The sequence below is a fragment of the Acomys russatus genome, chromosome 1 (genome assembly GCF_903995435.1).
Source record: "Acomys russatus chromosome 1, mAcoRus1.1, whole genome shotgun sequence".
NCBI classification, from domain to species: Eukaryota; Metazoa; Chordata; class Mammalia; order Rodentia; family Muridae; genus Acomys; species Acomys russatus.
This window is the reverse complement of record NC_067137.1, coordinates 19281123-19351068: the sequence shown is the minus strand read 5'-3', so window position 1 is coordinate 19351068 and position 69946 is coordinate 19281123. Positions and strand designations below refer to the sequence as shown.

Genomic DNA, 69946 nt, shown 5'->3' with positions numbered 1-69946 from the left:
ATCCCCAGATACAAGGCTACCTGGAGAGCAAAAGCAAGTCTGATGGGAAAAGGACACTAAGAGGAAGAGCAAATCATGACTAGACCTAGACCAGATGGCAAACCTCTTCCCCGGAAGACAGTCAAGCCAATCCCTAAATTTCTTTCTTATTTCCTTTAAGATTATATTATTTGATGGGTAGGATATTTTGCATGTATGAATGTATGTGCACCATGTGCCCAAAAGGGCCAGAGGAAGGCATCAGATCTCCTGGAACTAGAATTACAGTTGAAAGAAGCCATGTAGGTGGTAGCAATCCAATCCCAGTCTTCTGCCAAAGGAACAAATGCTCCAACACTTGGCCAACTCTCAAGCCCCAATGCCTAAATTTCCATTCTGAACCATCCATCCGTCTGTGTGTCTCTCTCTTTCTCTGTCTGTCTCTCTCTCTCTGTCTTTATTTTTTTCTTTTTGAAAAAGAGGGACTCTCATGTAATCCTGGCTGTCCTGGAATGAACTTAAAGACCAGGCTAGCCCCAAACTCAGCCATCTGCCTGCCTTTACCTCCCACGTCCTGGAACTAAAGGTGTAAACCAACATGCCCAGCCCTCACCTTGAACTTTACTATTTCTACCTTCTAGGCACTGATACTAAGATTACTGGCATGTACAACTACACTTGGCACATGTTTTACTTATTGAAGAAAAGTCCATGATTTTCACAAGTATATACACACACAGTCACACAACTAAAAATAGTTTTAAATTTTTTTTTCTTTAAAAATTTCATCCTTGGGCTACAGAAATGAATCAACAATTAAGGGTGCTTACTGTCCTTGCAGAAGACCTGGATTTGGTTCCTAACATTCACATGAAGGCTTACAAATGCCTGTGATTGCAGTTCCAAGGGATTTGATGCCCTCTCTGGACTCCTTGGCACAGACTTACACTCAAGCACACACATATACACATAAAATAAATTTGTTAATTAATTTAAAAAAACAAATTATTTTTAAACATTGTAAAGAACACACTCCTAACTTTATCAGAGTGTTTTTGGGCATTGTTTTGGGGGTTTTGTTGTTGCTGTTGTTGTTTTTAAATTCAAGACAGCGTTTCTCTGTGCATATCAAGACTAGGCTGGCCTCTAACACACAGAGACCCACCTGCCTCTGCCTCAAAAGTACTGGTATTAAAGGTGTGGACCACCACACCCCACTTTACCCGAGTATTTGTATACTAATTTTTTTTTAAAGACTACTCATTTACATGCTATTACAATAAGAAACAGCAATTCCAGGGACAAGGCTATAATGCAGTGAAGACTTATCTAGGATGCATGAAGTCTAGGTTCAATCAAAGCAGTTACTGAGTATGGTGGTATCTATCTGCGATCCCAGCACTTGGAAGGGAGAGGCAGGAGGATCAGGAATTCAATATCATTCTCAGCTACACACTGAGTTCAAACCCAGCCTCAGCGACAAGTAACTGTAACTTTAAAAGGCAGCACTGAGCTGGGCTGCCTTTAATGCCAGCACTCAGGAGGCAGAGGCAGGTGCCTGTCTGTGATCTACAAAACAAGTTCCAGGACAGCCAGGGTTGTTACATAGAAAAACAGTCTTTAAAAAAAAAAAAAGAAGAAGAAGGGTACTCAATCCCAGAGCCCACACCAGGCAGCTCCTGAAGGACCTGACACCTTCACAAGTAGGCACCTATACTCACACACATACCCAAATATAATTTTTTTAAGTAAATCATTACAAAGAAATAATTCCTGGGGTCTGGAGAGATGGCTCAGAGCTTAAGAGCACTGGCTGTTCTTCCAAAGGTCCCGAGTTCAATTCCCAGCAACCACATGGTGGCTCACAAGCATCTATAATTGATATCTGGTGCCCTTTTCTGGCCTACAGGTATACATGCAGGCAAAACAAATAAATAAATGAATGAAATAAATAGTTCCTATAACATCCCCTTAACTAATTTCCGTCAAGCATTTACTGAGCAACTATTACATGCAAATTGCAACGCTTAGTTTCTGCTAAGTCAATGTGACAGTTCATATTGATTATCGACTTGACACAATCTAGAATCATGTAGGAAATCTGACTCCAAGCACACCTGTAAGGGGTTCTGTAGACTGAGTTACTCTCTTGGTATGCCTGTGTGGGATTATCTGGCTTAACTTAACTGGGGTGGGAAAACCGCACCATAAAGGAAGCCAGGGCAGTACCCTTTGAGCGGCTTTAGTCCTGGGTGGCCCGAAAAGATGAGAATTAGCTGAGTAGGAGCATTTACTGTACTCTCCTCCCTGACTGTTGACCAATCCACCGCTGCTTCAAGCTCCCCAGCTGACTCCCCTCTATGATGGACCACACCCCAAAACTACTAGCCACGATAAGCCCTTCTGTCCTTAAGTTGCTTTTGACGGTCTGTTTTATAACAGGAAAAATAAAAGTCAGTATCACGAACTAATCTAAATACACAAAATATACACATACCCCAAACACAAAAAGATTACAGTGTACTACAGCTACAACAGAGACAGAGCCCTATCAAAGTTCCCTGCCTGCTCACTGAATGCTCCCTGTAGAACTCATAGGGTGCAGCGTCAGAGGGTCCTTGAACAGAGTCTAGCAGTAGCCTTAACTTGAGAAGACAAGTGTTGGAATATTGTGGAAAGCCAAAACAGCTACAATTTACAAGGCAGAGTACTACAAGGAGAAAGTTGTGTGGGCAGGAGGGACCGGGAGACTGCTGAGGCCAGAGACCAGGAAGAAACTACCTGGAAGACACAGAAACACTTCTGGACCTCACACACACTGGGGACACTTTGTTTTCCCATGATCCAGAGCAGCAGAGCCTCAGTCATTGATGAAATTAGGCCTAAATTAAAGGCTTGCCTGGCCCCATCTGACAAAGGTTAAAGCAAGCCTTATCAACTCAAACTGTTGCCAGGTGTGGTGGCACACGCCTTTAATCCCAGTACTGGGGAGGCAGAGGCAGGCGGTCACTGTGAGTGAAGGCCAGCCTGGTCTACAAAGTTAGTCCAGAATAGCCAAGGCTACACAGAGAAACCCTGTCTCAAAGTAAGTAAGTAAATAAATAGTCAAAATGTTTTCAAATAACTATATTCTAGCACAAAATTCAAGAATGAAGAAATACCAAAATGTCTAATACTTTATATAGGAAAACTCTCAGTACCCCGCAGAGTACTAGGCAGTAAGGGTGACACCCGCCTTTCTTTCCAGCACTTAGGAAGCAAAGGCAGAAGGATCTCTGTGAGTTCAAGGCCAGCCTGGTCGCCACAGCAAGCTGAAGGACAGTCAGAGCTACACACATAGTAAGATTCTGTCTCAAAAAAGAAAAACTGCTACTGCTAGGCAAGACTAGTGAGATGGTTCAGTAGGCAAAGGCACTTACTAAGCAAACCTCAGAAAACATATAAAAGAAAAGAATCAACTCAAAACAAACAATAATAATAATGGGGGCTAGAGAGCTTTGGCTCCGTGGTTAAGAGCACTGGCTGATCTTGAAGAGGACCCAGGTTCCACTCCCAGCACCCACACTGTGGCACAAAACCAGTTCCCGAGGATCGGATCCTTCTTCTGATCTCTGCATGTTGCAGTTTTTGGTCTTTTGTTCATTTTTGGTTTTGTTTGGTTTTTCAAGACAGGGTTTCTCTGTATGGCCTTGGTTGGCCTGGACTCTCTTTGTAGACTAGGCTGGCCTCAAACTCACAGAGATCCACCTGCCTCTGCTTCCTGAGTGCTGGGTTTAAAGGCATGCCACCATGCCAGCATGAGTGACGTTATTTTTATAAAACAGTATTTGGTTCTCTTAGCTTCTTTGTTGTTGTTGTTGTTGTTTGAGACAGGGCTTTTCTGCGTAGTCTTGGCTGTCCTGGACTTGCTTTGTAGACCAGGCTGACCTCGAACTCACAGAGATCCACCTGCCTCTGCCTCCCTGCGTGCTGGGATCACAGGCGCACAACACCGCACTGGGCTGTGCTGACTAGTGTTTATGTCAACTTGACACAGGCTAGAAGAGAGACTATCATTTGGAAAGAGACAACATCATTTGAGAAAATCCCCCACCCCCAATCCTGCAGACTGGCCCCTGGGCAAGCCTGTGAGGCAGTTTCCTATTTAGTGGTTGATGTGAAAGGACCCAGCCCATTGTGGATGGTGGCACCACTGGGCTGCTGGGCTGGGAACTATAGAAAAGGAAGATGAACAAGGCAATAAGCAGCACCCTTCCCTAGCCTCTGCATCAGCTCCTAACCTCACTTACTTGTATGATGGACTGTAAGCTGAAATAAACCCTTTCCTCCCCAAATTACTTTTGGTCATGGTATTTTTTTAATAAAGATTTATTTATTATGTATACAGTATTCTGCCCGCATGTGTGTCTGCATGCCAGAAGAGGACACCAGATCTCATTGTAGATGGTTGTGAGCCACCATGCGGTTGCTGGGAATTGAACTCAGAACCTCTAGAAGAGCAAACAGTGCTCTTAACCTCTGAGCCATATCTCCAGCCTCTTGGTCATGGTATTTTATCACAGCAATAAAAACCCTAAGGCATACATAAAATAATCTGTGTGTGTTTGTGTGTGTCTGTGTTGCGCACGTGCCACAGAGAGACAAAGGGACAGACAAAGCCAAGTCTAGGACAGGCAAGGGTACATAGAAAAGCCCTGTCTCGAAAAACCAAAATGATGATGATGATGATGATGATGATATAAGGCTGGGCATAATGATGCATGCTTTTAATCCCAGCACTCCAGAAGCAGAGGCAGGTGGATCTCTGTAAGTTCAAGGCCAGCCTGGTCTACAGAGTCCCAGGACAGCCAGGGGTACACAGAGAAACCCTATCTTGAACAATAAAACAAAACAAAACTAGTGGTGGTGGTAATAATAATAATAATAATAATAATAATAATAATAATAATAATATAAAAGCTAGGCTGAATGTGGAGGTAGGATATGGCTGGGTCGCAGAGCTTACGTATAGCATATACAAAAGCCTGAGTTCAATCGTCGGCACAAATAAGCCTCAAACTGCACACCAACACACATACCCAACAGCACACATAGACAGTGTAAAAAGCCTAACTGTGAAACAGCTGGAAAGATGGCTTGGTGATTAGACAACTTGCTTTGTAAGCATAAGTACCTGGGTTCAAATCCCCAGCTCAAACGTAAAAAGTTGGGCATTTAAAAATTTAGACAAGATTGGAGAGTTGATCCAACAATTAAGAGCACTGGCTGCCCCTGCATAGGATCTGAGCTTGGCTCCTAGCACCCACATGGCAGTTCATAACTCTCCATAACTCTAGTTCCAGGGAATCTGGCACACTCTTCTGGGCTCTGTGGACACCAGAGAGAAACAAGAGAAAAACTCTGTCTTGGGGGTAAGGGGCAGCACGCAAGAGCAAGCCAGGACCAGTGGCTCTTGCAAAAGATACTGGTTCAATTCCCAGCACAGACATGGTAGCTCACAGCTGTCTGTAACTCAAGTCCCAGGAGATCCGTCACCATCTTCTGGTGTGCACACACTCATAAACCATAAACGTAAAGCCTGACGCGCTGGCAGGAGCCTTTAATCCCAACACTCTGGAGGCAGAAGCAGGTGCCATAGATTTGAATTCAAGGCCAGCCTTGAATTCTCAGGACAGCCAAAGCTACACAGGGGTCAGGGAGGGAGAAAAAGTAAATAGACATATATAATGGAGGGAGGGGGAAAGGGGTGCCAGGGAGGGAGGGAAGTAGGGGAGAGAGATCACACAAATACAAAAAGCAATTCCTTTCCAAAAAGTCAACCTGCCAACACTGAAATACAAGTCAGACAGGATAGTACAGTGGGTAAAAGGTGCTTGCAGCACCCAAGTCTGAGGACCTTGAGTTCCATCTCTAGAACCCACCTAAGGGTGGAAGCAGAAAACCGACTCTGTCTCCACACACGTGCAGACACAAAAACACACACAAAGCAGGGCGGAATGGCCCATGCCTTTAATCCCTGCATTTGGGAGGCAGAGGCGGGTGGATCTCTGTGAGTTCGAGGCCAGCCTGGTGTACAAAGTGAGTCCAGGACAGTCAAGGCTACACAGAGAAACTCTGTCTCGAAAACCAAGAAACACACACACAAATAATAATGTTAAATAAAAAAAGAAAAGAGATCTAAGCGTACTTGGTAGTGACCTTGAAGAAGTTCCTCGACTTTCAGCTTTCTGGGGCTGAAGATATATTCAAATAGGTCTGGCGTGTACCCCACAAACAGCAAAGTGTTTAATATTAGCACCTGCTTCCACAACTGCTTGGAAACTGGTCCTGCCCTTTTTTATCCAAACTTAATCCCTTGAGTCTCCTATTCACACACAAATTTTCTCCAGGAAGCCACTATTTTCCTAACCAAACCTACCCAGCTCTGGTTCCGGGATTTAGCCTTTCATTTACAAAGTACCTTTATTTTTAGTTAAGTATTAGCATGCTAGTAAAAGAAGCCACTTATAATTTGATACTCCTGACACTAAGGCAGCAAAGTGTTCCCTCCTGCAGCTGCAGCGTAGCCTAGTAAAAGAATCCTAACTTTTCTCCAGCTCTCTAGAGACCCACAGATTCGGCAGAGGAACTGGGGAGTTACCTCAACGTTGTCTGTGAGGCCGTACTCAGAGTGAGGGTTTTCTGCAACCTAGAAAACAAAATACAGTCACAGAGACATCCGCCCGTCCCGCGCTCCCTCCCTGCACACCGCCACTTTGAATCCAGGGGCCTCCTGGTACCTGCGTCTGTCCCTCCAGCATCTGCTCTGACTCCATGGCGGACCCTGCAAACCGCAATCAACCGGATACCAGTCTTGCAAAACAAGAAGAGCCTCGAGTTAGCTACCCGGGAGATTTCAAGTGGAAGACGCCAGGATGCGGTGCAGCCCAGCCCGGGACCCCGCCCCTCACCCCCGCGGGCAGCAGACGCGCGGGCTGGGACGGTCCACGGACTCGCCGTCCGCGTCGCATCGCGAAGTTCGGAGGTCGTCCCGAGGATCTAGCAGTGGGAGGAGGAGGACAGGACAGGGAGCTGATTACCCGCGCCAATGCTGTCGGTTCCTAAGTGCCCTGCACGGCGCCACCGACTCGCAGCGCGAACCGCTTCGGCCGTAAGTGAGGGCTGTCGCGCTGCTGCCGCGCCTGCGCAGAGCGGCACCGCAGGCTGGAGTGCCCGAGCCCGCCTGAGTGGGCCTGCGCCTCTGCGGTGCGTGGTGTGCCTGGCCACCTGCCGGCTCCACCCTCCTGCCGCGGCTCTCCTTTATGCAGTCCTTGGTGCCGCCTGAAAGTGTTCATACCCGAGGAACCGACACCACTCACTTGCTAAGCAAATCTTATTAGAAAACCATAAACTCAGGCTTTTCTTTAAAGCCAAAGAGGGGCTGGTTAAGCAGCACCCAGCTGCTCCTGCGGAGGACTTAGGTTTGGTTCCCAGCTCACAACTTAAGTTCCTGGGATCTAATGCTCTCTTTTGACCTACGTGGGTACGAGGTACGCATGTCCTTCACATACGTACAGGCAAAACACTACACAAGTATTAGAGGTACTGCCTCTAATCGAATTCTTCGATTCTTCGGCGGCTTTTTTTAAGCCCTGCAGTCTGTGAAAATACCACGTTCAACCTAATCTACATTTAAGCCAAGATTAGTAAAAACAAATTTACTTTGCTGGATAAGGGGTGCGTGGAATGACCAAGGACCTTGGTTCAAATTCTCAAAAGAAAGTGCTTTCCAGGCTGCAGTACTGTGGATGCTATCCTGGGTTTTGGTTTGTTTGTTTGTTTGTTTGTTTTTTCGAGACAGGGTCTCTCTGTTTTAGCCTTGGCTGTCCTGGACTCGCTTTGTAGACCAGGCTGGCCTAGAAGTCACAGCAGTCCGCCTGCCTCTGCCTCCCGAGTGCTGGTGTCCTGGGTTTGTTTTGTTTGCTCCCTTTGATTTTATTTTAAAGCCAGGTGTGGTTGTTCACGACTGAAATCCCAGCATTTGGATAGCTGACATAAAAAGGATCAAATACACACACACAGGATCAAACACCAGCCTAAGCTTACTGAATGTAAATTCTAGGTAAACCTGCATTCCTGAAAAGAATCTGTGATTACAAGGGCTGATTGATTAGAATTTCTATGGTAAGCCTGGTACAGTGGCACATGCCTGTAAACCTAGCACGGATCCCTGAGTTCTAGGCTAGCCTGGTCCAGGACAGCCAAGGCTACACAAAGAAACCCTGTCTCAAAGAAAACCAATAAAAATGATGATAATGATAATAATATTAAACCTTAAAATGGATAATGTGCTTCCTATACCCAATTAATAGAAGTTAAGTAGTAGCCTTAGGTCATGAGAAACTAAGTCATGCTATACAGGTGATAATGCCTTGCCATATAGAATTGCTTGGTTGAGCTGGGCCTGTGGTGGTGGCTCACACCTTTAATCCAAGCACTTGGGAGGCAGAGGCTGGCGGATCTTGATGAGTTCGATGTTACCCTGGTCTACAAAGTGAGTCCAGGACAGTCTGGGCTACACAGGGAAACCCTATCTCGAAAAACCAAAAGAAAAATAAAACTGCTTGGCCCCAGCTTGACCATTCGGTTCCACCTGCAGGAACAACATGCCAGGGTATCAAAAGCAAGCCGTCCCACTTATTTGTGTGTGCGCATACACAGGTGCCCCAGCAGGTCTAAATTCATTAAGCCTCCAGCCCAGAGGGAAAGTTGGGGCTCCTCGATGTTCCAATGGAGCAGTGTCCTTTTTCTTAAAACAAATAGCAAACAACATGAGAGGACGGCATACTTTGAATGCAGAGCGTTTACTTAAGAGCTGCAAAGGATACAGCTCTGATTTTAACTCAATCCCCTTGTAGCTACAGGTTTGGTTTTTTTGTTTTGTTTTGTTTTTATTTATTATTATGTATACAGTGCTCTGCCTGAACGCACACCTGCAGGGCAGAAGGGGGCATCAAACCACATTATAGATGGCTGTGAGCCACCATGTGGTTGTTGGGAATTGAATTCAGTGCTCTTAACCTCGGAGCCATCTCTCCAGCCCTAACTGCAGGTTTTTTTCTCTTTTGTTTTTTGTTTGTTTGTTTGTTTGTTTTTGTTTTTCGAGACAGAGTTTCTCTGTAACAGCTCTGCCTGTCCTAGACTCACTCTGTAGGCCCAGCTGTCCTCGATCTCACAGAGATCCTCCTGCCTCTGCTGTGATTAAAAGCATGAGCCACCGTGCCCAGCTTAACTGCACTTTTTCAAAAACTAAAGTTTGGGAGGGTTAATATTGTTTCTTTGTTCTTGTTTGGTTGGTTGGGTTGTTTTGTTTTGTTTTGTTTCTTGAGACAGAGTCTCTCTGTGTTAGCCTTGGCTGTCCTGGGCTAGCTTCGTAGACCAGGCTGGCCTCGAACTCACAGCAATCTGCCTGCCTCTGCCTCTGCCTCCCGAGTGCTGGGATTAAAGGCGTGCGCCACCACGCCCGGCTAATTTTGTGTCTTTTTTCATTACTTTTTCAGTGTGTGTGTGTGTGTGTGTGTGTGTGTGTGTGTGTGTGTGTGTTGCACATGCTCGTGAACGTGGAGGTCAAAGAACAACATCCAGGATGTGTCTTCCACCTTTTTCCCAGGGATTGAACTAAGGTCCTTAGGTTTGAGCAACAAGCACTTTTACCTGCTGGACCATCTTGCCAGAGTCTGTAGTTAAAGTTTTAATTTTTTTCAGTTGTACATTTTAATCAGAAACTTCCTACTCAGTATTTGAAGGCTAAATTATGGCACACCACTATAGACAATAAATCACTGAAATCAGGTCACAGGGCTGGGGAGATGGCTCAGACGTTAAGAGCACTGGCTGTCCTTCCAAAGGTCCTGAATTCAATTCCCAGAAACCACATGGTGGCTCATAAGCACCTATAATGAGATCTGGTGCCCTCTTCTGGTGTGCAGGTGTACATGCAGGCAGAATATTGTATAAATAATAAATAAATAAATAGAGATCAGATGGGGTGGTGCCCTGTAGGTAGCATGTCTGCCTCATATACAAATCCCTGTTTTAATCCCCACCATTACATAAACTGGGGGAGGTGGTCAGTCTGGGCATAGAATCAGCAGGATCAGCAATTCAAGGTCATGCGTAGCCACCTAGCCATTCTAAGACCCTGCCATGCAATAAATAAATAAATAAAATTTGAAATCACACCACAACATCACCTTGTGACTTTTTTTGTTTGTTTTGTTTTGTTTTGTTTTTCAAGACAGGGTCTCTCTGTGTAGCCTTGGCTGTCCTGGACCCGCTTTGTAGACCAGGCTGGCCTCGAACTCACAGCAACTCTGTGACTCTTAAAAGCTACATGGATACACGATCTCAATTCAGTAAACTTTGTTTAAGAGCTAGAATGATGGGCATTTTTATACTGTGTCCCTGATAATATGATTCGTGAGAGCTATGCTATAGCACTTGTAGGATTTTGCATGTCAAATTGATGCAGAAATGAAATGTTGTGCATGAGGGGAAAATAAAAATGATATCAACTATCAAGGACACTCTAGTATCTGCATTTTCTTTCTTTTTTTTTTTTTAATGTTTACTTATTATTTGTACAGTATTCGGCCCACACTTGTCTACACACCAGAAGAGAGCACCAGATCACATTATAGATGGTTGTGAGCCACCCTGTGGTTGCTGAGAATTGAACTCAGGACCTCTGGAAGAACAGACAGTGCCCTTACCTCTGAGCCATCTCTCCAGCCCCTGAATTTTCATAGTGTCCTGCATCCTTACAAACTTCTAGCAACTGAGAGTTCCTGCTTAACATTTTCTGTTTTGAGGTGTTTGTTTTTTGAGATAGGGTCTTTTTATACAACCCGGCTGTCTTGGAACTCATTGTATTTCCCAGGGTGGCCTTGAACTAACAGCAAATGGCTTGCCTCAGCCTCCTGAATACTAGGATTAAAGTAGGCACACCTAGTTTTTGGACATGGTGGCTCACGCCTTTAATCCAAGCACTCTAGGACGACAGAGGTAGATAGAGCTCTGACTTTGAGGCCAGCCTGGTCTACAGAGTTCCAGGACAGCCAGGGCTACATAGTGAGACTCTTGTCTCAAAACAAAACAAAACAAAAAAGCAACAAAAGCTATCACGTCTGAAGGGGTCTCTAACAGACCCAAGCCTTGCAACATGGCACCCCTCCTCACCCTTGCTGGACTGTTAGATTATGTTCCTAAAGCCAGTCCCTAGGCTCTTTTTTTGCTACTTCCTTATTCCTGACTAAAACTCCAAGGTCCAACTATCAAAACTCCAAGGTCCAGCAATCAAAATCCATTATTTGTTACGCTGGCTGACATACCCAATCAGAACTTCCCAACTCACCCAAGCACTTCCTTTTTTCCTCCTTAAAAAAAACACTCCTGCAGAAATGCCTCCTGGGTGAGGCCCAGCATGGTGCTTCACACCTTTAAATCCCAGCAGTGGAGAGGCAGAGGCAGGTGGATCCCCTAGTCTACAAAGAGAATCCAGGTCAGCCAAGGCTACACAGAGAAACCCTGTCTCAAAACAAAACAAAACAAAACAAAACAAAACAACAACAACAAAAAAAACCTGCTACTGTCTTTGTGGACAGCCCAGGTGCAGCCCCCCAACTCTCATCCCTGATTGTTCCTCTGGGCTAATAAATATCCTTTATACTGAGGATTTGGTGTCTCAGTGAGTTCTGCGCCAAGTCCAAGGCCCCTTCAATGCCTGGTTTCAATATTCATTGTTTGTTTGTTAAATATGTGTGTGTGTGTGTGTGCACACGCGTGCATGTGTGTGTGTGTGTGTGTGTGTGTGTGTGTGTGTAATATGTGTTTGCATACTTACACATATATAGGACAGAGCAGAATATTGAGTATCCTCTTCTGTCACTTTTCAGACTTGTTCCTTTGCAGCGGAGGGCGGGGCAGGGCAGGGGAGGGTCTCTCTATGGTCCTGGAGCTCAAGATTTTCAACTAGTTTGGAAGTGATCACCTTGCCTCTGCTTCCTCTGGTTCTGGGGTAGAGCTATGCATGAGACTCACCCTGACTTGTTGTGCGGGTGCTGATATCTGAATTCCTGTCTTCATAATTGTGCAAATGCTTTTAAAAACCTCCAACACAGGGCTGGAGAGATGGCTCAGCGGTTAAAAGCACTGACAGCTCTTCCAGAGGTCATGAGTTCAATTCCCAGCAACCAAATGGTGGCTCACAACCATCTATAATGTGATCTGATGCCCTCCTCTGGCCTGCGGATGTACACGCAGGCAGAACATCATATACGTTAAGTCTTTAAAAAAAAAAAAACCAGGTGTGGTGGCCCATGCCTTTAATCCCAGCACTTGGGATGCAGAGGCAGGTGGCCTCTGTCTAGGACAGAGTCTAGAACAGCCAAGGCTACACAAAGAAACCCTGTCTTGAAAATACCAAGAAAGTAAAGAAAAAGAGAAAAAAACAAAAAAGCCGAATATGACAATGCATATAATCTCGTAATCTCAGTATTTGGGAGACTGAGGCAGAAAAACTACCATGAGTTCAAGGTCAATCTAGGCTACAGTGAAATACAAATTAATAAAAGAACAGTATAAGATGTGTGTGTGCCCACATGGCCATGTGCTGGATTCATAAATAGAGGCCAGATGTCAATGTTAGTTATTTTTCTATTTTTCATGTAGTTCTCATTTTTTTGTTTGTTTGTTTTTGTTTTTGTTTTAAAAGACAAGATTTCTCTGTTCTGGACTCACTCTGTAGACCACGCTGGCCTTGAACTCATAGAGATTCCCCCTGCTTCTGCCTCTCAAATGCTGGGACTAAAAGGTATGTGCCACCACTGTCTGGCTCAATCTTATTTTTTTTAAGCTTTTTAAATGTTTTAATTTTTTTGTTGGTTATTATTTCATGTGTATTGGTGTTTGGCTTATATGTATGTCTGTGAAATCACTTGTATACCTGGTGCCTGTGAAGGCCAGAAGAGAAGGCAAGAAGAGTCCCTGAACTTGGACAGTCTGTTGTGAACTGCCTAGTGGGGGTGAGAATTGAACCTGGGTCCTCAAAGAATGTTCAGTGCTCTTAATCACTGAGCCATCACTCCAGACCTTCAACTTTATTTTTGAAATATTATTTATCTGACTGAGCATGTGTCAGTGGGGGGAGGGTGCCCCTTTTTCATTAGAGGTCGGAAGGGGGCATGAGCTTCTTCGGAGCTGGAATTACAAGCATTTGTGGATATCCACCTTGTTAGATGGATGCTAATCCTAACCCTGGGTCTCAGGGTTGCACAACAAGTGCTCTTAACCACGAACAACTCTCTAGCCCCTCTAGCCCCTCTACCACATTATCTTTGGTTTGGTTTGTTGTGGTTTGGTTTTGGATTTTTCGAGACAGGGTTTCTCTGTGTATCTTTGGCTGTTCTCAACTCACTTTGTAGATGAGGCTGGCCTCAAACTCAGAGAGATCTGACTGACTCTGTCTCACAGGTGCTGGGATCATAGGCATGTGTCCAGCCTACCACATTATTTAAAAAAGAAAACAAACAAACAACAACAACAAAAAAAAACCAAGGTCTTTTACTGAATCTGGAGCGTTCCAATTGGGTAGACCAGCTGGCCAGCAAGGGCCCTAGGACTCTCCTATGTCTGCCTTGCATCATGCCATCATATTAGGCTTTTTAGACAGCAACTGGACATCTGAGGTCAGGGCCGCATGATTGTGTGACATGCACTTGAGCCACTGAGCCATTTCCCCAGCCCAGATCACTAACTCTTATTTGGATTTGAGGCTCCGTGTTTGTACAGAAGTGTCCCCCCGCCATTTGCCTGAAACAAACCTTACAGCGGTACTTACCCCATTCTGTCCTCTAGTTTGTTGATGGCTAAACACAATTAAATTCTGAGTTCTTCAAAGGCACAGCCCATATCATTATCTTTGTGTTTGCTTGATTCTTCTATTCAGTATATATGACTAGACAAGGGTTGGGCTTATAGAGAAAGCAAACACCTCCACAAAGAATGTTCTCTACAGTTAGAGATTCTAGAACTAGAATCATAGAATTCAAATAATAAAGAAAAACTACTATGCTTAACATATATATATATATATATATATATATATATACACACACACACACACACACTTGAAGGAAATTAGTGACAGTGGCTAGCAAGATGGCTGATTGGTAAAAGTTCACACTGCAGCTTGGTGTGGTGGACACGCCTTTTCCCAGTACTCGGGAGGGCAGAGGCAGGTGGATCTTTGTGAGTTCGAAGCCAGCCTGGTCTACAAAGTGAGTCTAGGACAGCCAAGGCTACACAGAGAAACCCTGTCTCAAAAAACAAAACAAAACAAAAAACCTTACAGTGCTTCAGTTGCCGGCACCCACATTGCATGGCTCACAACTACCTGTAATGTAGAGACCAAACCAATGCCATATTTTGTTCAGGGCCTGAGAACTTGACACCCCCCCGACCCTCTCACCCCTACCCCACCCCCCGCTTCCTGGAGTTTCCAGGGAGAGCCACAAACACACAACTAGTAACCGGTCCAAACGAAAAATTACCCCCTGTAGTCTGGCCCTGGTCCCCTGGCATAGCCCTGGTCCCTCAGCCAATCAGCTTAAAGAGCAGCTTTCCTGTACCCCTCTGACCTACCATGTAACTGCAAGGCTTGGAAATGGCTTAGAAATCCCTGCCCCTCCCCCCACCGGCCTGCAGTTTTTCTTTTTTCATTTAAAAACCCTATTCCCCTTACACTAGGGGCCACCATCTTGCCTCTTCACAAGAGGGCTGACAGTCCAGGCTCTGAGCTCGACTAATAAATCAGACCCTGTGTGATTTGCATCCAACTGATTCCCGGTGGTCTTTGGGGGTTTCACGACTTGGACATTACAGTAACTCCAGCTCCGCGGGATCTGACATCCTCTCCTGGCACCTACAATCATGCACATAAACCCTCACAGAGACATAGAGCATACACATAATTAAAAATAAGATAAATCTTTTTTTTAAAAAAAGACCAGAATAATAATAACATTGTGCAGGCAGTACATATCTAGGCATGATAAAATATCTGTAGGTATGGTGGACTTAGGTAAATATTAAACACTGATCTGGGGCCGGAGAGATGGCTCAGCAGTTAAGAGCACTCTCTGTTCTTTCAAAGGTCCTGAGTTCAATTCCCAGAAACCATGTGGTGGCTCACAACCATCTACCATGTGATCTGGTGCCTTCTTCTGGCATGCAGGTGTACATTTGGGAAAAATACTATATAAATAATAAATAAATAATTTTTCAAAACAAACAAACAAACAAAAAACCTGATCTGGAATTAGGCAGGGATTAAGCCTGTTTCCTTCATTTGCTGATATATAAAATGTTTAATTTGGGGAGTTTTATTCATTTATTTATGTATTTTTCTTGGGTTTCTTAGGGTTTCTCTGTGTGGCCCTGGCTGTCCTAGAACATACAATCTGTAGGCCAAGCTGGCCTCAAACTAAGAGATCCACCTGCCTCTGCCTCCCAAGTACTGGGATTAAAGGCATGTGTTGCTGCCATAAGCAGCACCATGTGAGGGTGCAATTTGTTTTGTATTATCTTTGCCTAAGAACTTCCTTAGTACCATAATTTTCTATTGGGGAGGGGGGTAGTAAGAAAAGGAGCCAGGGCTACAACCCAGCTTTTCTAGCTTTTTTTTTTTTTTTTTTTTTTTTTTTTTTTTTTTTTTTTTTGAGACAAGGTTTCTCTGTGTAGCCCTGGCTGTCCTGGACTTGCTTTGTAGACCAGGCTGGCTTCGAACTCACAGAGATCCACATGCCTCTGCCTTCCGAGTACAGGCATTAAAGTCGTGTGACACCATACCTGGCCTTTTCTAGCTTTTTGGAAATATACATTACTAAAAAGTGCCAGGACTTACATGCTGACTGTAACTTGGGGCCTATTGACCAATTTTCCTCATCCCATACTTTGCATGTGGAGTACAGGTGCTCTTCATGCCATAAGGGTAGAGATGTAAGACTAGGCGTGGAGACTCACGGCTTGTTTTATATGTTTTACATTACTGGGCTTAAACTTGGGACTTTGTGTATGCTGGGCAAATGCTTTACTCCGTTAGTCTTATCCAAGTATTTTATTTTAGCATGTTGATTGACTATGCTCTTTTGTAATTTAGCTTGAAATTCTGTACCACGCACTGCTGTGCTTTCATTGCATCATAAATTCAAAACTCAAGTCAAGCAGGTCAGGTAAGTTTACCCTGACGCCTACTGTTCAAAACCATGAGCTCATTTACTTTCATTGAAATGACAAATCAGGTGTAGAGAAAAACTGGTGACTCACAAGTTTTATTTTTGGTTAATGACTGATTGGTTTCTGTTTTTACTGTGTGTGTGTGTGTGTGTGTGTGTGTGTGTGTGTGTGTGTGTGTTTTGCTGGAAATTGATTAGCATCCCCAACTCTTGGCCTTATGTCTCTGACTGTCTCTCTCTCTCAGTCTGTCTCTGTCTCTCATGTACCACTCTTTGCCTGTATGTGTCTATGTACCTCATGCATCCCTGGTGCCTGTACAGGTCAGAAGACAGCGTCAGATACCTTGGATCCGAGTTACAGATGGTTTGAGCCACGATGTAGGTGCTGGGACTTGAAACTTGGTCCTCTGAAAGAGCAGCCAAAGCTCTTCATGGCTCAGCTATCTCTCCAGCAACCCAAGTTCTCTTTTCACATTCCTGTCTTGAGATAGGCTCTCCATAAGTTGCCCAAGTTTACCTTCTACTTGATCCATAAACCAAGCAGCCTTGAACTTCTATCCTCCTGTTTCAGCAACCCAAGTAGTTAGGATTAGAGGTCTGTACCCCAAGACCTAGAGGGATTGGTGAGTTTCTACTCTTTGAACAAATGTATCTCAGGAAATAGGCTCCACATAAAACCTCACAATTATTGGCCAGCAAGATGGCTCAGCAGGTAAAGGCATTTGCTGCCATACTTCCTGTCTGTGAAACTTAAACATATAATATACCTCTCTGGTTATTTGAGGTTTTAGCTACTATATTAGATTATAAACTCATGCCAGCAGGGCGCAGACGCTCACGCCTTTAATTCCAGTACTGGAGAAGCAGAAGCAGGTGGGTCTTTGTGAGTTCAGGGCTAGCATGGTCTACACAGCAATTCCAGGACAGCCAGGGCTCTGTTATACCGAGAAAGCCTGTCTCAAGAACTCAAAATAATAAATAAGTAAACCCTGCCCCACAAGAAGACCATCAAGGGGGCTGGAGAGATGGCTCAGAAGTTAAGAGCACTGGCTGTTCTTTCAAAGGTCCTGAGTTCAATTCCCAGCAACCACATGGTGGCTCACAACCATCTATATAATGAGATTTCGTGCCCTCTTCTGGCCTGCAGGTGTTACATGCAGGCCGAACAGTGTATACATAATAAATAAAATATTAAAAAAAAAAAAAGACCATTAAGGTTAGTGGCTCTGGACCCAGGGGGCCCTGCTCAAACTACTGTACCAACTAAGGACAATGTATGCAGTAAACCTAGACCCCCTATTCAGATCTAGCCAATGGACAATGCATTCTCCACAGTTGTGTGAAAAGCCGGTACTGACTCTGACATGAACTCTGGTGCCCCCTATTTGACCACTTCCCCTTGGTGGGGAGGCCTGGCAGCACTCAGAGGAAGGGGAAGCAGGCTACCCAGATGAGACCTGATAGGCTGTGGTCATATGGTGAGGGGAGAAGGCCCCCTTCTGTCAGAGGTCTAGAGGAAGGGAATAGGGTGAAAGAGGGAGGGAGGGGGGATCAGGAAGATATAAGTGAGGGGAAAACAATTGAGATGTAATTAGAATAAAGCATTTAGATAAAAGTAAACAAACAAACAAACTCAATCAGATCCCAGCTTATAATCTTGCCACCATCCTAATCACTTAATACCTTGCCAATGCCTAACTTGTTTGTTTAGCAGATGAATATGTACCACATTATAGTCTCCGTTTAGGGGAATGATCGCATGACTGCTCATTAAGAGAGTAATAGGGCTATGGTTCCTGAATTGTGACACCATTCCTTTTTTCCCCCAATCTGTTTCCATGCCTGGTTTCTCTGGTTTACAATCTCTGCCTTTTTCTGTCAAAACAAACAGACAAAACCAAACACCTTTTTAAAAAATTTTATCTGTATAAGTGTTTGCTCGCACGTGTGTATGTGTACCATGTGCACGCCTGGTGCCTGTGAAGGTCATGAAGTGTTGAATCCACTGGAGCTGGAATTACAGACAGATGTGAGCCACCACACAGGTGCTAGGAATCCAAGTCTTCTCTAAGAGCTACAAATGTTCTTTTTTTTTTTTTTTCTTTTTTAGGTTTTTCAAGACAGGATTTCTCTGTGTAGCCTTTGGCTATCCTGGAACTCACTCTGTAGACCAGGCTGGTCTCACACTCACAAAGATCCACCTGCCTCTGCGTCCTGACTTCTGGGAGTAATGGTGGGCGCCACTATGCACAACTAGCCACCAGCATTCTTTTTGTTTGGTTTGGTTGGTTTTTGTTTGTCTTGTTTTGTTTTTCAAGACAGGGTTTCTCTGTGTGGCTGTGGCTGCCCTGAACTCACTTTGTAGACAAGGCTGGCTTCAAATTCACAGAGATCCACCTGTAGAATCATCTCTCCAACCTCATCTTATTTTTTCAAAAACCAATCTTGTGCCTCTTGTACCCTTGTGCCTCTAGGTATACCATTTTAGTTTGCTTATATTTTAGTTGAAGAGAGAGCCTTAACAGCTGCCATCGGTCCCTGCTTCAGATGCTCTAAGGTTAAAGGTTCAAGGACTTCCTTAGTAGGTCATAGAGCTGGGAAAAACCAAACAACTCCAAACCCAACACACAAACCCAAACCCTCTGCTGGTAGGCACTTTGGTAAACAGTGTAATGGGTTAATGTGACAAGGTGACGGGGTGTCCAGGCTTAGTTACCTGCTTCTTCTCAGCTCCTCCTTTTTGTCCTGGGGAAACTGTTCCAGATTCGATGTGAGATTAAGTGTCCTGAAAGTTCTTATAACCTAAAAACTGGAAGGCTGTCACACTGGCTAGGAAGGTTTCAGATCTTCAGTCCAGGCAGATTGTTAAGTGTTATGCCCAATGGAAACTCCAATTAGAAATTCCGCAAACTCTGAAAGGCAGTCCAAATATCCTGAAATGGGCTCAGACTTTAAAAGTTCAGTGTTTTAACAATGTGATGAGGGGGACAGTGTGGCACTGTTTTTCTCAGTGATATGCCTGCCTCTGCCTCCCAAGTGAGAGTGCTGGCATTAAAGATGTGTGCCACCATAGCCCGTTTTTTGTTTTGTTTTGTAGTAGATTTTGTTTGATTGTTTTTCTGCTTCTAGGCATTTTCCTGAATGTTTGTTTGTGTACCACATGTGTGTCTGGTGCCTTGGAATTTCAAAATATAGGTGAGGTCAGATCCCCTCCAACCGGTTTTGATCCACCATGTGAGTGCTGGCAACTGAACCCAGGTCTTCTGCAGAAGCCAGTGCTGTTAACCACAGAGCCATCTTTCCCAGCCCAGGAACAGAGATTTTTACATTCAATCCCTGAAGCAGATGTATATTGATATGTGATATTGGACAAGTAGCAGGCCCTAAGAACCTCAAAGCCCTTTTTAAAAACAATGAGGGTTTTTTGAGGGGGGGGTGGGAGGGAGGACAAGGTTTCTCTGTGGAGCCCTGGTTGTCCTGGAATTTGCTCTGTGGACCAGGCTGGTCTTGAACTCAGAGATCTCCACCCCACCCCCCACTGTCTTTGCCTCCCAAGTGCTGGGATTAAAGGCATTCAGTACCATGTGATGGTATTAAATAAACAAACAAACAAACGAACAATGTCTTTTTATTTGTGTGTGTGTGTGTATGCATGTGTATGTGGTGTACATCACAAGCAAGCAGGTGCCTGCAGAGGCCAAAAGTAAGTGTTAGCTCTTTTGGAATTGGAGTTAAGGGCAGTTGTGAGCTGGGAAATATGTGTGCTATGAACCAAATATAGGTCTTCAGCAAGAGCAGCAAGTGCTCCCAACCACTGAGCCATCTCCTCAGCCTTCCCTTCCTACAATGCTGCTAATGTTTGTGAGACAGGGTCTCAGTAGTAGCCTGGTCTGTTGTAGAACTTACTCTGTAGTCCAAGCTGGCCTCAAATGCAGAGAGATCTGCCTGCCTTTTCCTTCCAAGTGCTTGGATTTTAATCACTATCACACCAGGCCCCCAGATTAAGGTTATTGTGACTTAGACAAATACCTGGGAAATAGTTTCTTTGATAACAAAATCATTTTGATTTCCTATGTGAATCAAAATCCAAAGGAAATTCTACCCAGAATCTTTTTTAAAAAGATTTATTTATTACATATACAATGTTCTGCTTACATGTACACTTGCACACCAGAAGAAGGCACCAGATCTCATTATAGACGGATGTGGTTGCTGGGAATTGAACTCAGGACCTTTGGAAGAACAGACAATGCTCTTAACCACTGGGCCATCTCTTCAGCCCTCTACCCAGAATCTTTATGCTGAATTATTTCCAAAATTTACCTCAGTAATTCTTCCTTATATATTTTCCTTAACTTTGCCGTCTACTTTCTTTGACAATAGGATGAAGCTGAAATGACAATATGCAAATTTGGAGCTTATTCTCCATACTCTCTTGGAATCCATATGATAGAAAGGTATTTAAATACTCTTTCCCCCCACTTGCTTGTGTCTGTGTGTATTGTCTATGTGTGTAGGCAGACGGAAGTCAGAGGATAACGTGCAGGAGTCGGTTTTCTCCTTCTATTTTATGGTTCCCAGGGATCAACCCCAGGTCATCAAGCTCTGTAACAAGCACCCACACTCATCGAGCCATTTTGCTAGCCCAGGGGTCTAAATTATCCTGGTGTAAGCACATGTCATCCTGTACTTACAACTCTGGACATTTAACTGAGATCGACTACGCCATCCAAACCATTCAGTCAAACTGGATGCACATAATTTACATTAAAAAAAAAAAAGCCACCTAGCTGCTGTGGTGGTGCATGTCTGTAAAACCTAGCACTTGGGGAGGCACAGGCAGTGGGTCTTTGTGAGTTTGAGGCCAGCCTGGTATACAAAGTGAGTCTAAGACAGTCAGGACTATTACATAGAGAAACTCTGTCTTGAAAAGCCAAAAAGGAGTGGTGGCACATGCCTTTAATCCCAGCACTCGGGAGGCAGAGGCAGGTGGATCGCTATGAGTTCGAGGCCAGCCTGGTCTACAAAAGTGAGTCCATATAGGAGATGTGGGAGGACCATTCTTCATTCAACAAACTTCAATTTGATGTCAGGCACTATCTACTGCACTAGTTATTATGTAATGACTTGGAAACTGAGTCACTAGGTCAAGACCCTGGAAAGTGAAGGCACATGTGTTTTGCTGTTTTTGCTTTGTTTTGTGTGCACATGTATGGCGGGGGCTGGGGAGCGCATGTGGGGTCAGAGGACAGCTTTTGGGAGTTAGTTCTCTCTTCTTTTGAATTCCGAGGATCAAACTCAGGTCATCAAACTTGTGGACAAACATAATTTTTCATGTGCCACGTCAGTCCCTCTTTTTTATTTTTTAGAGGCAGGGTTTCCTGTAGTTCAAAGTGGCATGGAATTGCCCTGCAGACAAAGATGACTTTGAACTACTGTTGAGCCAAATTGGGGTTGTGAATGTAGCTCAGTGGTAGAAGACTTTCTTAGTATTGGGAGGTCCTGGGTTAGTTTACCAGGACTGAAGGAAAAAAGTGACTTGAGCCGGGCAGTGGTGACTCACGCCTTTAATCCCAGCACTCAGGAGGCAGAGGCAGGCAGATTGCTGTGAGTTCAAGGCCAGCCTGGTCTACAAAGTGACTCGAGGATACCCAAGGCTACACAAAGAAACCCTGTCTCCAAAAACCAAAACCAAACAAACAAAAAGTGACTTGAGGAATAAAAATCTTACATCATACTAAATATGTATTATCACCTGCATGGTAAAATAAACTGTGCTAAATTAAGATACTACACAGCAATGAAAAAGTTAAAATGTTCTGTAACTTTTACCACCAGAAATAGCTATAGAAGTCAATAGGAAAAAATTGAACCACTTAAAGAATAGAGAGGAAAAACTAAATTCATTAAGAATATAACAACATTTAGCTGGGCATTGGTGGCTCATGCTTTTAATTCCAGCACTCAGGAGGCAGAGGCAGAGGCAGATGGATCGCTGTGAGTTCAAGGCCAGCTGGTCTACAGAGTGAATCCAGGACATCCAAGGATACACAGAGAAACCATGTCTCGAACCCCCCCCCCCCCAATATATATTACACATGTACATATATATGTATATATATAAAATAACATTTCTATAGAGTCAAGACAGACCCGGTAAAACTACACAAGATATTGTTTAGAAATACTTGCATTTGCCAGGAACAGTGGTGGACACCAATTTTTTTTTTTTTTTTTTGAGACAGGGTTTTTCTGTGTAGCCTTGACTATCCTGGACTCGCTTTGTAGACCAGGCCACCTCGAACTCACAGCGATCCTCCTCCCTCTGCCTCCCAAGTGCTGGGATTAAAGGCATACACCACCACTGCCCAGCGAGTGGATGCTTTTAATCCCGGCATTTTGGAGGTAGAGGGAGGAGGATCTCTGAGTTGGAGGACAGCCAAATCTATACAGAGAAACCCTGTCTCAAAAAATCAAAAGGAAAAAAAAAAAGCAAACCAAAAAAAGAAAAAGAAGAAAAGTTTTATTTCCCCAATAAACAAAAAAGAAAGCCTGGCTTGGTGTCACAAGCCTTTAATCCCAGCACTGGGGAGGTAGAGGCAGGCGAGTTGCTATAAATTCGAGGCCAGCCTAGTCTACAAAGTGAGTCTAGGACAGCCAAGGCTACACAGAGAAACCCTGTCTCGCGAAAAACCAAAAAAAAAAAAAAAAAAAAAAAAAAGCCAGGCATGGTGGCGTACATCTTTTATCCCAGCACTCAGGAGGCAGAGATAGTTGGATCTCTGTGAGTTTGAGGCCAGCCTGATCTCCAGGTGAGTCCAGGACAGCCAGGGAAACCCTGTCCAAAGAAACCCTGTCTCAAGAAAACAAAACCAAAAAACCCAAAAAATCCCCAACAAAAGACACCATTCAGGACACTAGCTTCTGTACAGTTGTACAGTTAAGGAGTTAAAGACACAGGCTTTGCTGTCTTCCTCAAACTGCACCTGTAGGTTTGCACAGCTTATTTTTATTTACTTGACACACATATGAGATATGATTTCACATAACCACTACTAGGCGCTTCAAAAAAGAATTAGGTTTACTGGGTAAAAGGGACTTAAAGAAATACACATTTGAAAGAGAGACAGTATTTCAGAATGTAAAATACCACCAAGACAGGCAGAAAAGAAGGCAGGCACCTAGTGGGAAACAATGGAGGCAGTTTTTGCAGCAACCTATGATATTTATATTGGTAGGGAATAAAGTTTCAGCAAAGGGGGGGAGGAGGGCTCTTGGGTGCTCTTCCTGGGGATTTGTATGCCTCCCACTGGAAACAATAGGGACTTTGTGTTAGTATTCATTGGGTTAGACAACAAGAAACAATTGTGGCTAACTGAAATAAGGGGGAGGGGTGTTTTTGTTTGTTTGTTTTTAAAGGCTAGAGATGGGGGGGGGGAGAATGATAGAAATAAAAGAGGGGAAGGAGAGGGAAAAAGAAAAGACTGAATAGATTATTGGATAAGCAATATGGCCTAGGAACCCAAAGATCCAGGGATCTCGAAGGGATTGACCAGCTTTCAGAGCTTTCGATTTCAATTACCTTCTATTTCAGACGCCAGTTCCCAGGAGTCTGATTGGCTTATTGTTTCCTCTAGTGTGATGAGGGAGCCATAATACGGGTAAGAAACATAGATTAGATGATAGGTAGGCTACAAAGGAATAACGAAATGATGAAAACATACACACATATGCGTGCACACGTTGACAGTATGGATTCCTTAGGGAGCTACTGTACGGTAATTGTGTAAAATCAAGAATGACCTCATTTACGTGATTAATCCTGAGATTACACAGACACGTAATGGGTTAAACGCAGGCTTCGTGGCCCTCGTGGTAATAACATTTTTTTTCCATTTAAGATGTCTCTGCAACCACTGCCTCCTTCTCAAACAATAAACCAAAGTTGATACACACTGCTTCTGTTAGGAAACTGAGATCAGCCATCCTTTGCAAAAGACTTACTTAGCTCAACTAGCCGAAAGTAAAGCTATATAAGAAAATGGGAGTAATGATGCACCTCTGTATTCCTAGTTTTTGGGGAGACGGAGGCAGAGGGATCAGGAGTTCAAGGCCCTCCTCAGCTACAGAACCAGCTGGAGGCAGGCATGGACTAGAAGAGACTGTCTCAAACAAAGGCAAGCAACGTCACCGTAAGATAGCAGACCTGAGGACTAGTCAAGCCACTCACGCCGCAACCCCCATTCTCAAGTTTACTACCAAATCTCCCTATTCTGAGTCCTCAGACTCCGGACAACAGGGTGAGCGACGAACCCCTGGGACCCGAGGGAGCGGAACCGCACCTACGTTACTGGAGTTCTCGGAGAAAGGGGCAAGGATGGGGGGGGGGGGTGCTGCACATGCGCACAAGCTCCCAGGTCAACAAAGACGGCGGCGTGCGCGCGCGCACCGGAGCAGACACCGAGGACGTGCGCGTGCACGGTCACCGCTTAGAGGTGCGGGCGGGACAGAGGACAGAGGAAAAGGAGGGGTAGGAGCCACCGGCCGCTAGAGGAGGAGGGGGAGGAGGAGGAGGAGAAGGGGTTGTGCTCCTGGCCAGCCGAGGAGAAAGGGGCGGGGCCGGCGAGCGGCGCGTGCAGGTGCCGAGCTCCGGGGCTCCGCGGGCGCGCGAGCGGCTCCGTAGCCCCCGCCGCCGCAGTGGCCGCCGCCGCCGCTTGGTCGCCGGTCGGTCTGCGGGTGGCGGGTTATGGCGGCGGCGGCAGTGGGAGCTGTGAATGAGTTCTCCGGCCGGACGACGGAAGAAGAAAGGCTCCGGCGGCGCGAGCCCGGCGCCCGCCAGGCCTCCGCCCCCCGCCGCGGTCCCCGCCCCTGCCGCCGGCCCGGCCCCTGCGCCCGGCTCGCCGCATAAGCGGAACCTGTATTTCTTCTCGTACCCGCTGGTCGTCGGCTTCGCCCTGCTGCGCCTGCTGGCCTGCCACCTGGGGCTCCTCTTCGTGTGGCTCTGCCAGCGCTTCTCCCGCGCCCTCATGGCCGCCAAGAGGAGCTCCGGGACCGCACCGGCGCCCGCCTCGCCCTCGCCACCAGCGCCCGGGCCGGGCGGCGAGGCCGAGAGCGTCCGCGTCTTCCACAAACAGGCCTTCGAGTACATCTCCATTGCCCTGCGCATCGACGAGGAAGAGAAAGGTACTGGGGGCTGGAGGAGGGAGGCGGCCCTAGGAGAACGCCACCTGCGCCCCTTTCCTGCAACCCCCGGAGTTGATCTGCCCCAGGAGTCCCGAGTCCCCCACAGGCCAGACCCTTGTGTGCGACGCCTACTTAGTTCACCCTCTTCCCTTTCAGGACGCCCTAGCTCTCGACTTTGTTTCAGCACCACCCCCCCCCCCGACACACACACACACACTTGTGCATTACCCGAGTCCCCGTGAGACACCCAGACGTGCTGGTGACAGTGACAGTTGGCCTAGAGTGACCACACGGGATTCTAACACTGTAAACAGTGTGGCTTTCTCTGAGCTTCCAAAAGGTTTTGGTATCGAAGAAGCAGCGTATAAACTTAATGAAAAGAGCCCTGTAGTGTCAGAAGAGAAAAAAGAACAAGTGTCGACTTGAATTTGAAAGGATTAGCTGCTTATAATTAGAAACGAATTCTCATATTCTGGTCTCATGAATTATTTTTTATCAATATAGTGAGCCTTGACGATCCTTTTTATGAGTTGTATTTCGGCCCAAGATTGCGTTGGTTTTTATTAAGTATGTATTCCAAGGCTGTCTCTTAATTTTCTAAATTGAAATGTTAAATGAATGAGTTGGGTAAGCCTGCATATCATTGTACCATGGAACCTAAAACAAAGGCCCCTGCCTCTCATTGAGAGCAGGGATACCCCATACTCCATGTTTCCTTCGGTCAGTCTCTTTTAGCCTTTCTGTGTGCAAGGCAGTGTGCATTTCGATTTGCATGAGGTGAGAGGACTGTCAGTGCAGGTGTTTTCCAAGATGGAAGCAGGTGGCACCAAATCTATCATAATAGCTAATCTCAAACTGATGTGGAAAATGTTAAGTGGGGTTAGGAAGCCTTACTTATGTCCCTCCTGTAGTATTCTCCAGAGAAGCCCAGGCTCCCACGTTGGCCCAGCTGGGCATGCTCACCAATATTGTCCGCTATGGAAATGAACAAGCTGTAGCTCTTTTGCAGTGTTGTTTCCACTCCCAACACCGCAGACTGTGCTAGTGTTTCAGGCTTGTTTTAAACGTTTTCTTTGCAGGGCCTAAGAATTAAAAAAAAAAGGGGGGGGTTATAGTGGAAGACAAAGATATTCATGATTTTGGAGTCCAAAGACATTGGTCTCGACTGAGTTCAAGACAGTAGCAGACACAGCTGAGAAGGAGTGTTCTGTGTTTGTGAGAGCAGGTTTTTTGTTCTCTGCTCAGTTCTTCGTTACTTCTTAGGTGCATCCAGTGGTCACTTTGGGAGGATGAAGGGCGCTCCTCCTTCCTCCCAGGATGCTGTATTGCCCTGTTTTATAGCTGTACAGTTCTCTACTGTTTAGAGAGTGAGTGGAGTGTCTGGGGCTTGGGGATGTAGTTCAGTGGTAGCATGCCCGGACCCAGTATGCTTCAGAGCTGGGATTTGCTTCTCAGTGCTTTGGAAACAAAGTCAAGAAGCAAAAAATTAAAACAAGTTAGTTACATTCCTTTTCCTTTAAAAAGAAACAAAGCTGAAGCCAGTGGTGGTGGCTGAGGCCGGTAGATCTCTGTGAGTTCCAGGTCAGCCTGGTCTACAGAATGAGTTTTAGGACAGCCAAAGTTACACAGAGGAACCCTGTCTCAAAAAAAAAAAAAAAAAAAAAAAAAAAAAAAACAAAAACAAAAAAACAAAAACAGAAGAGAAAAGAAATAAAGCTGGAGGTAGTGGCACAAGGCTGTAATCTTAGCACTTGGTAAGCTGAAAACTGCCCCTGAGTTGAAGGCCAGGAGAGGCTGCATACTAAAAACTTTGTTTCAAAACAAAGCAAAGAAAGTAAACTGAATTTATATTTCCATGGTTCTCTTGTTGTCTAAGTTTTCCCCATTAGCATATTAGAAACTTTTGTAGCCTAGCTTTAATTCCATAATTGAAAAAAGAGTTTACATTTGAAGTGTGTCAGCCTTTTAGCTACACTTGGCAACTCAGAGATTACTTCCAAGAAAGTTAAATTCTCTTTCCACTTCATACAAATGTGTGACCAGAAAGACAGACTTGAGTGTGTAGGTTTCGGAGGCTCTCTGGCTCTTGTACACTGGCAAGGGGGCGACAGTGTCTTACATTGCCGTCCATTAGAAGTGTGCTTTCAAAGTAGCGCAAGTAAGAACAAAGTTAGGTGACCAGACTTAAGGTAAGATCATTCTTTGATTTTATTTATTTATTTGTTTTTTGAGATTATAATCACAACATTGCTCTCTTCCTTTTCCTCCCTCAAACTCCCCCATATATGCCTCCTTACTCTCTTTTTTCTTTTTCTTTCTTTCTTTTTTTGGTTTTTCGAGAACAGGGTTTTTCTGTATAGCCTTGGCTGTCCTGTACTCACTTTGTAGACCAGGCTGGCCTCGAACTCACAGTGATCCGCCTGCCTCTGCCTCCCAAGTGCTGGGATTAAAGGTGTGCACCACTACGCCTGGCAGCTCTCTTTTTTCATTCATTGTTTTTTGTTTTGTTTCAGTTTTTACAGACAGGGTTTCTCTGTGTAGCCTTGGCTGTCCTAAACTTACTTTGTAGACCAGGCTGGCCTCGAACTCACAGATACCCACCTGTGCCTGCCTCTACCTCCCAAGTACTGGGATTACAGGTGTGTGCCACTACGCCCAGATCATTCATTGTTTTATACATATATGATTTTTATATACTGAACAATGTTTCTTTTTTTCTTTTTGTTTTTGTTTTCTGAGACAGGGTTTCTATCTGCCTCTGCCTTTTTGATGCTGGGATTAAAGGGAAGTGCCACCACACCCGTCTGTCTGTCTGTCTCTGTCTGTCTGTCTCTCTGTCTCTCTGTCTCTCTCGGTTTTTGTTTTGTTTTTTTGTTTTTGGGGGGGTTGTTTTTCAAGACCAAGGGTTCCTCTATGTAGCCTTGGCTGTCCTGGACTCAATGTTGTAGAAGACCTGGCTGGCTTCAAACTTACAAAGATCCGCCTGCCTCTGCGTCCCAAGTGCTGGGATTAGAGACGTCCACCACCACTGCCCGGCCCTTTCTCTTTTTAATACTGGTAAAGAGCCAGTCCGAATACGAGAAGAGTTGTGACTGTCATTCTTGGGCTAACTAGAATGTGACCTAGCATGTTTCGTGTGACTTGTATAGACAGACAAGTGTGAGAGCGCCTAGATAATACCAAGGGGAGGTTCAGAAGGCACGATTCCACTTCTCAGTAGGTAGTGCCTAACAGTAAGGGCCAAAGTGTGCTGTGTGAAAGAAAGGGAACCAGTTTTTTAGACGTTGTAGGACTGAAGAATTTGTCATCAAGAACAAAAGGTGTCTAAATAAAGTAGTTCTCATTAGTTAAATTTTTTTCCACAATTTTATTTATTTTTATCTTTTATTTATTTATTTATTTTTATTTATTGTATATCAGTGCTTTATCTGACAAAGAAGGCATCAGATCACATTATAGATGTTTGTGAGCCACCATGTGGTTGCTGGGAATTGAACTCAGGACCTCTGGAAGAGCAGGTGGTGCCCTTAACCACTGAGCCATCTCTCCAGCCCCACAATTTTATTTATTAATTTTTCTTTTTTGGGTGTGTCTCTTTTGTGTTTTCATACAAGTGGAAGTCAGAGAATAGCCTGGGCTGGTTGGTCCTGTCCTACCACGTGGGACCCCCAGAATCAGACTGTCCGGTTGCAGGCTCAGCCCTCTTAGTCCTATGTATATTTGGACTACAGTCCCTGAGTGCTAAGGGTTCCTCACCACCATGGCAAGGAGGCATGGCAGCAGGCAGCCATGTGGCTGGAGCAGCCAACAGAGAGCTCACATCTGAACCTTAAGCAAGAAGCAGAGAAAGTGAATTGAGAGGAAACAGCCAGAGTCTATAAACCCTCAAAGCCCACCCCAAAGGCTTCCTTCCTCCAGCAAGGCCACACCTCTCAAATGCATGAGTGTGTGGGGAATGCCCTCATTAAAATACCACACCACATACTTTTCTGGTATTTTTTTTTTTGTGTGTGTGTGTTTGTTTTCGTGACGGGGTCTTTCTATGTGGCCCTGGCTCTCCTGGAACTATGTAGACCAGGCTAGCCTCAAACTCACAGATCCATCTGCCTGCCTCTTCCTCCTGAGTGCTGGGATTAAAGCCGTGCACCTCCACTTCTAGCAGTGATTTTTCTAATTTTGTATAGTCCAGCATTGTACACAAAAGCCTGTCTACATCTGTTTTCTTAAATTGGAGGTGATTATCTTCAGACTTGGTTTCCTTTTGCTTGATGCCTCTGCTTTAGCAGGCTGTGGTGGGTCTCACCTGCTCCCAGCACTTAGGAAGCTGAAGCAGGTGATTAAGGAAAGGTTGAGGCCAGCTTGAACCACATAATGTGTTCTATATTGAAATCCTCCTTGATTAATGACAAACATGTGGATCACCGCACCTTGAAGGCCAGTGTGGTCTCTGTGGGGGAGTTGTAGGCTACATGGGACTTCATGGTGGGATCCTGCTGCAAAGAGCCCACAGGTCCCATTGGAATAAAGAAGTAATAGTGCACGGAGATTAGGGCTTTTTTCAAAATCATCACCTTTCTTCTTACTAACTGTTCAATATTTAATGTTATTTGCACAAAAAGACCAAAGGTCAGCTACCGTTGGGGACTTTTATGCCTTGTTTGTTTTCTGTTTTGTTTTAAAACTTGTTTTCTTTCAAAACTTGTTTTCTTTCTTTTGGTTTTTCGAGTTAGGATTTCTCTGTGTAGACCTGGCAGCTGTCCTGGAACTCACTCTGTGGACTAGGCTGGCCTCAAACTCACTGAGATCCACCTGTTTCTGCCTCCAGAGTGCTGGGATTAAAGGCATGAGTCACCACTGTCTATCTTAAAACTATTTATTTTATTTTTATTTTTTGAGAAAGCGTTTCTCTGTGTAGCCTTGGCTGTCCTGGAGCTTGTTCTGTAGACGAGTCTCGTGCCTCTGCCTCCCAAGTTCTGAGATTAAAGGTACTACCAACACCCAGCTTAAAACTTTTTTTTTTTCTTTCCTGAAACGGGGTTTCTTGGTGTAGCCTGGGCTGTCCTGGACTCGTTCTGTAAACCAGGCTGGCCTCGAACTCACAGAGACCCACCTGCCTCTGCCTCTTGAGTGCTGGGATTAAAGGTGTGTGCCACCACCACCCAGCACTTAAAACATATCTTAAAAATTATATGTCTGGATGTTCTACTTGCATGTATGTACATGCACCAGTACATGCCTGGTACTCACAGAGTCAGAACAAAGAGTCTAATTCCCTTGGGACTGGGGACATGTGGGTGCCTCACCACAGTGTTCTGTGCAAGAGCAGCCAGTGCTCATAACCGCAGAGCCATTGCTCCAGCTCCTTGTTTTTTGTTTTTTTGTTTTTGTTTTGTTTTTAAGATTTATTGATTATTTATACAGTGGTCTACATGTACACCTCAGGCCAGAAAAGGGCATCAGGTTACATCATAGATGGCTGTGAGCCACCATGTGGTTGCTGGGAGTCGAACTCAGGACCTCTGGAAGAGCAGTCCATGCTCTTAACCTCTGAGCCATCTCTCCAGCCCCCTTGTTTTGTTTTTTGAAATCCTAATTTCTGTGGTTAATGTGACTCTTGGATGGCTCCATTATTCCTGGTAAATGTGTGAATGAGGGAGTTGCCGGGTCATGTAGAAATAGGCTCACTATCATAGCAGAGAACGAGGCTCTTTACCCAGTTAATGGCACTCGTTTGTGTTAGGACCAACAGACATGACGTTTTGGTCCATCGCTTTTTGTATTAGGTTGTTTGGGTGGTTTTTTTGGTTGTTGTTTAGTAGGTGTCTTAGTCACTGTGAAGCGACATCATGACCAAGGCAACTCTTATAAAAGAAAACATTCAATTACAGTTTCAAAGAGTTAGTCATGGGCCATGCTGGGAGCCTGGAGGTACTTCATAGTGCTGGAGCCGTAGCTGAGGGCTACATCCTGATGCCCAGGTAGAGACAGTTGGGAGGGGATGGTGTGGGCTTTTGAAGTCTCAGAGTCTGCCTCCAGTGACACACTTCCTCCCACAAAGCCACAGCTACTTCAGCAAGGCCACACCTCCTAATCCTTCTAATTATTTCAAACAGTTGCACACCCTGGTGAATGAGGGTTCAAATCTGTGAGCCTGTGGAGACAGGTGGTTCGGCTTTTCTGTTTTATAAATTTTATTTATTTATTTTACATATATGAGTGCTTTATCTGTATGTACACCTGCACAGCAGAACAGGGCACCAGATCTCATTATGGATGGTTGTGAGCCATCATGTGGGTGCTGGGAATTGAACTCAGGACCTCTGGAAGAGCAGATAGTGCTTTTAACCACTGAGCCACCTCACCAGCACCTGGCTTTTCTGTTTTAATTTTAGATCTGTAGTGGCATCTCGCTGACTTTCTTTATTTGAGTGATAGGGATTGAACCCTAGGGCCTTGTCCTGGTTTGGCAAGCATTCCTCCACTGAGCTGCAGCTCTCGATGTCATTTTACTCTAAAAATAATTATTTTGTGTGTGTGTTTGTGGTGGGGGTGGGAGAGCGGAATGGAGTGTGCATGCATGCCGCAGTGTGAGCCTGTTCTCTTTCCATCCTGTGGGTCCTAGGCTCAAACACAGGTGGTCACCCTTGGCAGCAAGTGCCTGTACACACTGAGCCATCATCATGCTGCCCCCAACTTTAGTAAGCTCCCCAGGCTGTTGTTGAAGTCACTCAACAGTGAGGCCTTGAACTTAAGATCCTGCTGCCCTCTGTCTCTGAGCAGCTGCTGTCCCGGACCGGCTCGGTCGGGGATAAGTTCTTGGGAACGGGAGTTCTTGAAGTGTTGGTGAACAGAGATAAGGCTTGTTGACAAACAGAGACAAAACTCAAGATTGAGTCTGTGTCTGAGTGTATTTTTTAAGCAAGCAGTTTAGGATTATATACTTTTTTTTTTTTTTTAAACGGGGGATTTGTGGTGGTTACAGTTTTTATGGAGTAGGTTTAAGGGAGTCAGCGAGCAATCAAGCATACACGGTACAGGTACAGATAGTGTTGCTATCATTTGAATTACAACCGTAAATGAAACGATACAGGGTACAGAACACACAGCAAAGATGTCATCACTTCTCAGTTCCTGGCTTGGTATCAATATGTATGTGGGTTTTTTTTTGTTGTTGTTCAGGGTTAATGTTTTTTTCTTAACGAAATTTGTGTCTAGCACCTGTGTGTCAAGACTGTTTTTTGTTTGTTTGTTTGTTTGTTCGTTTGCTTTTAGTTCTCTCTTTTGGTATCTGAGTGTCACTACCTGGAGTTTTTAAAAATACTCTATTTTTTTTATAGACTATAGCATAACTTATTAACTAATGATTAACTTTTAGTCATTTTTTTAATAAGTGGAAGTGAAGCAAGACTGTTTTGGACCTGGACAGTCCCTGGCTGTAGTTTTGAGTCAGCGACCATGGTTACATCTGAGAAGTTTTAATTTGGGAGTGAAGTTTAAGAAATAGGATAAAGACAGAGAATGTCAGCACAGTGAGAGAAGGAAAAACTGTAGTTTTTCTCTTGGCAGAAACATCAGCCCCAGTCAGGAGACTCTTCCCTTCTCAGGGGTCTTAGCCTTAGGCCTGTGTAGTATTTGTCACACAGACTCCACTGGAGGGGTGACAAGCTGGGATCAACAGACCTGTGCTGCCTGGCTGGAGACATGGGTTTTAAATTTGTATTCTCTGACAAGGTATAGGATGGCCCTTCAAGTGTTTCTTTATTGTTTGCCATCTCTGGGACAGTGCATAGGTTGTTTCATTCTCCCCACTTGGGAACTTGAGATTGAACTCGGGGATTTGCACTTGCTAGGTGCATGTTTGACCACCAAACTGCCATCCTACATTGTTTGGTGTTGGTTGGTTTTTTGTTTTGTTTTAAGATTTATTTATTATTTATACAATATTCTGCCTACATGTGAGCCAACAGGCTAGAAGAAGGAACCAGATCTCATTATAGAGGTTGTGGCCCACCATGTGGTTGCTGGGAATTGAACTCAGGACCTTTGGAAGAACAGACAGTGTCCTTAACCTCTGAGCCATCTCTCCAGTGCCCTGTTTTGGTTATTTTTACTATTGCTTTGTAAGTGTCCTTTGTGTATTCACAAGTCCTTCATTAAACATGGTGGGTTTTTTGTTTTGTTGTTTTTAATTTTTAAAAGTCTGTTTGGTATCTTTTCATTGTTAGAACACTGGCATTTAAGGGCAGGAGTTTGAATTTATTGGTTTAGTTCTATGCTTTTGCTTTTTGTGTTCTCTTAGAACTCTCTGTCTAGCTGGGCGTGGTGGCACTAGTGGCACTAATCCCAGCACTCAGAGAGGCAGAAGCAGTGGATCTCTGTGAGTTCAAGGTTTTTCTGTCTCAGAAAAAACAAAAAACAAAACAAAATAAAAACCAATAATAAAAAATAAATAAATAAATAAATAAATAAATAAATAAGACGTCTCTGATCAATTCTCAGCCTTCTAGCTAAGATCAAGTGTAGAAATCTCTGTCATAATTCAAGCTTTCAAAAGGTTGTGTTTAAATATTCTTGAGTTTTACATTCTAGTGAAGCTCTGGCCAGGTGCCTCTTGGCTAAAAGGGCTTTTGCTTCAAAGCCTGATGGTCTGAGTTTGTCCTGGAACCCACATAAAGGTGGAAGGAGGGAATCACTCCACAAGGCTACCCTCTGACCGCCACACTGACGCTGTGCTGCACTTTGCCCCCAGTGTACAAACACACACATATAATAAATGTTATTATTTAAAAAATAGAGAATGTGTTAAAAAAAAAAAGAGAGAGAGAGAGAATATATAAGTGACAAGCAAACGGTGGGCCAGTGAGCCAGCTCAGCAGGGTGGGGTCTTGCTGCTTCAGTCCTCAGGACCCACAGAGGAAGGAGAGAAGTCTCCTGAGATGGGTCTGCTCACGTATCCTGGCACATGTGTGCATACGCAGAGAGATAAAACTAAACAAGTATGTGTCATTTACTTTTTAAAAAATATTTCTTTTTTTTATGTCTATGAGTGCTTTGTGTGTACACTGTGTTTGTGCCGGCTGCCTGAACAGGTCAAAAGGACAATGTCTGGCCCACCAGAATCACGGTGGAGTTGTGAGCTGCCGTGTAGATTCTGGGAATTGAATATGGGTCCTGTGCAAAAGCAATGGTCCTACTCTACAGCCCCAGTATGTCATCTTAAAAATTAAAAATGAATGCTGCCAATGAGAGCTCTCATGGACATTAGGAGTGTAGATTGGTGCACCTGTGAGGTGGATCAGCACTTGATACCTAGGCCTTGACTACGTCTTCAGAGTTCACCATTGAAGGAGATAGCCAACCTCCTAAAGCAGTCCTTTGACCTCCGCATATACACTGTGGCACTTACATCACACACACACACACACACACACTACACACACACACACACACGCACGCTGATAATAGTAAAATAAAAATCTTTGAATTATAAAAAGACCCCCAAAAAGCATAGTTTGGATCTGGGGATATAGCTTAGTATTAAGTGCTTGCCTAGCATGAAACCAAGGCGCTGGGTTCAATTCCAGTACCACAAAGAAAAATACAGAGGCAGCCGGGCGGGGTGGCACACGCCGTTAATCCCGGCACTCAGGAGGCAGAGGCATCTTTGTGAGTTCGAGGCCAGCCTGGTCTACCAAGTGAGTCCAGGACAGCCAAGGCTACACAGAGAAACCCTGTCTCAGAACAACAGAGGCTAGAGATGATGGCTCAAGAGTTAGAGTATATACTGCTCTCTGCAGAGCACCCATGTCAGGTGTCACAGTCCCCTGAAACTGCAGCACTGGGGCATCCCACATCTCTGATCTGCACACGCACACAAACACTTACTTTAAAATAGTAAAAATTAAAATTAAAAAAAAAGAAAGAAAAAGGTCCCAGCAAGATAGCTTAGTACAGCAGTTCTCAACCTTTGGGTTGCAACTATCAGTAATCGCATATTTCCAATAGTCTTAGGAACTGCCAACCATAAATTTATTTTTATTGCTACTTTAACTAATTTTGCTTTTGAGTGGTGTCTCTGTTTCTAAAACTATTGGAATTTTGTTTCCCAAAAGCTGCAACCATGGGTTCAGAAGCGCTGGGTTAGTGGGTAAAGGTGCTTGCCAGCAAGGTTGATAACCTGCTTAGAGATCCAGGACCTACATGGTAAAGAGAATTGACTTTTGCCAGTTGTCCTTGACCTCCACATGGGTATTGAGACAGGTGCACATCCACACACATACATATACACACTAAACAGATAAACAAATGTCCAGCACTCAGAAGGCAGAGGCAGGTGGATCGCTGTGAGTTCGAGGCCAGCCTGGTCTACAAAGTGAGTCCAGGACAGCCAAGCCTAACACAGAGAAACCTTGTCTCAAAAAACCAAAAACAAAAAAACAAACAAAAAGAGGAGGAGGAAAACAGGAAACTGAGCATCCAAAGTTTCAGTTGGTTCACAGTAAACCAAGGCAGGCTCTTGTAGCCTAGGCTAGCCTCAAACTAGCTCTGTAGCTGAGGAAGACCTTGAACTTCTTAGCTTCTTGCCACTGTGTCCAGGTTGATTTATAGCAAGCTCTTAATAATTTCTTCATATGCCATTATCAAATACTTTTTGCATACTTGCTCTTTACTGGGCACTGTGGAAACTATGATATTGTGAGAAGTAAGAAATTCCCAAATAAGGGCTGACTTATTTGGGGGACAAAAAGGGAAGGGAGGCTGGGCATGGTGACACACGCCTCTTATCCTGGTTCTGAGATGCAGAAACTGTAGATCTCTGTGAGTTCAAGGCCAGCTTAGCCTGCAGAGTGAGTTCCAGGTCCCCTAGGGCTATATAGAATCTGTCTTAAAAAGGCAGGGTTGTGGGGCCACTGGGAGAATAGGGGGATCCACATTCACAAAGACATATTTCTTAGTTGTATATGATGTCTATAAAAAGACTGCATTCTATTTTGTCATCACAGCAGTTGTGATTAAGTTTTTATTTTGAAAATGCCAGACATGGCGGTACACACCTTTAATCCCAGCACTCAAGAGGCAGAGGCCAAAGGATCTCTGAGTTTGAGGACAACCTGGTTATAGAGCGAGTTTCAGGGCAGCCAGGGCGACACAGAGGACCCTGTCCTGAAAAACAAAGGCGAAAAATCCTAATACTTTGGGCCAGTGAGAGGTTCAGTGGGTAAAAGTTCTTAATTTCCAAGCCTGATGATCTAAGATCAGTTCCCACGGGCTGGTCTCTGACTTCCACATGCATGCTGTGGCAGGTGTGCCCCCACTCTCACACCCATATCCATCAGTACATAAGTGTAATGTAAAGAACCTAAAATTTTGAGAAACATGGGGACTGTAGTTTGCCTGTTGAAGAGACACAAACACATTAAGCTACAAGCCATATGGTAGGTAAGGACTTAGTTATCACAACTCTTTGCTGTGTCATCTATCAGTATGATATTTGGGGCAGTGGGTGGTACGTTTTCCTACCCGTTATATGTACAAATACTGATTTCTATTTTTAAAGCAGGACAGAAGGAACAAGCTGTGGAATGGTACAAGAAAGGCATTGAGGAACTGGAAAAAGGAATCGCCATCATAGTCACAGGCCAAGGTGGGTTATGTGTATAGTTCCTCCTGCACCCAAATTCTACAGTCGTTTCCTCCCTCCAGATCCCTTACCCATGAAGAACCCTGCCAGGGCTCCAGTGGCCTAAGCTGTGAGCATGTCAACCCTAGATATATACTAATACCCAGGGTGACTCCTAAGTGACCACAGCGCAGCAGCACATACAGTGTGGAGAATTTGGGAAAGGGACGATTCATATGAGTGGGAAAGATCAGGTAAAGGTGAAATGTTACTAATACCACAGCTCAATATCTATAACTTGTTTATTTTTGCTATTCTTCACTTAATTATTTTGGACTATAGATATTCACACGTAAATGAAAGTAGATTTGTAGAGGGAGGCTTGATTTCTGAATTAACATAATTGCCCTCTTTTTAGATTAATTTACCTTAGTAATGTATTTTATTTCTTGATGTCATTGTTAATATTTGCACATACAGTATTGGCTATTCTGAAAGTGAAATTCAGTGAAGTTGCAAACATGATTTCCTGTAGCAGGCAGGCAATAACAGATACCCTCTGTGAGCTTCCTGAAGCCATGCAAGGATCAATGAGTGATCAGTTACCACACGGTTGTCAATGAGCCACATGTATTATCCCTGCTTTAGCTGGCTGTTTATTTGTTCTGTTCTGTTTTCCAGACAGGGTTTCTCTGTGTAGTCCTGGCTATCCTTGAACTCACAGCAATCCTCCAGCCTCTGCCCGGCAAATGTGGCTTTTTGAATTAAAAATATAAATATAAGCAGGGCACGGTGGTGCACACCTTTAATCCCAGCACTTGGGAGGCAGACGCAGGAGGATCGCTGTGAGTTTGAGGCCAGCCTGGTCTACAAAGTGAGTCCAGGACAGCAGGGTGGCACAGAGAAACCCTGTCTCAAGCAATCCAAATAAATAAATAAATAAATAAATGCAGTTCTTTGTGAATTTCATGAAGAAAAGTTAGGAGAAACTGACTCAAATGCCTTTTTATTACTAAGAGAAAAAACTCTTGAAGTGTGTTTTCTTTTACCATTTAGAAGTTAACTTCTGATTTTACTGAATAGAATGTATGTCTTTGATAGACATCGCAACATTACTATCTGACAGACTTTCTCAGGCATAGGCAGTGATAAAGTTACTGTATCCTGCCTGGTAGTTGGCACAGATGACAGATCATTTCCTAGCTCTTGGTTTTGATTTTACTATTTTCTTATTTGTTCATTATTTTGTGTGTGTGTGTGTGTGTGTGTGTGTGTGTGTGTGTGTGTGTGTGTGTAGTGTATGGGTGTGAGTGGAGGTTGGAGGACAAGTTTGAGAGTCAGTTCTGAATCACCCTGTAGGGTCTGGGACTTGAACTCAGGCCATCAGGCCTGCACAGCAGCAGTTCTGCCCACTGAGCCACGTCTCTAGTCTCAGGTCAGAGACTGGAGGATGAGGGAAGTGCTGTGGGTTTCATGAAATATGTATGAAACACATGATTCTGCAGTAGATTAGAAGCCATCATGAGGAACCATGAGACATTTTTTTGAAGTAACATGTCTATGTATAATGTACACACACATTTAAGACAGCTCCATACTGTTTATTCCAGACTGGCCCTGAATTCACGGCCCTTCTGCCTCAGCCTTCAGAGTTCTGAGGGCCTCACAGAAGCATTCCCTTCCTCCCTGCCTTTTCCCAGTTTTGTTTGTTTTTGTTTTTGTTTTTGTTTGAGACAGGGTTTCTCTGCGTAGCCTTGGCTATCCTGGACTCAGAGTTAGACCAGGCTGGCCTAGAACTCACAGAGATCCACCTGCCTCTGCCTCCCGAGTGCTGGGATTACAGACATGCTCCACCACGCCTGGCTCTTCCTTCCCTCCCTCCTTCCACGCCCTCATATTACAAGTATGAGACACTTTGCCTACGTTTAATATCTTTATAAAGAAAGATTCTGATTCTGCGTGAAGGTAATTGGAGTGACACATATCTTGAAATATTGTTAGTAGAGAAAAATGTAGATATTTTAACTAATTCTTCCTTTCTTTTTCTTTTTGCATTTAGGTGAACAGTATGAAAGAGCTAGACGCCTTCAAGCCAAAATGATGACTAATTTGGTTATGGCCAAGGATCGTTTACAACTTCTAGGTATCAACTAATGTATTCTCTACTTAGTCATGAAATGTACTTGAAGTGTTGAACACCTTAAAGGGCTGGACACAGTTCAGGGGTGGAGTACTCGGATGGCATGTCGCAGGCCCTAGGCCCAGTCTCCAGTACCACAAGGAGCCAGTATTTGTAGGTAGATTACATAAATAGTTTCATTTGTTTGTTTGTTTGTCTTTTTGAGACAGGGTTTCTCTGTGTCGTCTTGTCTGTCCTGGAACTCACTCTTCAACCAGGCTGGCCTCGAACTCACAGAAATACATCTGCCTCTGCCTTCTGGGTGCCACTACTACCCTGCTAATTTCTTTTTCTTTTCTTTCTTTCTTTCTTTCTTTCTTTTTTTTTTTTTTTTTTTTGTTTGTTTGTTTTTAGAGACAGGGTTTCTCTGTGTAGCCTTAGCTGTCCTAACTCACTTTGTAGACCAGGCTGGCCTCCAACTCACAGCAATCCACCTGTCTCTGCCTCCTGAGTGCTGGGATTAAAGGCATGCACCACCACCCCCTGGCACTAATTTCTCTTTTTAAATTATATATTTGTGTGTGCGCAAGCGCACGCCGACAAGTACCTGTGGAGACTAAAGGAGGGCATCTGATTCCCTGGAACTTAAAGTTCCAGGTAGTTGTGAGCCACTTGATGTGGGTGCTAATATCAAGAGCTCCATAGCTCTTAACCAGAGTGCTGCCATCCCCGCCCCTCCCCCAGCCCCTTCAGGGCAGGATTTCTCTGTGTGGTCCTGTAGTCCTGACCGTAGACCAGGCTAACCTCTAACTCACAGAGCTCTGCCTGTCTCTTCCTCCAAGTGCTGGGATTAAAGGTGTGCACCACGACTGTCCAGCGCATTGATCTGCTTTCTAGCCTCAGTGACTGTATGTTTATTCTGGGCTTTTATCTATTTATTTTGAGATTAGTCTTCATTTTGCAGACCAAGATGTCCTTGAAATCTGTATCTGTGCTATTTCCTTTCCTTCCAAGTTTTGGGATTACAGCAATGTGCCACAACCATAAGGGTTTTTTGGGTTTGGTTTTGTTTTTGACTCGGGGTTATGCATCCTAGGCCAGCCATGAACTCATGAATGATGACTTTGACTTTCTGAACCTCAACATCTGCCTCCTGAGTGCTGAGGCTGCAGGTGTGCGGCACTGTGCCTACTGTATACAGTGCTGGCATTAAACCCAGTGCCCTGTGTGTGAGGCAGGCATTCTACCAGTTGGGCTACCTCCCAGCTCTTCCCTCCTTTGCAGGCTAGTTATGCCTTACTCAGCCCTGACAATCACCACTACTCACCCAGTCCTCATTTACCTGGCAGTCTGGCCGATAGCCAAGTCTCCTTCATTGTCTTTTTTTCTCACTCCCTTTGGTCATATGTGACTTTAATGCTGCAGTGACACAGTTGAACCACTAATACAAAGCTCCTAAAGTCCATCAAACCTTAAATATTTACTATCTGGCCTTTGTAGAAAACGCTGTCAACCTTTATAGCCTTACCTCTACCTTTCATGTTAGTATGCAACAAATTCTTGATATATTTTATTCCATTCAGAAGTATTCCATATCATTTTTCTCAAAGATACAGACTTTTTTTTTCTTTATTTGTATACAATGTTATGTCTGCGTGTACATCTGCATGCCAGAGGAGGGCACCAGATCTCATTATAGATGGTTGTGAGCCACCATGTGGTTTCTAGGAATTGAACTCAGGACCTTTGGAGGAACAGTCAGTGCTCTTAACCTCTGAGCCATCTCTCTAGCCCGACTCTTTTTTTTTTTTTAAAAGATACAGACTCTTTTAAGGTAAAATTATGATATATCGTCATTTTAAAAAAACAGTAATTGCTTTTATTATTTATTTATTTTGAGACAGTTCTCTATATGTAGTCTTGGCTGTCCTTGAATTCTCTATTAGACCAGACTGGCCTCTAACTCAGAGATTCTTCTTCCTGTGCCTTCCAAGTGCTGAGATTAAAGACGTGTGCCACCATGCCTAGTGGTAATTTTTTTCCAGTTTTTTGAGACAGGGTTTTTCTGTGTAAGAAGAGCCTGTGCTGTCCTGGACTTGATTTGTAGACTAGGCTGGCCTTAAACTCAGAGAGATCCACCTGCCTCTGCCTCCCTAGTGCTGGGATTAAAGGCATGTGTCACCACACCCAGCTGGTAATTACTTTTAATATTAAAACAAGTACAAAAATTACCAGTGTCCAGGTTTTTAATAATTTGGTAACCAATATTTATAGGTGGGTTTTTTTTATTATTATTAGTAGTAGTATTTGTTTTTTGGGACAGGGTCTCACTATGTTGCTCTGGCTGTCTTTGAACTCACTTTGTAGACCAGGCTGTCTGGGAACACACAGAGCTCCACCTGCTTCTGCCTTCCAGTTGCTATGACTAAAGGCATGTTCCACTACACCTAGCTAAAGGGTTTTAAGTAGAGATATGTGGAAAGATTTTTCTCTAAAGTACAGTGAGGTGATTCTTCGGGAGTTAGATGTGAGCAGCTCAGGAAACGAGACTACTTTGGTTTAGGTAGTGTATAGGTCTATAATACCTTAGTTATTTTACAAAGAAGCATTAGTCTCTCTCAGTTGTCGCCGCAGGGATAGAACCCAGGGCCTTGTACATACCACTCAGGTACTCTATTGCTGAGTGACCTCCTCAGTTAGTACTTTGTTAATAGAGATTAACTGTAGCAGGGCCACAGTCAATGGGGTGTGTGTGTGTTTACACAAGTAAAATTGTAAACTCTACATACTTACCTACAATTTTTTACTCCAAATTATCAAAAAACAAACAAACAAACAAACCCCTAAAATTCTCCTTTCTGCTTGTCTTTATTATAATAAGTGTTTCTGGTAACCCTGTGTTAATAACAAAGACACTTAACCAGAATTTTTCTAATTTATGCTTTTACCACCATTAGTAAATTGTGTCTCAGTATTTTGATTTAAAGAGCATTATCATTGAGAAAAATCAGATGACCTACCTCCAGTTAACCAAAGTAAACAGACAGGATCCAAGGTATATTGTGTCAGCCACTTCTAGGATACAAAAGCTGCACACTGCTTTGTGCTTTGTATACAAAGGATGGCTGCTATTTAACCTGTCCCAGAGGCATGTGATTCTGTACTGTAAACCAAGCACGGTGCCTGCTTGTCTGACTTTAGGAATATAAGTCTAAGGGTTTGTATGTATGTTCTGCTTTCTTTGTTTTGTTTTCTTTTTTTAATTTTAAAAAAAGATTTATTTATTTATTACATATACAATGTTCTGCATACATGTACACCTGCACACCAGAAGAAGGCACCAGATCTCATTATAGATGGTTGTGAGCCACCATGTGGTTGCTGGGAATTGAACTCAGGACCTTTGGAAGATCAGATTGTGTTCTTAGCTGCTGAGCCAACTCGCCAGCCCTGTTTTCTTTCTTTCTTTTTTTTTTTTTTTTTAATATATTTTATTAAATTATTCATAGTACATCTCAATTGTTATCCCATCCCTTGTATCCTCCCATTCCTCCCTCCCTCCCGTTTTCCTCTTACTCCCCTCCCCTATGACTGTGACTAAGGGGGACCTCCTCCCCCTGTATATGCTCATAGGGTATCAAGTCTCTTCTTGGTAGCCTGCTATCCTTCCTCTGAGTGCCACCAGGCCTCCCCATCCAGGGGATGTGGTCAAATATGGGGCACCAGAGTTCATGTGAAAGTCAGACCCCACTCTCCACTCAACTGTGGAGAATGTCCTGTCCATTGGCTATGTTTTGTTTTCTTGTTGGGTGCTGATAATTAAACCAGGGCCTTGCACATGTTAAGTGTGTATTCCACACTGAGCTACATACTCCTAGCCCCTGTGGTGCTTTTATACATGGATCCATTGGCTTGCAAGTACAGAAGAAAAGAAACTTACTTCAGCAAAGCATTTTTGGAAAAAGGTGATCCCTTACTTGGATGAGGCAGATTACATCCTCATGTATGTCACCTTAAGATTGTGTAGCTTACTGCCAAGGAGAAGGAGGGCTTCAGCCCTGCTGCCGGAGGAGAAGCGTCAGCCCTTCCTCTCTGGACAGTAGGCTGAGACTTGGTCTAAGGAGAGCTGTTATGAGCTGTTATTTGAGGTGGAGTAGGGTTGAAACAAATCCTTTCATTCATTAGTTACATCTTACAGGCACACGCCATAGAATTTTAAAAGTATGACTACCATCCCTCCCTCCCATAGTGCCCAAGTAACCCATTTCCCCTCCCTCGAGGCAGCTGTACCAGCATTGTCTCTGAGTTTGTTGAGAGGTGATATTCTCTGTCTTTCTCTGTATATATTCTCTCTCTCTCTCTCTCTCTCTCTCTCTCTCTCTCTCTCTCCGTGTGTGTGTGTGTGTGTGTGTGTGTGTGTGTGTGTGTGTGTGTGTGTGTGTGTGTTTGCAAGCAGCAGTATGTGGCACACATAATTCCTTACCTTTTGGCATTTATTTTTTGCTTGACTTACAATAACAGTCAAATATGACCTTTCTTAGATACTCATTGTTGTTTCCTTCTGTGCTTTCTTTCTTTCTTTCTTTCTTTCTTTTTTTTTTCCCCCCCGAGACAGGGTTTCTCTGTGTAGCCTTGGCTGTCCTGGACTTGCTTTGTAGACCAGGCTGACCTTGAACTCACAGCAGTCCACCTGCCTCTGCCTCTGCCTCCCGAATTTAAGTTGTATTTTCAGCATAGGCTTTCACATGTTAATTTCTATAACTTTTCATATGAGTTCTTACTAAGTACATATTTTGGAGAATATTTCGTGTATGAGCAAAAACCACTGTTTGACAGCTTTGTAACACATTAATAATTTTTCATTTTCTACATACGTTTTGTTTGTCTTTTTGTTTATTTTGCTCTTCTTTTTTTAACCCCCTCTGTTGCATAGAGAAGCTGCAACCAGTTTTGCAATTTTCCAAGTCACAAACGGACGTCTATAATGACAGTACTAACCTGACGTGCCGCAATGGACATCTCCAGTCAGGTAGGTTTAGGCTAACTAACATAAACTAAAGCTTGCATGCAAAATGAGCACTTGCTTACCCCTATAATGTCGCTTTAGCTGTACAGTAGAAGGCGTAATTATTTTGTTTCCACAGGATTAGTAGAAAATATAGCATCCTTATCATTCATAGTGTCTGAACATGTGACAGATAGAATGGTAGTGCCGTTCTAAACATGCTATTCACATGTTTTCCGACTTACTACTTTTTTTTTTTTTTTTTTTTTTTTTTTTTTGGTTTTTTGAGACAGGGTTTCTCTGTGTAGCCTTGGCCATCCTGGACTCACTTTGTAGACAAGGCTGTCCGCAAACTCACAGCGATCCGCCTGCCTCTGCCTCCCGAGTGCTGGGATTAAAGGCGTGCGCCACCACGCCCGGCTCCCGACTTACTACTTCCAAAGTGTAAAGTATGGGGAGGTGGCATTCATTACATGTTTCAAGGTCAGAGGACAATTAAATGAAGGGATTCCCTCCTCCCACTGTGTGTGTCCTGGGATTTAACTCAGATGGTCAAGCTTAGCAGCAAGAGCATATCCCCCACTGAGCCATCTCAGAAAGCCACATTTGTAGTTGTTGTGGTTGTGGTTGTTGTTGTCTCTTGGGACAGGGTCTTACTATAGAGCCTGCCTGGCTTGGAACTTACTGTATAGACCAGGTGGCCCTTAACTTCCTAACATCATCAGTATTCCTGCCTCTGCTTCCCCCTGTTGGAATTATAAGCATGTTGCAGCATATCTGTACCTAGTTATTGAGTCAGGTCTCACTGTGTTGCCCTGGCCGGGAACTCTTTATAGACTAGGCTAGTTTCAGCTCAGATCTGCCTGCTTCTGCATCAAGTTCTAGGATTAAAGTTGTGCACCACCACACCCAGGCTGTACACTATTTTAAATGGTTAAATGTTTTCATTTCTGGTGTATTTTAAGTGTTTACAGGGTTTTCCTTTCTTTTTATTTTCCAAGACAGGGTTTTTCTGTGTAGCCCTGGCTGTCTTAGAACTTGCTTTGTTGACAGGCTGGCCTTCAACTCAGAGTTCTCTTGCCTCTGCCTCCTGAATGCTGACATTAGAGGCTTGCGACACCACCACCCAGCAAAGTGGAGTTTTTCGTTTTTATGTTTTTCACATGGAAATTTTAATGTTTTGTTAAACATAAATTTTTACTGTTTATTTTTTCATATGTATAATATGAATTGCTTTAACATGATACTTGTGAGAAACTCAAGCTTCATATACCAAGAAGATACATTTTAATAGTAATATTACTGGAGTAAATCTGCCTTGTAACTTTTGCTTATCCACTCTGATTAAATACAAAAAGAAGGAAAGAATTAAATGCTTTTTGCTTTGTTTTGGTAGAAGAAACTTCATTTTTTACACTTTCCTGGTCTTAGCTGGTTTTCATTTGGGTTTGGTTTTCAGGCCAGAAGAGGGCACCAAATCTCATTACAGATAGTTGTGAGCCACCATGTGGTTGCTGGGAATTGAACTTAGGACCTTTGCAAGAACAATCAGTGCTCTTAACCTCTGAGCCATCTCTCCAGCCCCTATTTCTCTTTTTTGATAAAAGGTCTCTTGTTGAATCTGGAAAGTCATTGATTGGCTAGACTGGTTGCCCAGTAACTGGTTGCCTGTGCTTCTCAGCATTAGGATTTGTTCAGTGGGCGGGGTCTCATTCATCCCAGCTGGCCTTGAACTTGCATGTGGTTAAAGATGCTTTGTACCACCACACCCAGTTTTATGTGGTCTTAGGGCACCCACCCAGGTGCTAGACAAGCAGTCTGTCAACAGAGTTACATCCTGAGCTCCTGACAAAAGTTATGGTTATGGTTTCCTGGTGTTGAGTATCGGAGCAAACTCTGTACCACTGGTACATCCTTAGCATTGGGACATCTGTCCTTTTTATGTTTATTTTATGTGCATTGGTGTTTTGCCTGCATGTGTGTGTGAGAGTGTCAGGTCACTTGATGCTGGGTCACAGAGAATTGTGAGCTGTCACGTGGGGTGCTGGGCATTGAGCCACGTCTCCAAGCCCTTTCTTATTTCCCTTTTTCTTTTATTTTCTTTTTTTTTTTTTCCAAGTCAGGGTTTCTCTGTGTAACCTTGGCTGTCCTGGTTGTAGACCAGGCTGGCGTCGAACTTATAGAGATCTACCTGCCTCTGCCTCCCGAGTGCTGGGATTACAGGTGTGCCCCCTGTTATTTTTCTGTGAAAAACCTTTTAGAGAGATAGCAGTAGTTTCAGCCTCTATTGTGACTAAAGTAATTCTAGCAATCATAATTGTTTCCATTCTAGAGTAATGATCCAAGGTAATCCAGACTGAGGCTATAATAATCTCCCCGATTGTCATCGATTTTATCATCACAGTATAGCTGAATAGTTGGGTTAGTCTAGAATTTAGGCTGTATATTCTGCTTGTCTTAAGGTTCCTCTTAATAGTCTTCCAGTAAGCAGTTTAAAACTCACATGTAGCCCAAGTTGTTGTCGGGCTCATCGCAGTCTTTCTGGCTCAGCCTCAAGAGTGCTGGGATTATAGCTTGAGCCACCCTAGTTGCCTGGCTTAACATTTGTCCTTATAAACATTATTAATAAGCACTGATTTTTGTTTTACAAGAATATTCAGTTATATCTTAGAAGTTGTGATCTTTGAGCTTCCCCCCCCCTCCCCAAGACAAGGTTTCTTTGTGTAGCCTTGGCTGTCCTAGACTTGCTTTGTAGACCAGGCTGGCCTCAAACTCACCACCTGCCTCTGCCTCCCGAGTGTTGGGACTAAAGGCGTGCACCATCATGCCCGGCTCTTCGAGCATTTTTTAAAGAAAGATTGATTTATTTAGTATACAGTATTCTACCTGCATGTAACACACCTGCAGGCCAGAAGAGTGCACCAGATTTCATCGTAGATGGTTGTGAGCCATCATGTGGTTGCTGGGAATTGAACTCAGGACCTTTGGAAGAGCAGGCCTCTTAACCTCTGAGCCATCTCTCCAGCCCTTTAAAGGTTCTGGGGTTTTTTGTTTGGCTGACTTTGTTTTTTGGTATTTTGATTTTTTCTTTTTCTTGCTTGGACAGGGTTTCTCTGTGTAACAACAGCTCTAGCTGTCTTGGAACCTGTCTGTAGACCAGGCTGGCCCTGAACTCACAGAGATCCACCCGCCTCTGCCTCCCAAGTACTGGGATTAAAGGCTTGTGCCATCACACCTAGCTGATCTTTGAGCACTTAAAAGCCTAAAATGTACTCATTTTTATTTGTTTATTTAACTATATTTATTTTGAGTATGATATACATACCACATAAAATACTAGGCATACTAAAGGCAACTTTTATAGTCTTTCAGTTGAAATTGGTTAATCAAAACTTTAGGCATAAGTTGTAGTCTTTCATATTTCATAGCCATAAAAGTTTAGTCATGGGCTAGGTAGATAACTCATTCAGTTATGTTCCTGTTACAAAACCACGAGGGCCTGAGTTCAGATCCTTAGCACCCACGTAAAAGCCAGTGCAAGACTGTAACGCCAGCAGTGGAGTGAGCCTGCCAGGGGCTCATCTGCCCGCCAGCCTAGCTCAATTGATGAGCTCCAGATTCAGTGAGAAAGGTTCAGATATGAGGTTGAGAGTGACTGAGGGACACACCTGACATGAAATTGGCCTCCAACGCACACCCACACAGTGTATGTTCTGCACAGTCAGATAGTGGATTTGCTAGTCTTCTGTGTGTACTGCGTCCCTGGTGCCTTCACTGCATTTTGTTTCTTAGTTATTTGGGAGCTATATTTGCTTAGTAACTTTTTTATGTCTTACCTTTCCTCACAAGTGAAGTTGTTTTTACCAATACATTTCTTCATAAGAAAATTAGAATCTACAATAAGGGGAGGCAAACCTAACCAAATCTCTTTCCAAACTGTTACTGTGACATCCTGGTTTATTTCCTGACTCCAATCTTTGCAATATCTGGATTTGTTATGGCCCAGTGAGATAGCTCAGCTGTTAGAGACACTTCCTGAACAAACCTGATGGCCTGTGTTTGACCCTGTGACCCACATGGTGGGATGTCAGACCCAAAGACTGAAAGCTGTCTTCCACACTGTGACTTACGTGCACTGACACGCTGATACACATCAGATGCGTATACACACACAATATAATAAATAAAAATTGTACACAGCTGGTAGCAGTTTTCCAAATTTGCTATTATTACTTTCCTTGTTATAAGTATTGTAAATTGTTACTACTTTCTAATCGTGCTGGCTGCATTTTTCCTTGATAGAGAGTGGAGCAGTTCCGAAGAGGAAGGATCCCTTAACGCATGCTAGTAATTCACTGCCTCGGTCAAAAACAGTCGTGAAAAGTGGATCCGCGGGGCTCTCAGGGCACCACAGGGCACCTAGTTGCAGTGGGTTATCCATGGTCTCTGGAGCAAGACCTGGTCCTGCAGCTCCCACACATAAGGTACTCTAGAAGAGTGAGTCTTTCTCCCAAGTGAGTGTGCTGTGCTGTGCAAGTGGGAAACGTGACTAGGCTTGCTTCATTGTGTTTGTTCTTTTGGTTTCCACAAAATTAAATACAACTTTTTAATTTGGAAAAGCTACTTGCTATTACGGAAAAAAATCTTAGGTTTTTTTTTTTTTTTTTTTGAATAATTGGGTATTTTATTTTATTTTCCAAGTCTTTTCAGTATAATGTATATATCATTTTAAAATATTTATTTATTATGTATACAGTATTCTGCCTGAGTCTGTGCCTACACCCCAGAAGAAGGAATCAAATCCCTTTATAGATGGTTGTGAGCCACCATGTGGTTGCTGGGAATTGAACTCAGGACCTCGGAAAGAGCAACCATTTCTCTTAACCACTGAGCCATCTCTCTAACCTATATATGTCATTTTAATTATAGTTTTAGATTTCAGATTATATAAATTATATAATGTTAAACATACCTAGAGTTTTGTTGTAATTTTGAGGTTTTTTGTTTTGTTTTGTTGGCTTTTCTAGGCAGAGTTTCTCTGTGGAGCCTTGGCTGTCTGGGCTTGCTTTGTAGACTAGGCTGGCCTCAAACTCACAGAGATCCACTTGCCTCTGCCTCCCCGAGAGCTAGGATTACAGGTGTGTGTCACTGTGCCTGGCTTTGTTGTAATTCTTTTTGTTTTGTTTTTCTTTTCTTTCTTTTGTTTTGTTTGTTTTTTGAGATAGAGTTTCTTTGTAGAACAGAGACCTGCCTCTCCCAGACTCGAATTATAGACCAGACTGGCCTCTAACTTGCAGAGATCTTCCTGCTTCTGCTTCCTGAGTGCTAGGTGTTGAAATTTTAGGAAGAATCAAAGTTAAATTACTTTTTTGTGTATGTTTTGGGGTTTTTGTTTTTGTTTTGTTTTTGAGACCGGGTTTCCACTTGTAGCCTTGGCTGTCCTTTTTTCTCTTTGTAGACCAGGCTGACCTCAAACTCATAGTCTTTGGCTTTAAAAAGATATTTATGGGGCTGGAGAGATGGCTCAGTGGTTAAAAGCACCGTCTGCTCTTCCAAAGGACCCGGGTTCAGTTCCCACCACCCACATGGCAGCTCACAACTGTCTGTAACTCCAGTTCCAAGGGATATGACTATGACACCTTCATAATAATGCACATAAGATAAAATTTTTAAAAAATTTGTGTGTGCTCACCTGTGTGTTCATGTGTGCACATCTGTGTGTACAGTTGAAGGCTAAAAGAGGGCATTGGGTGTCTGCCTATTCCTTTAAGGAAAAGTCTGTGCTTGAACCTTGAGCTTGTATTCTCTTATTCTTTTGGCTAGGCTAGTTGCCAGCAACCCCTAGTGATTATTCAGCTTTCATTGCCTTCAGAACTGGAGTTACAAGCGTGTACCGGATGACTGGTGTGTTATGTGAATGCTGGCATCTACACTCTAGTGCTTATGATTTTACAGTAAAAACTCAACTGCTGAGCCATCTCTCCAGCCCCTTGCTTTTGTCTTTTATAGTAACTGAATCTCTGGATTAAAATCTGTTAGACCTCTTCATGCCAGATGTGGTTTTATAGTGAATATAGTTTTGGGCTAAATAATCTTTGCAGTATTAGATTTTTTTTCTTTGTGTTTGCTGTTGTATGGAGACCAAAGGCAGAAGTCAGATAACTTCGTCAGCCACTTCCTACACCAAACCTAGAGTTTGCACACTGTGCTGGAGCAGGTGGCCTCTGAGCTCTAGGCTGCCTGCTTCTGCCCCTAAGAGCTGGGCAACAGATACACACCATATGCCTGACTTACAGAGTGCTCAGGGTCTGAACTCAGATTTTATGGTTGTGTAGCAAGCATTTCACTAACTGAGCATCTGTCCAGCTTCATATTTCTCCTTGTTTTTAATATATATATATATATATATATATATATATATATATTAACCTTTAGGGTAATTTATGAGTGGGAAGTCTATATTGTTTCACATTAAAATCTTTTTTGGGCTGGTCAGTGGTGGTGCACACCTTTAATCCCAGCACTTGGGAGGCAGAGGCAGGTGTATCACTGTGAGTTCAAGGCCAGCCTGGTCTACAAAGCGAGTCCAGGAGAGCCAAGGCTACACAGAGAAACTCTGTCTTGAAAAAAAAACTTTTTTTGGTTTTCTGTTTGTTTGTTTGTTTTTTGAGACAGGGTTTCTCTCTGTAGTCCTGACTGTTCTAAAACTTGCTCTGTGTAAACTAGACTGGACTCAAACTCACAGAGATCCGCCTGCCTCTGCCTTTCCAAGTGCTGGGATTACAAGCATGTGCCACTGTACCCGGCTCACGTTAAAATCTTGTGTCCTTCAAGGGTACACCAAAACCAAATAGAACCAACAAACCTTCTACACCCACAACTGCTGTTCGGAAAAAGAAAGACTTGAAGAACTTTAGGAATGTGGACAGCAATCTTGCTAACCTCATAATGAATGAAATTGTTGACAAGTAAGTTTTGCCTAGCATTTCAGTTTCTATTCGTATTTGTAAATTACATATGTGTGACACATAATATTTTGTTTGCTTTCATACTTAATTTTGATGGTAGTTTTGAAGATTTTTTGCTAATAAACAAGCTTCATAGTTAACATGAAAGTGACTGTTAGGCTTATATGCCCGTAAGTGAGCCATATTTCTATTGTGAAATTAACTGATGGTCTGTTTCTTAGTGGGACAGCTGTTAAATTCGATGATATAGCTGGTCAGGAACTGGCAAAACAAGCATTGCAAGAAATTGTTATTCTTCCTTCTCTACGGCCTGAGGTAAGGATTTTATGTTATCAATTAAGTCATGTTAAGTAATTAAAAGTTGAGTGTTATAAAAATTCAAACACTGAAGCTGAGGAGGTTGAGGCAGGAAGATCTGGAGCTTGAGGCCAGTGTGGGTTCCATAGTGAATTCTGGGCCAGCCTGGGCTACAATATAGCCCAGATAACCTATCTAACTGCTCCCTCACAAAAAGGCATTCACATTTGCTATTGATAACTTGATAAAGGATGAGAATAAATATGAAAAATTATGAGATAAGTAGATCATCATATGATATAATTTTTATTAAAACAGTTGGGAGATTAGAAATTGCTTTTCCCCACCCTGTGCTAGAGTTAAGCCTAAGGCTTTGTGAGTCAAGTGGCTACCACTGAGCTATATCCTGGGTCCCAAGATTTAAAATTAAGAAATTTTTTTTCAAAGATTTGTTTATTATGTATATAGTACTTTACCAGCACATACACCTGCAGGCCAGAAGAGGGTTGTGAGCCACCAGGAGGTTGCTGGGAATTGAACTCAGGACCTCTGGAAGAACAGACAGCGCTCTTAACCTCTGAGCCATCTCTCCAGCCCATACATTAAAAAATTTAAACTTGTTGGTATTGGTGGTAATCCCATCACTTAGGAGGCAGAAGGCAGGTGGATCTCTGTGAGTTTATGGCCAGCTTGGTCTACAAAACTAGTTCTAGAACAACCAGGGCTGATATCCAGAAGAAACCCTGTCTCAAGAAACCAAACAAATAAAAGCAAAAAAAACCTTAAAACCTAAAATAGCAGAACAAAGAGGAAAATGAAGCCAGTGAATGATGCCTAGGGGCCGGCTTACCTCATCTTATCAGTCATTAGTTTTTCTAAGTCAGCCAGCATACTTATTGTGGTTCATTGATACTGCAAGAAATCAACCTGAGAACCTATTTCTGGGTCGCTTCATGTCTTACTGACTCAGTAGCTAATAAAGATACACTTGCATGACACATTGTGGCGGGTGCCCTTTTCAGTGGCTGTGCAGAGCTGGAGTGGCTCTGCTCTTCAGTGGCTGCACAGTGCTGGTGTGGCTCTGCTCTTCAGTGGCTGTGCAGAGCTGGTGTGGCTCTGCTCTTCAGTGGCTGTGCAGAGCTGGTGTGGCTCTGCTCTTCAGTGGCTGCGCAGAGCTCGTGTGGCTCTGCTCTTCAGTGGCTGTGCAGAGCTCTGGTGTGGCTCTGCTCTTCCGTGGCTGTGCAGAGCTGGTGTGGCTCTGCTCTTCAGTGGCTGTGCAGAGCTCTGGTGTGGCTCTGTTCTTCCGTGGCTGTGCAGAGCTGGTGTGGCTCTGCTTTTCTCAGTCACCCAAATCCTCTGTAGTGCTTGTCATTTACGCACCTACTAAACTAGAAGTTACTGTTGGATATTGTTATTTCACTTTGGATTTTTTTCCTTTTCCTTTCTACTTTATTTTTCTTTTCTGGATGGGGTTTCAGAATCTTGCTCAGGCAGGTGTTAAAATCGTGGGTTCAAGGAGTTCTCTCTTCCCTCAGCTTCTTTGTAGCCAGGACTGTAAACTCCCAACCACCATGCCCATTTTTTTCTATTTAAAACAAAAAAACAAAAACAAAAAACCACTTTTTTTTTTTTTTTTTACTTAGTATTTATCATTCCTAGACCTGAAATCACCAGTTCGGTGGTTACATTTTTGTTAATAATCATAAAATGAGAGAGTTAAGACAGAAAACATATGTCTTTTATAAAACAAATTTACGCCATGTGCCCAGCTAGGGCCCCCTTGTGGAGCATTATAGACTGAGCTACAGGGCAAGGCACAGCGATGGTTGATAGACTGAGCTACAGGGCAAGGCATAGCGATGGTTGATAGATTGGCTACTGGGCAAGGCACAGCGATGGTTTATAGACTGAGTAGTCATGCAACAGACTGAACATTAATTTCAGAAGCTGTTGCAGGAGGAGTTATACAGTTGCAGAGCTAGCAAGAACCGTAAGGCCTGCTGAGTGGCGCACCCCGAGTACCCAGCACTCAGCAAAGGCAGGTGGATCTCTCAGTTTGAGGATATCCCAATCTACATAATGAGTTCTAGGCTGGCTTGAGCTAAAAGTGAGACCCCCCCTGCCGAAAAGAAAAGAAAAAATGGTTTAGATAGTAAATGTCTGGATAAGCTCTCTAGAGTCCTAGCTGTAACCTGTTTGTGTTTTGTTAAGTTGTTCACAGGCCTCAGAGCTCCTGCCAGAGGGTTGTTACTCTTCGGTCCCCCTGGGAATGGAAAAACAATGCTGGTAAGAATGCTACCAAGGCTGAGGGTTCTGTTGAAGTATTAGGGATCATATGAAAAAAAAGCTTTATATTGTACCTAAGTCTATTTATTATTTATGACTTACTAGTGTGCTGTGCTTCCTGGAGTTTCTAAAATAGTTTTCATGGAAACACGTGCGTAACTGTCAGCAGCATGTCTTTGTTCTGTTTTGCAGAAGCGTGTACCTTACCACACTGAGGATCTCGCTAGTAACTCTTAGAACTTATTCTATCTTTTTCTTTTTTGGTTTTTCAAGACAGGGTTTCTCTGTGTAGCCTTGACTATCCTGGACTTTCATTTTGTAGACCAGGCTGGCCTCGAACTCACAGTGATCCACCAGCCTCTGCCTCCTGAGCGCTGGGATTAAAGGTGTGCACCACCATACCTCACTCAGTTTTTTCCATCTTAACAAGTTTGTTTGACTCGTTAGTCTGCTGTTGATTTTCTTGGTGTTTTTTGGCAAAGATTTTTACTGGAAACTAAATATATCTGCATCATTCTTTTGAGCTATAAAAGCAAATCAATATTAAAGGCATGGTAGTACACACCTTAGTCCCAGCACCGAAGAGGCAGAGAAAGGAGGATCTCCTTGAGTTTGAGCCCAGCCTAGTCTGCATAGTGAATTCCAGGCCAGCTATGGCTACATACTGAGATGTGGTCTCAAGTAATAAAACCAAAAAGGAAAAGAATAAATTTTCCCTTCCTGATTAACTTTTTCTGACTAGTATTTTCCTCCCAAAGAGAAGATTCTAATTCTTCTTTGGAAAGAAACATAATGTACTGTTTTCTTGTAGCTGATTCTGGGAGTCACATCTACCATCATGTCTAGAGAGTCTGTTCTCTTACTTTAATGATCAGATATAGGTTTCTTTCTTTCTTTCTTTCTTTTTTAAATCAGGATATTGAACTAATATATTTACTCTTCTGATTTTAAAGGCTAAAGCAGTAGCTGCAGAGTCTAATGCAACTTTTTTCAATATAAGTGCTGCAAGTTTAACTTCAAAATACGTAAGTGTTCTTTTCCCTCTATTGTCATATTTTTAAATTGCTATCTTAAATGCTTTAAGTAAAATGATAGCAACATTAAACGAAACTGTTTTTCTGGGAGTTTTATGACTGTTGCTTATGTATAATGAATCTGTATAGTACAAAGTTATAACACTGTTATAGTTCGGTAGCTTAACAAACTGTCATAAGCTGGCTGGATCAAATACCAGAAATTTATTACACAAATAAATGGGATGTGGAAATACATACTTAGGAGGCTGAAGTCCAAGATCAAAGTGTTAACAGTTGTAAAACCTTTTGGGAGCCACAGGAATAAACATGTCTCTCCTAGTTTCTGATGGTATGCTGACAATCTCTGGCAGTTCTTGGCTTGTAGATGTATCACTTTGATCTCTTCCCTTATTCTCTCTGTAATTTGCAAGTTCAAATTTCCATGTGTTATTAGAATATTGTTTCACTACAGTAGGGTTCACCCTAATGACCTCAACTTAATTTGACCATCTGTAAGGATGCTATTTCCAAACAGAGTCTCATTCATAGGTATCAGAGGGAGCGTTTCAGTGTGTTTTGAAACAATGTAATTTATGCTATAAAATGCCCTGAGTTTTACTTAAACTCCCTAACGTGGCTATCTAGAGAGCTATCTAGGTGTGAGAAAAGAACTTATGCTAATTGAATGTTCTCTGCTCTTTGACTCTAAATTAGGTGACACGAGATTTTTCCTGTTTGTTTTTGTTTTTCATTTTTTTGAGATAGGGTCTTTTCTTTGCAGCCCTGCTGTTTTGAAACTCACTATGTAGACCAGGCTGGCCTTGAGCTCACAGAGGTCTGCCTGCCTCTGCCTTCCAAGTGCTGGGATTAAAGGCATGTGTCACTGTGCCTGATTCTACTGTTTTCTTTTTATTGCTTTATATTGCTTTATATCCCAGCACTCAGGAGGTAGAGGCAGACAGATCTCTGAGTTTGAGGTCAGCCTAGTCTACAGAGTGAGTTCCAGAACAGCCAGGGCTACACAGAAAAACCCTGTCTTGAAAAATCAAAAAAAAAAAAAAAAAGAATTGGGCATGCCATCCTGAACTTGTGGCTCCAGCTGGGGAGGTGAAGATGAGCAAATCTCCAGGACGTACTGGCCAGCCCAGCCTAGCCGACTGACTGACTCTAGCCCAGTGAGAGACCCTGTCTCAAAAGGAGAGATCACCAAAATGGTGGGACTATGCACATGCAACACACACACACACACAGACACACACGTGCACACACACACACATCTCTGGTATGCATAACTAATGTTAATGGATCTGGTGCACTGTAAGATTGTGAAATAGTTCCCATCAAACTGTAGTCAGCAGAAAAAATAGTGCATTATCTGTTCTGTAATATTTCATTAGATCATGAAGTTAAATTTTAAATCATGATAATTTGAAAATTGGAATACTGTTGTATTTCATGTGTGTAAGAATGCATCATGCCTTGTAGGTGGGGGAAGGAGAGAAATTGGTGAGAGCTCTTTTTGCTGTGGCTAGAGAACTTCAACCGTCTATAATTTTTATAGGTAAGTATGTTCTCAACTAAGTTGAGCATTTATGAAATTGCACTTTCCAAGTATGAGAAGAAGGCTCGAAAAGTTATTCAAAAGGACAGCGTTTCAAAGAATGAATTCGGTAGGACTGTTGGCACGTAGCAAACTAGAAGAACAGTAGGATGCTCTACTTAGATTCCTCTTTGCATCTTCTCCAGATGAAGTTGACAGTCTTCTGTGTGAAAGAAGAGAAGGGGAGCATGATGCTAGCAGACGACTAAAAACAGAATTTTTAATAGAATTTGATGGTGTAAGTATTGATAGCCTTATACATAGATACATACATATCTATATTTTAAATAATTGATATTGCCCCCACTTGGTGGCACATGCCTATAATCCCAGCACTCTGGGAGGCAGAGGCAGGCAGATTGCTGTGAGTTTTGGACCAGCTGGTCTACAGAGTGAGTCCAGGACAGCCAAGGCTACACAGAGAAACCCTGTCTTGAAAAACCAAATAAATAAATATTTGTTTGTGTGAGTGGAACTAGAGTTCCATGTGGCTGTGAGCCGCTGTGTGGGTGCTAGAAAGAACCCAATTCTGCAAAAGCAAGGAGTGCTCTTAACCTCTGAGCCATCTTTCTAACCCCTGATTATATTTTTCACTACTGCAGTGTTTTATTATGTTAAATGACCTAAACTATAAGTACATGTATGTATAGTTTCCCTTTTTATTTTATCAAAACTACTAACAAACTTTCTGGCTTACAGGTGCAGTCTGCTGGAGATGACCGAGTACTTGTAATGGGTGCAACTAACAGGCCCCAAGAGCTGGATGAAGCCGTTCTCAGGTAGTAATATGCATTTATGAAAGATTCATTTCCTTTTGGATTTTTGAGGCAGGGTTTCTCAGTGTAGTCCTGACTGTCCTGGACTCCCTCTGTAGACCAGGCTGACCTCTGATTGCCTCTGCCTCCTGAGTGGTGGGGTTAAAAGGCATGCACCACCATGCCTGGCTCCAGATTCATTTCCTGTGTTTATCTCCCATGTATCTATTTTTGCAGGGCAGGGGCAGTCAACGTCTCACTATGTAGCCTTGGCTGGCTTGGAACTCATGGAGATCCGTCTGCCTCTGCCTCCTGAGTGCTGAGATTAAAGGCATGTCCCACCGTCACCACCTAGCAGTACTCTTTACCATTTTATTGGGCTTTGTGGCAAACAGCTCTCTGCTCTTGTGTATTTGAGCAAACTTAACCCTTCATGCTGGGAAAAAACAAATCTTTGACTCAGTATTAAGTGCCTAGATTTCCTTTTCTCAATGCATTTATAACATTACTTGATTGGTTCTATGACTGGCTATTGGCAGGGTAGAAGTCTTTTTTTGGGGGTGGGAGGGGATTTTTGAGACAGGGTTTCTCTGTGTAGCCTTGGCTGTCCTAGACTCACTTTGTATACTAGGCTGGCCTCGAGCTCACAGCGATCCTCCTGCCTCTACCTCCTAAGTGCTGGGATTAAAGGCGTGCGCCACCACGCCCAGCTGGCAGGGTAGAAATCTTAAATCCATCTTGATTTTCTTTCTCGTGGCCTCTTACTCTTTCATTATTGTTACACAGCCCCTGCTGAGGTCATGGCATTGCTCATGTTCGTCTGTGTCTAGGGCCGACTGCATTGGATTGGATAACCTATTATGTACACTGTCCCTGAGCGAGATCGTTTTCCCTCTTTCAGCAGGCTTAATTGCCTGTAGCTCTTCATCTAGGCATGGGGCCTTGTGAGATCTGTCCCACTCATGTTACATGGCAATTGGATTGTCAATGTTCAGGCCTCACCTTAGACAGCCATATTGAAATGTCCTGGTTGCAACCTGCCTGTCATCTTTGTTTTTAATTGCACCTATTTGGGTTAGGGGGATTCACATACGTGAGAGTATGTGTGTGGAAGCTGAGGACGCCTTGGCAGAGTCTACTGAATGTCAAATTAAGGTGGCTAGCTTGGTGCCAAGTGCTTTCATTCGCTGGCTATTGGCCCTCAGACTGATTTTGTTTGTTTATTGTTTTCAGTCTGTGGCGTTTTGATACAGGATCTCATGCACGCAGATTGTACTTGGCTCACTGCGCAGCTGCAGCCCTGCACTGCAGTCTTCTTCCTCGTCCCGGAGTGTGGGCTGCAGCTGCGCCATCGCTATATGAATAGTCATACTTTCCCCATGAAATTATCTAATTTCCTGGCCCTGGCATCACCATGTTGTGCCACCCAGATGTTGGGCAGCTGTGGCACTGTCTACCCAGAGGGGCAACTCTGAGCAGCTTGATGGGAGGTCTGGCAACATCAGGGTTATATTTAAATTGCCTTTATTCAAACATAGTGAAGTACTCTTGGTTAAGATGTAACTCAGCTGTATTTGACAGTAATAATAAGTAAATATACAGTTGTACAAGAGGATTTTAAAAAGTCCCAAATGCCTATCCCAGTTGATAAAGCCGTAGCTCTGCTGAGAAGCGGGTTAGATACTATGTGATCTCTGCTCAAGCGATCGACATGGCAAAGCTCTGTAAATTAAAACCTAGGAGAGTAATGATGAAACTAACATTCCTGTTTCTGTAATTTTTTTTTAAAGATTTACTTTCATAACTTTTTAAATTGTGTGTCTGCGTGTTATTTATGTAGGAGTGTGTATACGTGTATGTGGTGTCCAAGGGAGGCAGGAGCCAGGGTCAAAGGCACTCCTGGACCTGGAGTTAGAGGGAATGTTGAGCCTCCATGCAGGTGCTGGGAGTTGAACTTAGGACATCTGGAAGAACCACAAGTGTTCTTAACTACTGAGTCATCTCTACAGCCCTGTTTCCGTTTTTTGATTCGTTAAATAGAAGGCTTACTCGATTATTATGCCAGATATTGTTTGTTTTAAAATGTATTATCTTTTAATTTTAACAACCAATAAGAGCTTTTAGTTGCCTTATATAGTGTAATTATAGCTTTTTTTCCCTAACAGTTTACCTTCCCTGCCTCCCCCCCCCCCCCCAGACAGGGTTTCTCTGTGTAGCCTTGGCTGTCCTGAACTCACTTTCTAGACCAGGCTGGCCTTGAACTCACAGCAATCTACCTACTTCTGCCTCCCAAGTACTGGGATTAAAGGTGTGCGCCACGACACCCAGCTTGTCAGTTATTATTTGAGCTGAGTTACCTATAGCTTCAAATTTACATCTCTAATTTAATTCTTTTTTTTTTTTTAGGCGTTTTATTAAACGGGTATATGTGTCTTTACCAAATGAGGAGGTATGTTTATTTATATTTCAATTTTTTTATTAAAGTGAAAATAAGTACCATCCTGACAATATTGTGTTTTGCAATTCTGTGGTAAAGCCGTTTTGAAAAGAGTTTGTTGTGGTTGGAGTGATGGCTCAGCAGTTAAGAGTACTCTCTGGCTGCTCTTCCAGAGGAACAGGCTTCAATTCCCAGAACCCATTGGTGTCTTACAACTGTGACTACAGTTCCAGGAGACCCACTGTTGTCTTCTGGCTTCATGGGCAGTGTATACTTGGGGTGCACATACATCCCTGCAGGTGCAAAATATCCATCCACATAAGATAGCAATAAATCTAAGGATAAAAGCTTGTCACCTTCTTAAAACACTAACCATAAACTTAAATAAGATTCAGCAATTCTCGAACATTAGCCCAAGAGAAATAGAAACTCCTCCATAGAGAAAGACATGCTCAGGGTATTAGAGCAGCTGTCTTAATAATAACCAAAAACCCACGAAGCTCATCAGTTGTTTAGTGGATACACAGATGTGGCATATCCAGTTAATGAGTGCAATTTAGTTCAGAAATTTATTATTTAATTGTCTAGGGCTTGGGATATAGCTCAGAAATAGAGCATATATGCCCAATACGTGTAAGGTTCTGGGTTTGATCCATAGGACTGAAAAACTGTATCACCATACATGTTACATTCAGTAATATGAACAAAACTAAAACAGTATAGTGTTAGAAGCCATATGCAAACTAATTACATATGATTTTATTTATTTTATTGTTTTATTTACTCATTTTTCTTTAAATGTATGTGTATAAGTGTTTTGTCTGTTGTCTGTCCTGTACCACATGTGTACTTGGGCCCCGGATAGGCCAGAAGAAAAGGTCAGATCCCCTGCAACTGGACTTAGACACAGTTATGGGCTGCTGTGTGGGTGCTAGGAATAGAACCTGGGTCCTCTGGAAGAGCACCCAGTGCTCTTAACCACTAAGCCATCTCTCCCTAGCCCACCTGGACTCACTTTGTAGATCAGGCTGATCTTGAACTCACAGCGATCCACCTGCCTCCCAGAGTGCTGGGATTATAGGTATGCGCTGATTTTGTTCCTTTTAAATGAAACATTTAAAAAAGACAGATTTCTAAAAATACAGTCAGATCAGTGGTTAAATAGGAAAGGAGGAAGGAATGGGGTTTAACTAAAATAGTCATGGGTGTACTGTTAGTGGTAACAGATATTCTAAAATTTTTATTATGGTAATGATTTTATAATTCTATATAACTAAAAGTCATTTGAATTATATAAAATCTTTGCTATATAAAAGTATGTGTCTATAAACCTTTTTAAAACATTGTGTTTCTTGGAGCTGGAGAGATGTTTTGGCATTTGAGAGCATTTGCTGCTCTTGCCATGTGGGCTTGGTTCTGAGAACCCACATGGCAGCTCACAGACGTCCATAATTCCAGTTTTAGAGGTTTGGACACCCTTCTTTGGCTTCTGTGGGCACAAGACACACATGTACATACATTCAAATACTCATTACATTTAGTTCAGGCCTTTATCACTGTTGATCATAACAGCAGCTGCTTCCTCAGTTTTCATTATATTTAACAGCACAAGTGAGATACAGGGCAACAATCAGCCTGATTTCTAGAGCATTATACATTAAGTTAATTCTTTTCTTTTTCTTAAGATTTATTTGATTATTTATACACTATTCTGCCTGAATTTGACCCAGCAGCCAGAAGAGGGTACCAGATCTCATTATAGATGGTTATGAGCTACCATGTGATTGCTGGGAATTGAACTCAGGATCTTCAGAAGAACAGCCAGTGCTCTTAACCTCTGAGCCTTCTCTCCAGTCCAAAGCTAATTCTTAGTTTATTAAGTAACACTGATAAGTTTTTATAATTATGTTATCAAATTGGTCTTTATTGATAATTCTTTAATACTTATTTCCAGACAAGACTGCTTCTACTTAAAAACCTGTTATGCAAACAAGGAAGCCCACTGACCCAAAAAGAGCTTGCACAACTTGCTAGGTGAGTCATTTCATTCATCTGATTCATCAGCATCAGCATCTGTTTCATTTGTAAAGATTTCTCTTTCTGTGCTGTTTAAAATATGCTAATATAGCCGGCCCTGGTGGCGCACGCCTTTAATCCCAGCACTCGGGAGGCAGAGGCAAGTGGATCCCTGTGAGTTCAAGGCCAGCCTGGTCTACAAAGTGAGTCCAGGACAGCAAAGGCTACACAGAGAGACCCTGTCTCAAAAAATTAAAAATGCTAATTTAAAAATTGTTTAAATAAGATGGACTTGGTGGTGCACTCCTTTAGTCTCAGCACTGGGGAGGCAGAGGCAGGCTCATCACTAATTTTGAGGCCAGCCTGGTCTACAAAGCAAATCCAGGACAGCTCTGGCTACACAGAGAAACCCTGTCCCGAAATAACAACAGAAGAGTACAGCATACTCTTCCAGATGTAGTTCCTCAGGCCCCACTGGTGCCTCACAGCTGTCTGAAACTGCAGGTCCTGGAAACCCAGTGCCCTCTTTTAGCCTCTGTGGATAATAGGCATGTATCTTGTGAAGAGACATACATGTAGGTAAAACAAACATACAAAATATGTTTTATGAGGCTGGAGAGATAGCTCAGAGTTTAAGAGCACTGGCTGCTCTTCCAAAGGCCCTGAGTTCAATTCCCAGCAACCACATGGTGGCTCACAACAATCTGTAATGAGATCTGGCGTCCTCTTCTGATATGCAGGCAAAACACTGTATACATAATACATAAATAAATCTTTTAAAAAATATTTTATAGCCAGATGTGTTGGCAGAGGCAGGCAATCAATCGCCGTGAGTTCCAGGACAGCCTGAACTACAAAGTGAGTTTAGGACAGCCAAGGCTACACAGAACAACCATGTCTTGGGGGGAAAAAATATTCATAACAAAGCAAGGTCAATAAGTGGTATTAGAGCAGAGGCTTTTAGGACAATGGTCACTCTTAGAATTTCCACATCCTAAAAGAATCAGCTCAGGCTGGAAAGATGGCTCAGTGGTTAAAAGCTCTGATTGCTCTTCCAGAGGACCAGGGTTCAAATCCCAGCACCCACATGGCAGCTCAAAACTGTCTGTAATGCCAAGATCTGACATCTATAGACATACATGCAGTCAAAACAACAATGCAAAAAAAAAAAAGTCAGGTCATACCTCCATGCAGCTTTTCTTGGAAAAAAAAAAAAAGTTAGGAAGCACTCTCTGCTGTGACTTGACAGCTCCTCCTGGTATCTGGCCCTTCCATGCCCTCTGTCATGAATGCTTTGTAGAACTACATCACGTGATGTTAAACTTCCCACTGGTTCTCTCAAAACCTTTTCATGTAATTATACCATTTTCTGTGTAATGCTTTCTCTCCCTCTTCAATACCTTATCATGGTCTTGAAGCTGATGTTCCTGAAAACCTGATTCCTGGGAGGCAACTGGCAGCATTCTTTCCCAAAGAGATTGCTGTGCTTTATTACTGTGTTTAATAGAAGGAAAGTTACTAAGAGGAAACACTGGGGGTCAAGGGAGTTCTCAAGACTGACTCAGCTGAATTCCTGAGAAGGCAAGCCAGCGTCATGAGATCTTACGCAGGTCAGAGCCCAAAGATTTAGGATTTCTAGTAAACCCGCTCAGAGCACAGCTGGTTTCTTTGGACTGGATTCTGAGAGGCAAGGGGAAGACAGTTGAGCCAGAGGACCCAGAGGAGCCTGGGAAGTGGTAGGCTATATACAAACACTTTTCACTGTAGGCCCTGACTGTTCTAGAACTTACTCTGTAAACAAGGCTGGCCTCAAACTTAGAGATCCTCCTGTCTCGGTACCTAGTAAAGAGGTAGTTTTAATCTGCAAAGAAGATAATTTGTTTTCTTCTGCTTCCATTGTTCAGAATGACTGATGGATACTCTGGAAGTGATCTAACAGCTTTGGCAAAAGATGCCGCACTGGGTCCTATCCGCGGTGAGTATGAAAGCATTTGAAATACAAGAACTTAGAATGGTGCCACATTATAAATTTAACCTTGCTGGGCGGTGATGGCATACACCTTTAATCCCAGCACTCGGGAAGCAGACACAGGCGGATCGCTGTGAGTTCGAGGCCAGCCTGGTCCAGCAACTCCAGGACAGCCAGAGCTACACAGAGATACCCTGTCTTGAAAAGTCAAAACAAACAAACAAACAAACAAACAAACAAGTTTAACCTCTTAAAAGATATGTAGTTGTACGTTTTATTTATTTTATGTGTATGAGAATTTTTTCTTCTTATATGTATTTGTACCATATGCATGCAATGCCTACAGAGATCAGAAGAAGGCATCAGATTCCCTAGGACTGGAGTTACAGCTAATTGTGAGCTGCCGTGTGCTCTTACCCACTGAGTCATCATTAGTGTAAAAGAAGGAGAGCTGGCTCCGTAGTGGGAGCACTGGCTGTTCTTTCAGAGGGCCTAGGTTCAATTCCCAGCACCAAATGGCAGCTTAGAATTGTCTGTAACTTCAGTTCCAGGAGACCTGGCACCCTTGCACAGACATACATGCAGGCTGGATGCCAGTGCACATAAAATAAATCATTAAAAAAAAAAATAAAGTTGGGCCTGTAATCCCAACACTCGAGGCAGAGGCGGGTGGATCTGAGTTCCAAGACAGCCAGTGTAACACAGAGAAACCCTTGTCAAAAAATAGATGAAAATGGACAACAAAGTTGGCTAGATGCCTCAGCTGTTAATAGAAGCTGAGTTTAGTTCTCAATACCCATGTCAGGGACTTAAAACTGACTGTAACCCCAGCTCCAGGGGTTGCGATGCCTCTGGCCTCCTGGGACCCTGTATTCTAGTTAACACGCACACACGCACGCACGCACGCACGCACGCACGCACGCACGCACGCACACACACACACACACTGATTAATTATAATAAGCCATTACAATGTAAAGCTATCTACGGAACATGTGAAAATAGCTCTTGGACATTTTACCCCACCTCTTTTATAAAATCTTTTCTTGCGTTCTAAAGTTTTTCACCACTCATCCCAACACTGACTTCCTTGTTCGGGATTTACCCAGTAAAGTTTAGATTGAAGAATTGCTGTGGACAACTCAACAAGCTCTGAGAACAGTAATAGTGACTGCAAAACCCTTACTACATGGTGTGTAAGTGCATCTTACAGGATACAAACAAAATCACACTAAATCAGAGCTAAGAGACTCAATCTAGACTCTAAATCAAAGGCTGCCCAAATGGCCAAGTTTTCCTCATCTGAATTGTACTTAATAAATGCTGTAGCAATCACAAAATTTCTGTTTTTTAAATTTTATATATAGTCATCCATGTATACTACATATAGTATAAAAACAGCAGTTATATTGCATGTTATTTATTTATTTATTTGATACAGAGTCTTTTCATGTAGTCTTGGCTATCCAGGAACTTATAATGTGGTAGGCTGGCTTAGAGATCTACCTACCTTCAAGTGCTAGGATTTAAAGGCACATGCCACTATGCCCAGCTGCTTTACTAATTTTGACAAATCTGAGACACATAGCATAGATAGTACTTACATGTATACATTTATATCTCTTATGGATATATGGAATATCAGATATAGTAAAATAATCATGTTTATTTAACTAGAGCTATAATGTGATAGGTTAAAGATTTTACAGCTAGGTGTGGTAGTATGTGCCTTTAATCTCAGTACTAAAGAGATAGAGACAGATCTCCTGTGAGTTCAAGGTCAGCCTGGTCTACAGAGACTTCTAGACCAATTAGGGCTACATAGTGAGTGCCTGTCTCAAAAAAGGGAGGGAGTGGCTGGATAACTGGCTGCTTTCTCTTGAGAGAACTGGAGTTCACTTCTCAGAACGCACATTTCCACTCAGCCATTTGACACTCCAGTTCTCGGAACCCAGAGTGACCATCTGGCCTCCGCAGGCTCCAGGCACTTATCTGGTAAACAGATGCACATTAGGAAAAACACCCATACATAAAATAGAAATAAAATACAAACATTTAAATCAGATACTTAAAGCTTTTAAGACTTAGTATCTGAAGTATTAAAAACTTACTAGCTGGGTGTGGTAATGCACATCTTTAATCCCAGCACTTGGGAGGCAGAAGCAAGCAATCACTGAGTTCAAGACCAGCCTAATGTACAAAGTGAGGCCAGGACAGCCAGGGCTACACAGAGAAACCCTGTCTCCAAAAACACCAGAAAACAAACAAAACCTTACTAATAAGGTAGGCATGCTGGCACAGGCTTGTTTGTTTGTTTTTTGTTTTTGAGACAGTCTCTGTGTGTAGCCTTGGCTGGCCTCGAACTCACAGAGATCTACCTACCTCTGCCTCCCAAGTGCTGGGATTAAAGGAGTGCAGCACCACCGCCCAGTGAGGCTAGGGATTCTTAAACTCTAGCAGTCTTCTTGTGCGCAGCTCCCTTGGAGCAGAGGCCATACACAAGGTGCTGGGATCTAAACTCCAGGCTTCATGACTGCAGCAGTGCAGTTAACCACTGAGTACCTCACCAGCCCCCAAGGCCTGTCTGTAGGGAGTGAGGCAGAGAAAAGAACGGGATCAGACATCCTACGCTGAAGTCCTGTGTGCACACCGGCTCACATGTACATGCCAAAAATAAGATGGTAACAACAAACAGAAACACTGAGGCCGTTTGGAATCTGAGGGAGCACTCAACAACAGAGAAAGTTCTTTAACAGAAGAACATTGAGGTTAAGACTGTATGAGTTGAGTATAGGCTGAAGGAGGGAGGGAGGGTACAAGTGAGAGGATAGCAATGAAGATGTAATCTCAATAAATCAATTAAATAATAAAAAACAAGAAAAGACAGTATGTGTAGCCAGGTGGTGGCGGCAGCAGCACAAACCTTTAATCTCAGCATCTACCACTGGGGAGGCAGAGGCAGGTGAACCTCTGAGTTTGAGGCCAGCCTGGTATACAGAGTGAGTCCAGGACAACCAGAGCTACACAGATAAACTCTGTCTCAAAAACCAACCAACCAACCAAGCAAACAAACAAAAAGTATAATAGGACAGATTGTTACTAAGCCCAAGTCTTGGTCCTACACTGACTCCCAGGTCCCTGTCAGGAGCTCCATGTTTGCAGAAGAGATACCTCTCAACCTCCCAAAGACAAGCCCTAATTTGGTAGAGGGTCCCCAAAGACATAAGTATCTTAATCGCAAAAGGAAAACCTCCAAAATACTGAGGAACTGGTCTTGCCTCAGCACATTCTTTCAGTCTCCCAGAGGTAAGACCCTGAAGGCTAGAAATCACAATGGCGATAGCCTTCCACCTCCCAGAGGCAGTCATCCAAACACTCCATTTCTCAGTGTGGTTGCCTGGTATCCTAACAGTGGATGCCAGAAAAATAAAGCCAGCCCCCTGCTGTTCCTTCATTTCTGACTGATGACACTTCTTTACAAAAGGTGATCCTACAGTGAGATGGTAACTGATCAGACTTGGGTTTACAAGTTTCTGCCTTCAAGCTGCTTTTTGTCTGAGAACTGCAGGGCCAATAATGAGACTAAGCACCAACTAAGCAATGAGTGAGACTTTTAGTCTTAGTCAAAAATAGAAATGGGGAGCAGAGGCTGGAGGGATGGCTCAGTGGCTAAAGGCACTTGATGCAGGCCAGGCGTGGTGGCGCACGCCTTTAATCCCAGCTCTCGGGAGGCAGAGGCAGGCGGATCACTGTGAGTTTTATGCGTTCTCTATGTGAATGTCTCGACTTTAGTGGTTTGTATTACACAGGTACAATTAGATCGTTGTAGTTATATTTGCCAAGAAGAAATTTAAACTCAAAGTGGTTATTAAGTATCTGTCTGACTTGTGTTTTACAGAGCTGAAGCCAGAGCAGGTGAAGAATATGTCTGCCAGTGAGGTAGGTACTAGTTTCTGATTTTTTTTTTTTTTTTTTTTTTTTTTTTTTGATCCTCTATGAGACTTAATTTTCTTTCTCTAGTCTGCTTACTTAGAAACAAGAGACTTTTAAGTTTGTTTCATTTCAAAATACAAGATCTATAAAAATCAGTTATTATTTTTTTCTGTACTGGTTAAAAATGCACAGTCATTTTCTCTCATCAAGTTATGTAAGTACTGAATAAAAAGTTACAAGGAGCCAGGTATAATGGCACACACATGTAATCCCAGCACTCGGGGAGGCAGAAGCAGGTGGATCTCTGTGAATTCAAGGCCAGCCTGGTTTACAAAGTAAGTCCAGGACAGCTAGGGATATACAAAGAAACTGTCTCGAACAAAACAGAAAAAAAAGTTATAAGGAATATGATTTTACATGGTGGGAGGAGGGTCCCTGCATGGGGCTGGGGGTGTGGCTCAGTGCTCCAGTGCTTGCCTAGCATGTGTAAGACTTTGTGCTTGGTCCTCAGCAGGGTTAACAGTAGGAAGCTTCATATGCCAGCATCTGACACGCTGTTAAAAGGCAGTGCTTGCCTTAAAGTCTCGTGCTCATTGTTACCAACCCCTTTTCCTTTGTGATAAACCTGTACAGACTTAGCAGATACGCTTCTGGTAAATAGAAGGCTACCAATATGCCATGTTTTGAAACTATGGGGAGAAAAACTAGAAACAAAGTAGGTTTTGGTTGTGGCCTTAGGTACTTTTCTGTTGTAACAGAGCGCTATGACCAAGGTGACTTAGAAAGCTAGCCACTGTGAGCAGCATGGCGGCAGGCAGGCGTGACCCTGAAACTAGCTGCCAGTTTACTCCTCCAACAAGGCCACGCTTCCAGTCCTTGTCAAACGCTTCCTACCAGCTCAGATCAAGCATTCAAATGTGTGAGCGCATGGTGGCCAGTCTTACTCAAACCCCACCTGTCTGTTTTTCAAGACAGAGTTTTTCTATTTAGTCTTGGCCCATCCCTGAATTCACTTTGTAGACCAGGTCTGGCTGAATTTTTTTTCTTTTAGTGAGGAAAAGAAGATGCTTTGAAGTGTTAATCTCTATGAAGCTAAATACAAGTAATAATAGTACACTGACATATATTTTGTAAGGTGCCTTGTATACCAAAATTGCCTAATATGTACTATAAAAATATATTTAAATGATTAGCATTTGTAACAGACATATCTGTTACAAAATTAACAAACTTGTTTTTGTTTTTTCAAGACAGGGTCTCTCTGTGTAGCCTTGGCTGTCCCGGACTAACTTTGTAGACCAGGCTGGCCTCGAACTCACAGTGATCTGCCTGCCTCTGCCTCCCGAGTGCTGAGATTAAAGGTGTGAGCCACCACTGCCTGGCAATAAATTTGTATTTTAACCCATTGTTTACTGTGTGTTTATTTGTGTCACTTTTTTTTTTTAATCTAGATGAGAAATATTCGATTATCTGACTTCACAGAATCCTTAAAAAAGATAAAACGAAGTGTGAGTCCTCAGACCTTAGAAGCATACATACGCTGGAATAAGGACTTCGGAGACACCACTGTGTAAAGGAGTGAACGCACTGCACTTAAACAAGAAACATGAGCTTCAGAAAAGTTCTCAGCTGCAGGAATCAGCCTTCGTTTACAGGACTTTTAGAGTTTTCTTTTTTGTGCACCAAACTGAGGAACAAGAAGACAGACCTAAATAAAATATGCAATGTGAATGGATTTTTTTTTTTTTTTTTTTGGTTTTTTTTTTTTTTGGTTTTTTGAGACAAGGTTTCCCTGTGTAGCCTTGGCTGCCCTGGACTCACTTTGTAGACCAGGCTGGCTTCAATCTCACAGCAATCCGCCTGCCTCTGCCTCCCGAAGTAAGTGGAATTTTTGTTTAAGGCCTTCTTGCCTGATGGTCATGGTTTTCTCAGTTCGGCAATGTCAGAGCACAGCAAAAATAGATTGTTTCATTACTGATAATAATCAATATGTAAATAGTAATTTGTATATTGTGTTCATACAAAAGTATTCAAGAGACAGCGAATGGTAGAATACACAGAACGCCTTCTGTTGTCTGTCTCCTAAGGTTTTTCTTGCAGCATCTGTTTCTTGTTTGCTTTCCCACTGTCACCTTTGCTCCCTGTGGTTGGAATACCAAGCACTCTGAGTTCTTTCCTGCATTTCTTACCAACTCCAGTGTGCCAAATGGAAATCTTTTCCCAGCTGCAGTAAGAACGAGCTATACTGAGGCTCTTTCCCATCTAGACATACAAACATTAAACAGTTAATGTGTTTTTTTCATGTTTTGTTTTTCTAGTTTATTGCCTTGCTGCCAAACAGTGTAGAAAGCCACATAACAGCAACAGAGGAGATCTGGCACAATGGAGGTTTGAAAGTTTCAGTCACTCTGCCATGTCGCGTACATCAGTCCTTGTGTGCCCTGCAGTGTTGTTGGTCTTTTCCCCTAATATGTCAGAAATCTATTGTAGAC

General features: G+C 43.2%; 2 protein-coding genes across 5 annotated transcripts in view; one reads left to right on the top strand and one right to left on the bottom strand.

The window, feature by feature from the left end:
- The window catches only part of Dpy30 (dpy-30 histone methyltransferase complex regulatory subunit), a 10619-nt gene extending 3458 nt beyond the window's left edge, over positions 1-7161 (bottom strand). The window contains exons 1-3 of the mRNA XM_051168152.1: positions 7059-7161; positions 6759-6831; positions 6620-6667 (exon numbers count right to left, since the gene is read on the bottom strand). Of these exons, the coding sequence (XP_051024109.1) occupies positions 6620-6667; positions 6759-6794 (84 nt within the window). The 5' untranslated portion in view covers positions 6795-6831; positions 7059-7161. The remainder of the gene's footprint in view (positions 1-6619; positions 6668-6758; positions 6832-7058) is intronic.
- A 17772-nt stretch (positions 7162-24933) lies between these two features.
- On the top strand, positions 24934-69216 carry Spast (spastin). Of its 4 annotated transcripts, none has more exons than XM_051167503.1 (17): positions 24937-25433; positions 36994-37077; positions 39113-39196; positions 44106-44201; positions 48480-48661; positions 51012-51145; positions 51367-51460; positions 53654-53728; positions 54682-54753; positions 56230-56305; positions 56491-56582; positions 57044-57123; positions 59506-59548; positions 61491-61570; positions 63457-63527; positions 67420-67460; positions 68906-69216. In XM_051167503.1, exons 1-17 carry the CDS (start codon positions 25025-25027, stop codon positions 69026-69028), a joined length of 1836 nt encoding a protein of 611 aa, XP_051023460.1. In that variant the 5' UTR covers positions 24937-25024; the 3' UTR covers positions 69029-69216. The 4 variants fall into 4 exon arrangements, with proteins under 4 accessions (XP_051023604.1, XP_051023532.1, XP_051023460.1 ...); XM_051167428.1 differs by having other exon boundaries at positions 36991-37077; XM_051167647.1 differs by lacking the exon at positions 44106-44201 and having other exon boundaries at positions 24934-25433.
- The last annotated feature ends 730 nt before the right edge of the window (positions 69217-69946 follow it).

What these genes read in the sequence shown, in the direction of transcription:
- Spast (XM_051167428.1), top strand. Translation starts at nt 25,025, where the DNA reads ATGAGTTCTCCGGCCGGACGACGGAAGAAGAAAGGCTCCGGCGGCGCG. An exon ending in TTCCTTCTCTACGGCCTGAG is followed by an intron (nt 51,461 to 53,653) that starts GTAAGGATTTTA and finishes TGTTTTGTTAAG; the next exon opens with TTGTTCACAGGCCTCAGAGC. An exon ending in CAAGTTTAACTTCAAAATAC is followed by an intron (nt 54,754 to 56,229) that starts GTAAGTGTTCTT and finishes CATGCCTTGTAG; the next exon opens with GTGGGGGAAGGAGAGAAATT.